Raw genomic sequence first — 72,089 nt, 5'->3', positions numbered from 1 at the left:
TAAAAAAGGGTGGAGGGGGAGATAGAGGAAGATAAATAGAGGGGGAGAGAGACCGTCTTGTTAAAATGTGGTTAAAAGAAAAAAAAATGAAGCAAGACACACAGGGTAACAAGAATAAGTGACAAAATATATTGCAATAAGAGACAATACTTAATTAAGCGTCCATTCTTCACCCTTTCTCTTTGCCTCCATTACCTTCCTAACTATGCTTTGTTAAACTCTCTTCTCTTCCCCTGCTCGTTTCTATCCCTATCACAATATGTCTGTGTAGTTGCTCCATGTTTGCAGTGGAACAAAGCTTACTGATTCTGAATTTCTGTCATGAAAGATAGTATCGTTTTCAATGCAGTTAATGGGATCTGTGCTCTGTGGTCCTGACAATGTCTGAAAGAAAGCCAATGTCCAAATCAGTCAAAAAAAACATTAAAAAAATGCATAACCTGCCTGCTTCTTGCTGAGAGGCCATTTAAAGGATGATATTTGTGATGTTGTTGAATGTGATGGTCCTGACATTGAATGGAGTATAGCTACGCCTTGCTTCTTTCTGCTTGCCTGTCTATTACCTTAGGTCTGACTGTCATAATCTCACTCCATGTGCAAATTCCTGACATTGCTTTGAAATGAAACTCCAACCATATGAGTTCAGAGATGGAAAGGAGGTTGAAGAACCAGGGCTGAAGCGCACCACCTGGGTGTTACCTTACGTTCAAGTTACAACCAACTTAAAGTTATGCCTTGTGAGCCCTGCTTGTGTTACACCTGGATGTAGTTTTTACAATTAAGATGAAGCAGGTCTAAAAAGTTTAGAAAGTCAGACTAGCAGATCTATTTAAAGTGATAGAAACAGCAAAACAAACAATCCCAAGACTTGCCAAACTCTGCAAATGTTCACATGAATGTGCACGATAAGGCAAAATAAAAAAATCAGTTGATGTAGCCACATTGTCTCACTGTGGGACTTGGCGGGTCAGTAAAGGAAAGAAAATAGAGAAAAAAAGAGCATTCACCTTGTCTGAATTCACTCTCTGTTCTGAAGCAGAGAAATTGTCGGTGTTGGTCAGTGAAAAATGGAGTTTGCTCCACCAAACATCACCAAGTTTACCAGTCTACCATACAGTTGCTATAATGTTAAGCTGAAAAGAAGAGAGGAAGGTGGAATACAACAAATAAAGACAGATTTTGCTCTCTGATTGGAAAAAGAACCAACTGTGACAGCATCACCTTGGGCCCTGGGCCTCAGGCCCCAACAGCACACAACTCAGCAGCAACCAGAGGAAGTTGCCAGGCCCACAGAAGCCTTGGAGGTAATTAATCATTTTAACCTGAAGCCTGTCAAGATACAGCTCACTCTGTCTACCTCCCTGTGCTGATCTCCCTGTCAATTACACGTCCAGACAATTCGACAACCTTTCAGTCTGTCTTTCGGCCTCTGTCTTTCTACCAAAACTACCATCTGCAGTTGTTTAAAAATGTTACTTTGAACCTTCCAGAGTTAAACATTCTTGAATTTGGACTTTTTTTAAACTAAGCTTCAGATTGCTTCTAAGGAAATAGGTTCAAGCGTAACCGAAAAAATGTGCAAGGAAGATCAAATTGAAAGAAAATGGTACATTGATTTCCTAGAAATGAGAGTATTTAGTTACATCTTGCAAAGCTCTCCCAACAGTATATAAGTCAGTGGATTTTTTAGGCAAAATCTCAGAATGTTGAAAGTGATAAAGAGGTTTTATGAGTACCATGTGTTGTACTGACTGAATTTTGGAAGTAAGTTTGGTGTCAAAATGCTCTTCATGTTCATATTCCAACAGAAAAGTTTCCCCTGAAAACTACTCTAATTTAAATCATCCCTGTCCCTGTAACTCCTATGCTGGGCCCTGACAGCCTGTCCAGTGCTGTTGTGTGACCCACAGGGCTGGTCCCCCGTGGTGGTCCCCTTTCTTCCAATTACCGCTTACAGACTTACCCAAAACCTGCCTCACCACTTCCATATTGCTGCCTTTCACTGTTTTCACTGCTGTGTGTGGTGTGAGTTTTTTCCCCCCTCTTCCTCTATCCTTTTCTCTCACTTGTTTTCTGTTCTCCCTCCTTCCCCTAAAACCTCCTTGCCTATACACCCCTCCTTGTCCTCCTGGGAGCGGGTGCAGTACTAGTGCTGCTTCTATGCTTGCCAAGAACAGATGTCCAAGAAATACCAGCCCAGTGAGAGAAAAGGAGAGAGAGAAAGAGAGTGGGGGAGAGAGAAGAAGACGAAGAAGGGAAAGAGAGAGGAAGCACATGGAGGCAGATTAGGTGAACCGTAGGATCTGCCGGTGCCGTCTGGAAAAGTGGGATTCCATTCAGAGATTTGAAAACCTGTGTTGCTAAGCTTATGGTTTCTGTGTTCCTACAACATTTGGGATTATTATTATTTTTTCACATGCAAAGTCTTAAAATAACAAAGGTTAAAATCCAGAAGTTGCTCTTTTGATGACTGGGTGAATATTGACTGAGCCAGAGAAACACACCACAAGTTAGCCAAAAGGCATTCAGAGCAGTGGAAATATGATTATTGGTGGATGAAGGTGAATTTTATTTGTTTATGGTCTGGGTTTCAGGACAAGAAGTTGCTCAACTTGCTCCTATCAGATATGGTTTGGGTCCAGTAGCTACTCAGGCAGCTCACACATATGCGCCCAGTTACTGTCATTATTTACAGACTCTCAAGACCAGCCTGAGGCATAAACTAAGGTTTTTGCCACAGCGTCAACAGGCAGGATTAATATGTGCCAGACTCCTTTACCTAGAATGACTTGTTATGACGTGTGAGATCAGGATGTCCCCGGGGTTGCTTTGACTCTTGAGAATCAATTAGTGTTGTTGTGGAGTTTTGACCAATCAGAATCAAGTATTTGACACAGCTGAGTAATTATTAAGTATAGTACAATAGTTATTGAAAAACCTCATGTAATATTATTTGTTTCCACACCCAGCTGGCCAACAGATAGTTCGGCAGCACGAGGGCATGAAGCTAGTGCATAGTGGAGAGTAGCAAGTACATTCCCCTCAGAGACCTCAAGGGTGAAGTGGTTAGAGTGGGTTTTCCCAAACTGCAGGGTCAAGTGTTTTCATTTTTTTAGCCTCCTGTTGACATGTCATTCATTGAGCAACAAATTTATACCCCAGGGTGAGTCCAGTTGTAGTTAATTTCAGTTGATGTGAGTGGGGGAATCTGTAAAGTCATTAAAGCGCTATATGGATGCAGGCACTTCTCTCTCTTTCACTTCACTTCACTTTTCTTCACTTTATCCCTGTCAGCTTTTTGAATTTATTTTCACTCTCTATATGTTTACTTATGCACTGATGTCTGTAATACAGTTTTATACAGCTACAGTTGCTTATTGAGAAGACCCCCAATGAGGCAGTGTTATTTATTCTTATTTAATTTGCTTATTTTGTGACGTAAAACCATTATGAAATGTATAATGTGTTGGTAAACTGCACTTACAAAGTCACAGTTCTAATATATGGTATGGAAATGCAAATAAAAAGGCAAATTTGTGTTATTAAGCTATTATTATGCAAAAAATATATAATTTTTGCTTATTTTCTAATGCAAAATAAATATACCATAAACACCAATGTGACATATCTGTCACATTACAGTTATTGGGTATTAAGAGGTAGTATTAAAAAAAAAAAAAAAAAAACATCAGAAATGTCATAAGTCCACTTGGTCTGTGGTATATTTCCTATAATTTTCCTTTGAGTAGAAATGGGTCTGGGTTATTATGGGATAGTACAATAGTTATTGAAAAACCTAGTATTAATGGTTTACACACACCCAGGTGGCCAACAGATAGTTTGAAGTGGTTAGAGTGGGTTTTCACAAACTGCAGGGTCAAGTGTTAAATTTTTTTAGCCTCCTGTTGACAAGTCATTCATTGAGCAACACATTAAAACCCCAGGGTCTGTCCAGTTTCTTAGATTGTAGTTCATTCCAGTTGATGTGTGTGGGGGAATCTGTTAAGTAATACTATATGGATGCAAGTACTTCTCTCTTATCCCTGCCTGCTTTCTGTTTAACAGGAAAAAGGTGGTGGAGTTAAATTTTTACTTGAATTACCCCAAAACTCCCACCTTCCCTTAAGTAGGTTAAACTGGCTACTGTTTAAGTGCAATTTGGGATTAGCCATTTTCATGAGCTTCTCAGGAATCCAGTACAGGCTCTTGTTATGGAATAATATTTCCTTCCTTATCCAGTTATTCTTGTTTTTGTTTTCCTGAAACTATTATGTGTTACTCTTTGTTTATCCATACTAGTTCACTGTTACGTATGTGTGCGTTGTGGTTAAACAGTTTCAGTGCCATTATAAGACTGTGTGCTTTGATCCTGATACTAAATGGCTAAATTGTTGTCACCCACATTTTGAACACATGGAAACTACGAGTTGTAATTGAATTTACTCGAAAAAACTTCAACCATGTGACCAAAAATCCAAAACCACCACCACTGCCACAAACAAGAGGAAGAATTTAAGCAGAAATAATAAGTACAAAAATAGCAGAATGTGTGAAAACGAAGAGGAGAGAGAAAACAGAAAAATGGGAGCCTGCTGTGGAACAAACCAGTGACCCAAGTAACCTGGGTTCCTCCCAGCAGATTATCATGGGCACTGTGTGATTAAGGCCAGCCTCATTAGCATAATGATTTCCCATCCTCCCTATTCTTTTCCTCCATCCTGCCATCCATCCCTCCCTCCCTCTCTCCTTTTCTGGGCCTTGTGTTGTTAGCCACCAGCTCCCAGTGCTCCTCGAGTACTTTAAGCTTGTTAATAATCATTATGGGTGTGCAGTGAAGTGGGGGAAAGGAATAATTACCTCACCTGAGCCAAACCAAATTAACCCCTTTTCATTTTTCCCCTCTTTTTACTGTTGTCGGTTACCCATTCCATTTCCCCGCCCACCCACTTGCACACATGCACACACGCAGACACAGCATTCATCAGGGACCTATTAAGGTTGTCTGTTATTAAGTGCTGAAATAATAAATGCTTGCACGCACCATTTGCTATTTGGTAGCAGAAGTACCTGTTAGGATGAAAGCTGAGTCCTAGTTCACATGGCAGGAAATATGCTGCGTAAAACCCACAAACCGCTTTGTGTCCATGCTTACAAATTATTCCTGAAAACTTTAAGGAAAATAAAACAAAAAGATTTTATTCTTTTTTGTTTTATTTTACTTAAAGTTTTTAGGAATATTTTTTTTTGACAGACTGGAAAATACTGAAAACAAGCTTAATGAACAGATATGTAAGTTGACACAGCCTGATTGAGTCCAGATGTGACACTGATGTGTTTTATTAGTGAATGGCTCCTCTTTCTCTTTCAGTGTTCTGTTTTCAGTTTTGACACAAAAACTGTGGCTTTAACTACACATGTTCAGAGTGTGTGTATGTGTGTGTGTCAACAGGATGTCATCCAGTAGAGTATAGGTCAGTTAAGCAACTCTCATCAGCAAATCAACGTTCATTGAAGTTTCTGCATAAGATTCACAACACTTTTATTTCTAATGGAAGGGCATGGCTTCACATCTCCATTTAAGGGTTGTAATGTTAAACCTGAGATCAGTCTTTGTCTTATCGTGGACTAAACTACATTTAACTCTGTCTTGTTTTGAGATTTTATTTGAAAACTGGTCAAGAGCATTACTGCAAGGATACAACTTAATGCTGGCCCACGATGAATGATTTTTAAAACTTGAAAATGTGAGAGACCCTGCACATGATGACAAATAGTGATGGATTTAACTGCGTTGTTTCTGTCATGTGTGGAGAACAACAGTATGACCAAAACGGCATACTTTAAGATTCCATTCACCAATGTCTGGAGTCCTAAATTTCAAAACTGGAAGTCTTGTAGTCAAACATGACTTTAGAGTAAACAAACATATTAGACTGTAGGCAGGAAGGTTTGGCATCGATCCACAGAGTGTGTGCTCAGCTGTCAGTGGAGTTCCCCTTCACACCACTAGTATCAAATCATATACTGTAAGTTGCAGATTTACTATTAATGATTTGAAATATGTCCGGCCATGATGTTCTTCCTAGCTCTCCATGGAGGTTAAATCCCTCTTAATATGCCTTACACAGCAGAAGAAAATATGACAAGATCGTCTTTAGAAGCATCAAAAAAAAATGTTTACTTACTGTCAGAGGGGGGGGAACCAGGACCAAAATTGATTTAATTAATTCAGTGTGTGTTCCCCATAATAATTGATTGTGCATTGTCTGATTTACAACATTACCAAACATAAAAGAGGTGAAGGATGGAGAGTCTTGGTTGGTTTTCTGTGGATGATTTAATGGGATTGTGTATCTTGTAGATCAATATCAGGAGTGCCAATGGCTTGATTGTTCCACATTTTATAGCGTCATGCAGTTTGTGTTTTATCCTGGTCCTAGTCTTGTCTTGGTTTTGAATCGTTTGATGACAAATAATGTAATTAGTCTTTATAAGTTCTGTATCGTCATTTTTGGTGGTCTTGCCCAAAATGCGATTATGATCATGATTATAATCCCTAAAACTGTGTATTAATATTTCATATATGATCTCATATAACTGTGAAACCAGCTGTTTATCAACTAATATTTCCAAACTGCCACTTTACATGCTTCTCAGTAGCTTAAGCACTGAAGACTGTTGAAAGGCAACATTCCCAGTGTATCCCAGGGCCTTGTCTTCACATTGTTCAGCTCTTGTCTGACCGCTCTACAAGCATGTTTCAAAAACACAAATACCACAAAAAATGTGGTGCTCCTTAGACACCACGCTGCACTTGATGAAACACTCACTGCATGACACGCAGTAACAAGTGAACAAATCTGTACAAGTTTCTTGTGAACATTTAATTCCCTGCAGTATTTTGTCCGTCATAAATCCAATTTCCCCCTCTCAGCAGCGGGTAGACTAGAGACATATGTCTGTAATACAATAACCTGATGCTCCAATAGAGATGGATTAGGGGCCATAAGAAATGAAAAATGTTGAAATTGGTAGGGGAGAAAGCTGATATTTTCCATATTTCACCGTGCGTATATCAAAATGACATAATCTTAAATGGGAGGAAACAGAAGTGAACACTCAGTACATATTTCACATTTGAGTCAGCTGAGGAGAGCAGTTGTAATATAAGGCTGGCTTAACTGTATTAAGTAAATGAAACCCAGATGTTAGTCTGGTTTTTGCGTCAAATGTTAAATTTCCTGGCAAACTATGATGATAAAGCCGTGAAAGGTACAACATAAAAAAGTAACACCAAAGATATTTACGATCAGTATTCAAGCACCATGTTGTTGAAATGACCGTCACGTTTTATTTTGAAATACAGTCTCTTTTTAATTTTTGTCTGGGTGGATGGCTCCCTGAACAAAAAGTATTGACACAACTCATGTCTCCTACATTATAAGGTCCTTACAGTTATTAATTTAAATAAATTGTTCTTCTCACAGAACACTGTAAAGCAGTGCTTTGTTGTTGGTGTTCTTGGGTTTTTTTGGCAACACATTATCTTGAATATATGAATATTGATTGGGAGACACTTAAATATATGATGCATTCAAGTCCAAGACAAATTTCCAGACAGGTTTAAGAATTGTGGGTTGTGTCGTGTTGTGTCATTTCCAATTGCATCACATCACACAGTAACATATTATATCATATTATCAAACCCTACTGTGTTATATCATTTTGCATACCTCTATAACTTTTGAAGCAATCATGATGCTTTCTTATAATACTATTTTGGTAACACTTAAATCAATATAGCATTCAACTCCTTAACAGATCGTATTGTATCGTATTGTTTTGTATCAAACCGTATTGTGTCAAATCCTATTGTGTTATATCATACTCCCTATCTATACAACTTATGATGTGATAATGATGTTTTCACGTCTGAATACTATCTTGCAGATACATAAGTGTATGCAGCATTTGAGTCCAGGACACATTTTCACAAAGGTTTAGGTATTGGATGGGGTTTTGTGACTTCAGATGAAATAATGTTTATGTTTCTTTTTTTAATGAATGCTGCCTGAGAGGGTTAAATAGGTGCATCATTCAAGTCTAAACAAGTATTTCATAGTGATTTATTTTTCCATACTGAATCATATCCTGTGGTATCATATTATTTACCGATGCTTTCTTACCTCATGTGTAAATGCTAATATAGACATGGTTCTAATATGCTACAATCATTACTTTTCTTTCCAAAACATGACTGTTTGTTACTGCATTTGTCTCATTAATATATGTGCTCACTACCTGGCCATTATGTTAAAAAAGGACAGATAGACAGACAGACAGACAGACAGACAGACAGACAGACAGACAGACAGACAGACAGACAGACAGACAGACAGACAGACAGACAGACAGTGTAAATGGAAACAACATACAGTCTGGTTATGTTCAAAATGAGACACACTTCAAGGCAGGACTTAAAGTCTACTGAATGTATTTAAATGCTCTCTACAAACCGGATGCTTGTTTACTAAACAGAAGCTATCAAGAGTCTGAAACCCCTCCCGGAGCCCTGATCACTGCTCAACGTTGCAAGACAAAACATCAGCTCCTAAAAATGATCTCCTTTAAATGCCTATAAGCACATTAAACATGGGTGTCTCCACTGGCCATCAATGACACCATTCATGGGAGGGGTACGTAATGAAAGACTTGGAGTACAGAGGGATAACGCTACAAGCAGAGCCATCATCACTCAGGTGTGTGGTTGAGATGAAGGATCAAAGGCAGCCTCCGCCACTGGCATGCCTCTGCTGTGCTGCCGACCCCGCTGCCAAAAAAATCACTGGGTTTATATCAGGAAGGATAAAGTGAGGATTAAGAATAAACGAATTCTTGAACACACAACATCATTTACACAAGAAACAACAGGCTGGGGATGTGGGAGGCCTTGTGTGTTTCAGTTTGAGTGCTCTGTCAGAGGGAGACGCTCGAAGTGGAAAGGTCTGAAGAGACTTATACAAAGCATGGTTCCACTCAAACTCATAAAAGCCTGCAGAGATGTTCAGGTTTCTGTGGAGATTAAGATTATTTTTCTGTTGTGGAAGCTGTTTCTATTCATGGTAACCTCAAGAACTATCATTATGACTCTCATACTTGATGCTCTGTTGTTACTCTAAGACTTATTTTACACATGAACTCTTAACAGCTCCGGAATGATCTGCCAGTCATGCATGTAAGTTTTATCTCACAGTGGCAGATTGTGCCAGAGATGCAACGAAACTTGGAGACCAGGGGCCACATGGATATAACGTGCAACAGGGGAAGTAGTCTTCACTAACAGGGACTGTTTTGGGGTTAACATCACTGCAGATGTTTCAGCAATACAAACACAATAGATTAAAACAACATACAGGCAGCTAAGGAAAGCAGTGAAGAGTATAACCACATGGACCTGGTGAAAGTAAACTGATGTGTGAGGAATTCTCCCTCGTTCATTGTGTATTGCAAGCATATGATTTGCTGTTCAAAGCATGATGGGATCACTACACCACTGTTAGCACACAGCTATTCTCCCTCATTATGTCACAATCATAGGTTATGATCCAAATGGTGTCCTTCTGTTGGGTAAAACAACCTAATTCATGCCATCAAGTGACCATGAGGCTGGGCAGGCGCACGTTTAGGTAAACTGATTGCCGTACAGCAGCCCAACTCTGCTCCAAGTGTCAACACCCCATCTATAGGAAGTGTTCCAGACAATTACCTGCCATGGTTACTCACATGTTCACCCCAAACTTCATCTGGACTTTAATCTAGGAGTGCAAAGTAGTTGTGAAACAAGCTACATATTCTGGTTCTGCAATATTCAAAGCGATCTTATACTGAAAAATGCTCCATGTTATCTTCTTATCTGGAAGGCAGTCAAAATGCTTTTCTGTTCAAACATTTTCATTGGGTGGTCGTGATCATTGTGTGTTTGAGTCAGTCTCAGAAAGCTAGGAGGTGATTGAAATGTGACTTTGGAGGTGTCACAAAAACAAAAAAAGCTAGTTTTGGTCATTGAAAACAACAGCAGGCCTCTGGTGTGCGTTTTTTATTGTCTGTTCTCACATGCATGGGAAAACACATCTTGCACTGTTTATCAGACAGGATGTCCATCCATGCAACCACGCGTGCCAACTCACAATTCCTCCTCCTCCAGCCAATCAACCACACTTCAGACTCATTCCCATTTCTCTTCCCATCTCTTCATCCAAGCAGTACCATGTTGTTTCACAGGCACAAGCTCATGTTTTGTTTTGTTTTCTCCCCTCTTTGTTTTTAATTGCCACCGTGGAGGTCAATTAATTTCACTCCCCCCTCTCTCTATCTGCAGCCCACACAGCTGCGGCGCACTGTGTTTGTTAGCCCATCTCCTTCCAAGCCCTAATGCCACATCACTTCAAATGGATTAATCGAGCCACTTTGTTGTTTAATCTCGCCTCGGCAGAACTAGTGGGTGGGTGGGTAGAGGGGTGGGGGTTGTGTGTGTACGGGCGGGGTGTGATCAGAGATGCACAGGCTTGTCTGTTTTATCGTGGACAGACTCACTGACGGGCAGACAAATGGACATATGGGCAGAGGGATGGAGGGACAGAAGGACCAATGATAGGCAAAGTGAGGGATGGAGGAAGACAAGCAGCAGGAAATATAGCAAGTTGGTGACGAGTGAAAAACAGTCTACAAACTCATCACTGATTGTCTGTTTAACACTTGAAAACTGACCTCCTGCAAGCTAAGCGCTCTTTTCACATGGTCCATTATGTTGCTCTGAGGAATGATGACATAATGAACAAAATACAACAATGTGATCACTGTGTTTTTATTGCATATGATACTATCTAAACATCTCTCCTCTCAAGCCAAGCTTAAATAACTCCTGACATATTCAGGACTTTCTCATAAATGTTTTAACATTAAGAACTCTTGTGGATCAACATCAGCAATATGTTTACTGATCATCATTCTTACACAACTTTTTAGCTTGTGTTGGGCAGATTAGAGGGGTTGAAGCACAATAAGCTAGTCTAAGAAGACAGCCAAAAGTATTCAGGTGGATTCACTTCTTTTGCAGAGGTCAAAAGTTTCAATGATGTTTATGAGTCTACATAGTGAATACATCTGACTCCTCTTTTGCCTTATTCTGACATCAGTTTCCTTTACTGTTATTGCATAAATGACCAATTGGAACAATTAATCCGGCATCAAATACATGGAGTTTCATGTAAAGCATGCAAATAGACACAGGCCTGCAGACAAACACACCGACAAACACACGCCAACTGATAAGCGTGCACACAACACCAAACACCAGTTCTCCAGACACACACACACACACACACACACACACACACACGAGTGCATGTACACACACAATTAAAGGTCCCGTTTGATGTTTTTGACGCTTTCATGTTCTGATGACAATTTCATCGAGAAGGAGGGAGGCGGCATGGTTTAAACCTCCTGGCTATGAGCGCACATACACATGCTACAAAAAAAAAATGCCACCATATCGCCGCACTTAGAAATACATAAACCACACACCCTCTCAAACACACACTCTGGCACGTACATGTACATAGACAGCCTCCCAGCTAACAGCAGTGCTCTTCCCTCTCCTGACCTGCTGAGTCAGCCCGAGCCCCTTAAGACTTCTTGCTTCTCTTTTGCAGGATATCAGAGAGAACGAGTGCAGACTGGGGGGATATGGTGGTAGGGATAGAAAGAGAGAGAGAGAGAGAGAGATACTGTCTGGGGCCAATACACAGACCTTTGTAGTCGCACCAGCAAGAAATCAAACTGCTGGTGAGGAGAAGAATGGGGGCCACTGACCTGACACTGGATTCATTGTGCTGTGCAGCAATTCCTTGGCATTTTGAATTTGTCTAGTTAGTTCTGCTTTTCACACGTCAGCTTGTTTTCATTGTGTTAATTTCACACACAAAAAAACAGATACTTTAAAGGGGAATACCACCATTTTTACACATCTAGTGGAGGAGCACCACTTTGCGTGCAAAAAATAAGTTGTGTGAAGTATTTTGAAGCTCTTAAAGATACTTTTTTTTTGACGATTTGCCTGATAATGTCAGTTTAGTCTGCATCACTTGGCTTAAAAACTACATCATTTTGCTTCTTAACATGCTAATCTTTGACCATTGCTAGCATAAAACTGCATTGTGGGTGTTGTAGTTTAAGTCTTCTTGTATAGCTATTGTAATATTATTGCACAAAACAATCTTACTTTAGTTGAAGGTGGATGCAAAAATGAGACCTGATGATTTATTTATGCAAATGTTATGATCAAACTATTGTGTCTGTCATGGCCCAAACAAAGGCACTTATATGAACTTATTAAGGAGCATGTTTGAAAACATTAACTTGCCTAGAAGGAATACTTTTCTGTTAAGAAAATCTGTCTCACGCTTCAAATGATCAGCAAACACATTTTGTTGAGACAAAATAGAAGAAAAAAATATTCAGGGATCACTCAGTCTGTGTTTGATGAGCTTACTCAAACTGAGTTCAGAAGTTTTGTAGAGGAGTGATCTGAGAATAGAAAAGGAACCCACAGTATAAATCTTAACACAGTGCATGTGTTTGTAAGAGTGTGCATGTGGAAGCGCACAAAGGAAAACAGACAGTGTGGTTTCCTGTGCTGCGAAAGCAAAGCCCTGGCTGCAGCAGTGAATCAACGGTTTTCAGTTAGCCTTAGATGGAAAGTTCCTCTACTGATAAGACGAGCTTGAGGTCTGAGGAAGAAGGCCGGTGAGAGGGAGACAATTGAGTTGTGTGTGGGGGGGTCACTGTTGGTTTCCACAGGGGTGACAGTTGAGTAATACCAATGCTTGCTATTACAAGAAACAACAAGTCCGACATGCAAAATCAGGTCAGGAAGGTGATTCATGATGCAAATAAGCGTGGCAAATAATGCAGTGTTTTTTTGTTGGTTGGTTTATAAGAACACAGAAAGACTGAGAAAAAGAATACAATTACAATCTGACACAAAAAAAAACAAAAAAACAATTAATCAGGAAATGAAATAGAAAAGGTAAAGCTTAATTTCCTCTGCTTGTGGATTACCCTTTATTACAGAGAGACGAGTGTTAAATTACCAAATAGCCCCCCATAAAGAACCGTAACTTTCTAATCTGTTTATAATTAGCATTTCAATGATCCTACACATTAACGTCCGACCTTCAAGAACTCTGACCCGGTTCTAATTAGTGCTAATATCCGATCACTGCCATATATGAAACTAGCCATGACCAAACAAATGGACCTCAGGTACAGCTAATTTCTGGAGCAATTATCTTTTCATGTTGAGAGATTTAGCCGATTATCTGCACAATTTCACACCGTTTTTTTTTTTTTTTCTCCCTGTGTGATTCTAAACGGCATTACATTATAGAAATTCTTTTTTTAATCACTTCAAAGCCTGGCACTGTGTGGAAGCTGATCAGACCGTATTTCTCTTGATGTGGGGTGCTGTGGAAAGGTGCTTCATACTGGTCAACTAAACTGCACACGTCCCAGACTTTTAAGCGCACTGAGTATGCGTACGCATGTGAACAAGCACAACCAATCAGGGTCTAATAAATGAAAAAAACATTATACTCCCTGAAGAATGCAACAAATGCTACATCTATTGCGCTAGATCATTTCTTGATATTTTTTTTAGCACAAAACAAGAGCACAATGAATGAGTTGGTAATACTTTTATTACATGTTTGCTGTATTCTTAAGCCTCACTCCACAGTTCTGAAATGCAACAGCTTGATCAGTCGTCCAAGGCAGCATCATGTACGCTGTCCCTCTAACATGTTGTTATTATTATTACATAGCTTTTCAGTCAGGTGGCATGAATTGAAGAGTACAAAAGTCAAGTCAGGGTGGCGGCATGGGGCATGGATGCTTGACACAAACATAACTTTTGAGGTTTTGATTTCTGTCCCATTCAAGAATCCATGTGCTTCCGTTTAAATCAAACTTTCTGTTTGTGTCCATTTTGGCGCACCTGTGAATGAAGTGATACCCCTCATCTCTTTGCTGATTTTGTCATGAACAAGCATAAGTTGTGTTTCTCCAGCAACAACATAAATACTCCTCTTGCTGACTTTGAAAAGTCAAACATATCTCTCTGTATCTTTGCTGTGGATAAAGTAAAATAGCTGTTTCTCCAGTGTGCTGTCAATCATCTGGTGTAACACCTAACCCTCTGCAGTAGTTATAATCATAAAAAGTACAATTCAGAATAATGTAATCTTGCTGGTGGTTGCATTTGCTTTTTTAGGTCAAAAAGAGGTATCATTGTTAGTTTCAGTCTGTTTTATAACCAACTAACTCACTGGGGCCTTAAGTAATGCAACAAATGTCATTTTCACAGTGTATGAATGCGCATTATGCACACATGTTGCATTAGTTACACAACTTACCAAACTAAAACTGAAGGTGGAACTTATCCAAACACAAAAACTGATGTTTCTTATTATTAGGTGTCATCAAGTCGTCATCTTTATTTATATAGCACATTTAAAAACAACCAGCATTGACCTAAGTGCTTTTCAAGGTAAAAAGTGCAAGAAGAAAACAATAAACAACACAACATATTTATATAAAATATTAAAATCAATGTATGTAGGTCCTCGAACATAACCAGAGTGCTTCCATCTGACAGTCTTTAACTCATGAATGATTGTTGCACACTCAAAAATCATTAAAGTGAGATGTCAGACATAATTTTTTAAGATGACACCACACAGTGATATCATTTGATATTACCAACTTGACAGTTTTATTTCGTAGGGCCAACCAGAGACTGTATATTTTTAAAGATTTCTTTACCGTGAGACCCTGCATGTGACACTAGAGTGGTGGCTAGAATGTCATATTTATCTTAGGGCTACAGCTTCCTCGTTTGACAGCTGTTGGTGGTGATAATGGGCCCAATCTAACACCTGATGCAAAACGCACTGGCATGCAGTACAAGTGTCATTGTACTGTGGTGTCATTATCCCCTTGACGCAGTCATCATTTCCACAACCAGTGACCATGTTGTGTAAATAGCTGATGAATTTGCATCATGTTAGTGCCTATGGTTGCTGGTCTTAAAATGGGGTGTGGTCAGATACACAGGTGGCGTGTTGTGATCTTGAGGAAGCAGAAAGTGACTGAATAATACACCAACAAAAACCTGGGCTTATACGCAGTGCAGTATGTTCCTGCTCTTTATAGGGTGCATTAGTGATATAGTCAAATTGGCATAAAAGTTCACAAATACAACATACATTTTTCTAGGATTTGCAGCAGTATTCCTGCTCATCAGGAAATATCAGCACATATTTTATAAACCTACAGGAAAGGTATGCAAGTGTTCTTTATACGGCTGTAGTACTGAGGGTATAGACATTGTCTCAGAGTCTGTCTGGTGTTCAAATACAACAGTGTGTCAGACATAAGTAGTTTATATTCAAGCATGAAAGATGTTCAACCTGTGTAATTAAACTGAATGTACATGGAGTCATTATATACATCCCGTGGGCAGAGGACTGAAAACAATGATTATAAGGTAAGGCAGTATGAAAATGACTCTATCATATAGGAAGCTGCCTGTGTGGTCTGAACATGCCGGTTCAGAGCTGGTAACAGAGAGGCACAGTCTGCAGACTGGCTATAAACAGCCATTAGATTCAGGTGTTAATGTCTTTTATTCCGTACTAAAGATGGGAGATTGTGAAAAACAAAGACCGATCCTTAAGAGGGCAAGGGTTTATAAAATTATAACATTTGTCTCCATGTGGCAGTTTTCACACTGAAGCTCTCTCCATCAGCTTCACGCTGCAGTGTGCCTTTTCATGTTAACAGATATGCATGACGGCAGTGGTGTTATCCCTCCCTCCAGAAACACTGCCTTTAATTCACTGCTCTTTCATAATGAGAACATTAATTGTAACACTTTGAATCACTAATGCTTTTGATTGCTTATCTTATCAATCCTGCACAACACAGGGTTGATCAAATGAACACATTTTCTGTGGTTGGTCTTTGGGGAAAAAGTTTGGAGATTAATGAAAAATAAGAAGTATAAAAAAAAAAGTATAAAAGAAATGTAAATATTGAGAGAATGCAATAAACTGAACAAAAAGAGTGATTTTAGTTAATAAAAGCGAAGAAAGGGGCTCTAAATCTAAATTGGTGTGCTGTTATTTTTAGAGATTGAATGACCCAATCCGTCATCTCATCTAAGTTAAGGTATTTGTCACTTAAATAGCACAACAACCCAAGGAAATACAGCAATTTTGAATCGAGAACATCATTAAAATTCAACATATTTCTTAATATCAATGGCAACTAAACAAATAAAATGAATCTATTAATTTCCTCAAAGGAGAGACAGGCAAAAAAATTAAAAATAAGGAAAATCAGTCACGTTTTTTTCCAGTATTGCATCTCACCTCACTCTTTAAATAGGTTTATAAACACTATATGAAGCAAGAGTGAGCAAAAGAAAGGAGAAGGTTGGGGGGGCTGCACCTCACTAAGAGATCATTTCAAAAACGCATCCTCATAAATTGTCATCCCATCCTCCACTCATCCGAACGTGTATTTTTCTAATGCATGGGAGGCCGTATTCAAATGAAGGAGGGGAAGACCTTTCACACCGCGCTGGGCTATAATGGGGAAAGCTTAGCATAACTTCCGTCTGATTTCCAATGCAAATATTAGCAGTCAAGTTCAGTGTGCGGTGGCAGATTATAGTTTATCCCTCTCACACACCACAGAGTTCTTTTACGCTCTGGAAACATTTTTGCTTATCAGTGCAATGCAATGATCAACTCTCCTCACATCCTCTCGGTCCCTCGGAGACTTCAAGTGGGGGACTGGGGGAGAGAGAAAGAGACCATGATAGGGGGGTAAACGGCAGAATAAGAGAGGAGGGGGGTGAAGAGGGAGAAAGAGAATAATCAACATTCAAATGCAGTCAGATCCAGCCCAAACTTCAGCCACCACACACACATGATTATTATTTTTTCCCTCTCTTCTTGTCTGAATCCTTAGTGCTTAAATCCTTAAATTAAACATCTTAATTGCTGTAAGCCTTGCTATCAAATAGGGAATTACAAAGACCTCAGAGGAGTCTACCCCTCCTCCCCAAACTTCCCCCTCCACTCCTAATAACATATCACATATTATTGTTTATGTAATTACAGTGTGTGAGATGCCGCCGCTCCTATCTCTCCTCTGCTTTTTGTGTGTACAAGTATAAAAGCTGCATGACTGATGAGTCGTCACATCAAACAATAGATGGAGAATGGCACGGATAATTCTATTAGCCAATAAAGTTTTCTTATTGGGTTGTCTGGGGATATGTGTGAAGCACTCCCCTATTCTATTCTCTTGAACAGCTCCCCACAACACATTACAAAGTTAGGATATTTCTTCAATATGTCTCTTTTAATATCTAATACTGCAAATTGCAATGAAACAAATATATGTAGTGCAAATAAAAGATGACACAATCAAGATATTAAAGCTGCTATTTGAAGAATAAGGACAGACACATTTCTAATGTGACAACGTTTCCATCTCTTTAAAGAGCAGTGTATTCACTTTCTAATGATCAGTGTATGTTGATGTGTGAGGTCAACCATATCCTCAGCAGCTCACCCACCTCCTGGGATACAGTTTAGCATGAACCGTTCAACCATGTTCTTTATAAATTAATGAATGTGCGATCTGTTTGTGTGTATGATAGTTTGTGCACAAGGTACAGTCTCTAAGAATGAAAATATAATATGATTAGGATAATGCCCAAATTTTCTTCAAACCAAGGTTAACTTGATCATCTTGCTCGTATTGTCAAGACAGTTACCGAATACATTCTGTTGATCTGACCAAAAAAGCTTTTCCACAGCTAGTTTTATACTTTTTTAATTTTTAAATTATTTTATATTTTAATTCGGAATTTATTGCATGATTTTACTTATAAATCAGGATTTATAATTTTAAATTAGGTTTAAATTACATTATTTTGCCTGTCAAGGCAGTTTAAGTCCATACTAACAGTGTCAAGCCATTCTTACCGGTGTCTTGAGTTGGAAATTAAATGAATGCAATGAAATGTACTTTATAATCTCTCCTCAAAACCAAACATGACCATCAGAAATAAGATTGCATGGTATTATTTAAAGCTTGTAACCACTGCGCAGGAATGGTGTCAAACGAAGTGAGTTACAGCAGGCTGCAGAAACAGCCTTCTCTTACATTTTCCACAACAAAGACTCACAGTTAGTGATGTGTTTGACTGTTTTCATCATAAAACACTACTTCCTCATGTACAGGACGAGAACAGCGAAGAGATCAGAGATACCACCTTGGCCACAGGGGTCGCCCAAACTGACCCAAACCAAATGTTCCTCACAGAAGCTTTAAGGATGTCTCCTCATTAATGTTCAAGAAGCAGTGTTTACAGGTTTTAAGTTCCATGTGTTCTGCATAGAGTTTAATAGTTCAATAGTTTAAGATTTTTCATTTCATTATGAACATTTATCTGTTGACGTTAGTGCCTGTGAAATCGCATTAAATCTGTCTCCAAAGAAACACGTAAGCATTGTTTACATCCAAATAACTGTTCCCTGTGAGTCAGAATTCATCTGAAAGTGAGCCTCATACAGAAATCATCTGTTTGTTGTGCTCTTGAACAAACACTAGTGATACAACAGCAGACAAAGAAGGCAGGGGAGTTAATGTATTTGTTTTGTTTTTTATTCTCCAACATTACAAACTAGCCTGCTGCAGCACTTAAGTTGGACTGTGTGCCACTAAACACCAGAGGGGGGTGGGTAAACACATAGAACAGCGTGGCAGCAGAGCCAATTAGAAGTTACTTAAGGTCAGGCCGAGGCCCGAGGGAGCAGAGGGAAACAATAAATAATTTGGAGGGTAAAAAGCAAAGTGTTGCCCAGTACAAAATGCATTGTGTTTCTTTAAAGTCCTGACAATTTATTTTCCTGATGAATTATACATGTGAGACTGTGCTACAAACATGCGTTGCCCAGCGAGGGGGAGATAATCTTCAATCTTTGTAAGTACTTCAACAATGGTGTGTATGACAAACACTGGAAGAGATTTGGTGCTGGATGGAGACGTGAAGTGCTCCCTGTATTGTTACATCGCCCAGCAGCTTTGGAAAACAACAATCCGACCGCACTTATCCGTAGCCAATGTTTACTGATTGTTTCCTGTGACAGGAAAACTATATATTATATTTAATTGATGGGGCAATTAATCTGTGTAGTTTGAAAAATAAAACTGGCATATTTAGATATTTGATTAATCTGGTTTGGAGCCAAGCTTTTTCAGAAATCCCCCCGCGTTTTGTCTAAGTTCACAGAAACAATGGCACAAGTTGGGAGGAATAATCACTTTTTATACTGTAAGCTGTGACAATTGTGAATCCAAACAGTGTGAGTGAACCTGAAGAGCAGCTTTTGTATTTAAAGTTTTCAGCTGTGAGATTAAAAATTTCCAGTTGGATAGGTCACTGGGAACCTCTCCTTAGAAGCATACATATCCTTTTCAAAACCAAATCCAGTCACGCAGAGCCATTTGCAGCATTCTACTTTTCCCTATTCTTGTTTTCCAAAACATTAGTCTTGCAAACTCTAATGCGTGCAAATGCAATGACTCGAGCAGGCTGCCTCCCTCTCTCCGTCTCTCTCTCTCTCACTGGTTTCCTTTCTTTCCCCCTCGCGCTTCCTCTCCCTGTGTTTAGAAGGCGGCGAGTAAATCATATGGTCAGGCTTGTGCAAAGCCAGAAAATAATGGGATCATATTCCACTCTCTTCCGCCTATCAAAGTTTCATACAAAAGCAAAAAAGCCTCTAGTTTCAATACCCAGGAAATTCCAAAGACTTGACAACTACATAATGTATGGCTTTTAGTATCTAGCCTGTGTGAAGCCCCATCACAGCCTATGATAGCTACATCGACTTACCTACACAGGCTGAAGGTGACAAAAATGGACGTGACTGTGCATGGAAAGTACTTGAAAACACAAGTTAAGCAAAAGGCATCTGCTTTGTAAGCTTTGATGGAGAAGGAGATTTTACATCCAAAGACTTATTTATTTATTTCCCGTTTACAAAGTAATGAGTGTCGAAAACAGCCTCATGAAAATGCAGAATTGTGTTGTGTGAAACATCAGAGCCTCACATATATTGTTTGTCTGTCTTGTCAGAATCTCTTGCTAAAAAGAAATGTTTACAATCCTGCCTTGATACACCATCTCAAATACAAGCGTTGGCTTTTCTAGCAGCAGTAAAATTCAGCTGAGATACCTCCTGCTGACTGATAAATATCCAGACGGACTCAAGCTCCAACTTCACCGGCAACTCCTTCCAAAACTAACTCGTCTTTTCTTCCTTTTTCTGTCAGAAGTGTGTTCTCAAGGACATCTGGAAAGCAGCACTGTAGAAAAAAACGTACACTATCTTTGCACGGTTGCACTTTTCGACAGCTGTGCCACATACGGCCCTGCATAGAAATCATACAGAAATCATAACATGCCCACTGTAGCTGTAATTGCATTGTAAAAATGCCCATATATACACACACAATGACAGAACAACCAAAAGAAAATGATGGTAGACAGGGAAGTGCAGTCCATAAAGCACGCTCATACACACACCGATCCACAACCACACATTAGGTTAGACATCTAATTTAAGTGTCTGTATAATTTAGTATATCATACGTATACACAGGTCTTTACTCATGCACACTCCCTCTAATCCAACATTTCCTGGGGTCAAAGTGGAAAAAGGGGTTGGAGCCATTTGCGAGTGCAAGCCCTCTATAGCATGCGCCCTGATGGGGTTGATTAATCTGCGGCGAGTATGGTTTGTCTTCTACAGCTGAGTGAACAACTTCATTTCAACTGATGAGTTCAAGCTCAGGTCAGGGCGGTCCTCATCTGTGACACTACAACAGCCAACACAAGCAGAATTAATTTCTCTCACTCACTCTGAAAACAACTACACCGTGCTCGGGCCCAGCTTTTTTGAGGCATATTGCAATTAGGATCAAACAACTCAGAGAGGAGTTATATCTCTCTCCGCTCACGTGTACGCACAGGCTTTTTTTTTTACCATGTTCCTTCTTCATGTGGCTTTGGTAATGTTGGTCAAGTGTAAACAATGGTGGCTTTTTTCCAGGCCTTCTCTACATTTTGACAGATGATTGTTTGGAGTCTGCTTCTCTGTACTTTCCAGCTCCGGCAGGAATGAATGTGCTGAACACAAACAGGTGAAGCAATCTGCAATACTCATTTTCACGAAAAAGTGGCACCGTGGAAAAGCAGATTTCAAGCGGATGTTTGTCTTTGTTTGCGAGACCATCCATTCTGTAGTATGGGTTCCATTTGCATCTAATATTACCAGTGCAGAATCAAAGAAAAATGAAAACTATTTTTTGATTTCTGCATGGTTTGCCGTCTGTTACCATACATATGAATTCTACATCTCGGGTCTCTGAGGCATTCACTCACTTTCTCTCTAATTCGAAGTCATTTATCTTTTTCTTTCTCTTTCTTTCTCCCTTCGCAGTCAATCATAATAAAAAATATGCCAAACTCTGCGCTGGCCTCTCAAGCATCACCAGTGTGCAGAAGGCTTCATCAAAATATTTAAACACAGGCGATATAAACCTCATGTCCCGGGCTCTGTGTGAACTTTTAGTTTGAGTGTTTTGAAATGATACAGCCTTCACATACCAGCAGAGGAACGGAGGGAAAAAAGTGTTTGATTCAGCAACACTGATTCAAGGGCACAAACATGCACACATATAAGCTCATGAGGACTGAAGGCATGGAAAAATGAAGTGACTTTTAAATGGGTGAGCATTAATAAATCAGCAGGGCCTTTCAATAGACTATGTCCTGTTTCCGCTCGGTGCCTTTTCCACCTGTCTGCCGAGGCTTTGACAGAAAGAGTGCTGGCATTATTACAAATAAATATTGGTTTGAATATATGGCCCTGTCATAGCTTTGTATTATGGTTATGGTTTCAGGAATAATTGAATCTCTGCAGATTGGGATCTGGCTGAATGAATGCATTGCTCCATGAAGGGGGGGTCCAGGTTTTGGCGATGGTTGACGTGTGGGGATTCATTTCACTGTTTAGCACGGAAGGGCATATTGTAAAATGGGCGAGAGGTGTCCCACGATGTATGTCACAGTCAGTTTTATCGTAAGCGTTATGATGAAACTTCTGTGTCTGTGGGATTTGAAATAATGCCCATGTGTTATCTTCACTGTGGAATATTCATTGCCGCAATTATTCAAACCTGCAGAGCTCCCGTCTCTGTTCATGTGTACGGAAGAGAAGATACGGTGCATGAAAAGTTGGGCGCAATTGTGTGTACATAAATCAGCATCACATTATGAAAATCAACACACAGCTACATAAAAACACAGAGCAGATAAGAAGTGTTACCTGCAAAGCGGTAGAGGTAAAAAGAAAAAAAAATCCTGCAGCCTCACAGACCTCCAAAGTTAAAAAATCTGCTTTGATAAAGTTTTCATCCAGCTTTCCAGCCTGCACTTCATGTGAGTGGAAAAAAAGATTTGTAGAAAAGACAAGGAGAGCAGCCCAGAAGTTGTCGAGATTGAGACGATAGAGCACATGTCGCCCATGCTCTATCTATGTGCACTCACATGAAACACAAGTCGGGCAAAAGCAAAGACAAAGAGCTTGTCTCCTTCAAGCATGAGGGAAGACAGAGAGAGAATATGTAACCATCCTTAAGTAATTTTGTTTACTGGCCCTGGCTCCTCTGCACTCGGGGTAAAATCTCCAGGCACTCGCCCATCTATTGAACAAAACTCAGCAAATTGGTACCTCAGGTTTCTTTCTCTTTGAGCTCTCTCACCTGGGAGTCGGGGGAAGAATTGCCTTGTAGGCCTGAACTGCAAACAGCTTTCTCTCTGATCTGCTCCCTTCGCCCTCACACTATTTGAACTGTGTTTTCCCCTGGCATTCTGGGAATCGTTTGCTCTCTTTCTCTCTGTGTTTCAAGAAAGAAAAAGGCTGTGTTCTTCATACATTTTTTAAGGTCTGGTGTATGTTCCCTCATGCAAACCCAAACACACAGTCATACAAAAAGACGCACCTTCTCCCCCTGCACTCGTGGATGCTTTCAGGCCAGGTCTGTCAGTACCTGGACGCCAGGTTTTTTCTTTTTTTTTTTTAAAGCACTGGGTCCGCCGACTCGCCCCAATTTGTAAACAAGTTTGAACGACATGAGCGCATTAGTGTCAGTTCTCTGTAAATTCAACGGTAAGAAATGCCAAGTACGTGTACAACACGGTGCTTTGATGAAGCTGTCTTCAATCAATAATTCATCAGGACTTTTCTCGGCTGTACGGGCATCTCAATAAGTTTCTCAGCAAAAGCAGAAAAGAATCAAATGAAAGCAGAAAGATGAGAAAATGAAACACACACACGTACACCGTGTTTATATTTAATGATTTTCACTTCTGGAAATGCCACAATGCTCTTGGTCAGCATGTTCAGACAGGACCAGAGGAAGGAAGGAAGGAGGATGGGAGACGTGAGAGCAAGGGGGGCAGGGGAGTGAGGAACAACTTTGTAAAAGCACCTTTGGTTTGTTCTCATTTTGTTATTTAGCACCGTAAAAAAAGAGAGAAAAAAATGCTTTGGCCACCATCTTGCAGTATTTTCTGCTAATCCTCACAACCTCCTGCTCAGCGCTGGTAGTGGTGGTTCTTGTGCATGTGTGTGTTTGCATGTACATATGTGCACCTGCGTGTGTGTTTGGGCTCTAGTTTCTTGCGTGTGTGTGGCCAAAATCTAAATCCATGCCAGGACAGCAATCCGGTCTGAAAACACAGCTCCTAATCCTTTAACCTTCAGAACAAGAGGAGAGGGGAAAACAGCTGAAGGGCCCCACGTAGTGAGGCAGAGGGAGAGAGACAGACACCCGACTAAGACCCGGCCAGACCAGACCAGACCAGACCAGACCAGGAGGCCGCTGATATTCATTCATCCCCTCCCCTTTTTTTTCCTCCGGGCAGGAAAATGGATTTCTATTTCTGGTGGCTTGATATCGCTGATCATGGTTCATAGCCCCCTTTCAGGGCCTGGAGTTAACATCGCGGGCTGATGTCAGGATGCGAACACTGATCAGAGCCAGGGAGATGGGTCCTGATGGCCTTCCAATCTGCCAAAGCTGTGATGGCTGCTTTGCTGATAGCATCACAGTAAATTCTATCACTGTCACTCTCTGTTTCTATCCAGAAGCTCTCACAGTTTGTGTTGGCACGTTTTAGTGGGGGCATTTGTGTTTGTGTGTACGTGTGCGTGTATTTGTGTGTGTGTGCCTTTTTCCAGCTGTCCATGACTGACAAGATATCTGATGGCATTGTGCTCTGTGTTATGTACTGTGGCTTAACCTCAATGATGCCTTTTGCTTCATAACTTGAGGAGCAGGAATACCATGTGTGGTGACAAACAAGAATATGACAAGGAGCAATGACTCAAATAATCAACTACACTTAAAGAACTAAAAGTAAAATTAAACTCAGTTACGTTATATTCTGGCAGTAAGATATTTAGACAAATGATGTAGAAAACTGTTTTAGAGTCTGTTGATGTTTCTTCTGATGGGTAGGTTGGTTTATGTATATCCTTATCCACAATAAAACATTAACATTTATTATTTACTCTACTTGAGCCAAAATCTGAGGGTTGAAGAAAATTCAATACTGTGTCGTGTAGTAAGAAATTCAATATTTCTGTATGAACTTTTGTAAAGTAGAAGTGTAAAGTGGTAGAAAATGGAAATACTCAACCAAAGTATAACCACCTCAAACCTTTCTTTTGGAAATGTCAAAGAATTTATGTTGACTCTGGAATTGGACTGACTAAGATCATGTCTGGCTAATTGGTTAAGATGGTTATGATGATGTTTGAGGACTTCCAGTATGTTCAACAAGATACAGACTTAAAAAAAGAAAAAAGATACTCCTAAATTCCACAGTAAGCATGTGCGCTGTGTTCTGTCCACATATAAGTTTTACTCCATCCAATGACACATGCCATGTCCCTTTGGAAACCTTAAACCGCAGTAGAACTTGTGATATCGCAAAATTTGGCGAGAGCAATAACAACAATGTATTTCGGAGAGCAAGAAACTAACAACAGATTACAAGGCCTTGGTGTTTTTGTGCTTCTGCCATGGGTGAGTTTGATACATAATCAAACTTTTTTTTCCTCAGGTTTAAAGGTGCAGTTGGTAGAAATGTGGTAGAAAACGATATTTTTTTTGTGCTAGGTTAGGAAAAAAATGTCCTAATACCCATCGATACTCATCAGTAATTGAAGTAATTTGAGATTATGGTGAAATCTCTGTGTTTTCCAAAGCCTTTGTCTCAAGCACTTTTATTATTCCCCTTGTTCCCGTTATCATGGACCAATTAGAGCTACTCTCCTACCCTCTGTCCTGATTTGTCGAGTGGCAGCCCCTACTACGTCGTTCTGATTGGCTGGGAAGCCGGCACTACTTCCTCATAGAATGTGCATGAGAAGTAGGCAAAATCTGGTGAAGGGGTAGTGCTGATATTCAAAATCTCTCTCCGAACTGATGTTTATATCACGACTACCAACAGCAGCTTTAAGTGTCTTGAATGCATATTAAAACATTTTTGTGCTGTTACCTACACACATAATAAAAAGTCTCAAGTCCTGTTGTGATCGACATAGATAACTCATTGGTGGCTGATGTAGTTGTTAACAGTATAATCATCATCACTAATTATTTATTTTCTATATGACTTGATAAACAGTCAGGAGTCTTTGCATGGTGTTTAATTTTGAAATTGACTGAATGCTCTATGCTGTTCCGTGTCTGCCTTCCTAAAACAGACTTAGCGAGTATCTTTAGTGGAGCAGGAGAGATGCTTTTGGGATGTATCTGCATGATACTGTGCACACGCTTGCTGTTGGATGAAGCAGTAACTCTTAAACCATGGATGAAATATCACCTGAATTTTACCTTTGCATAAAGACCTCTACATTTCCATTTGAACCCAGTGACACAAGCTCACTGTCCTGTGTAAATGTTTTACCTTAAGGTATGTGTATAACAGATCCAAACCTCCTCCATATCTTCACTTCCAATTCTCTATCATTTTCTGTGCCATTAGAACTCCAACTTCCCAAGCTTCTGCTGTATTGATATTAATGCTGAGTAATAATTTCTGACAATAAATAAATATAAAGTTCCTCGTACTCTTCTGTGTCTGTATCGCCTGCAGCTTTTTCCTGAGGCCTCAGTCTGGAAAAGGGGAAATACATAAACAAGGAAAGATCTGAAGAGAATTAGCCAGGGGCACTGCATACACACACACCCTCAGACACACACAAACACACACATACACACACACACACACACACACACACACACACAAACTAATGCATCACAGATAAACACACAAAATCGCACATGTGCTGCATATGCATACCAATAGTTCTATACTACGTGTATTAGCCTGTCGTACACACACACATAGATGCTGATATATAACTGGTCAGCATGCCAACTGTTTAAAGCAATCAGAGGCTCTCATGTTGAGTTGTGATTCTTTCGACTAAAGGCACTGGCTCCTGAAGGCAGGTCGTGTTCATTACACCCTTTATTCATATTTTTCTCCTAACTTCAGCCAAACTGGAGGATTAACTGCTCAGCCAGACTTTTCACCGTGCTATTCAATTAGAAATATAAGATGGTGTGTACAGAGGGGGGAGTACAACACAGTTCTGGAGTGCAGCTGCTGGCTTTTTGATAAAGGTTGCTTGTTTTTACATATCCTCAAAGTCTTTTTTTCCTCACAGATTCATAGTAAGGCTGCTGGAAGTCAATATGCAACAACACAACACTTGCAGGAGAGTACTGACGAAGGCCTCTGATATTTCTCATGTATATATTTGCCTCTTGAGTATTGAACAGCACAAAGGAGCTTGAAGTCAGTTATAGCTGGGGCTGATGAGGGAAAGGCAGTCTCTGGGATGATGTCATACTAATGCTGCACGTAATTTGAAGTTTTTGCATTAATTTAGATTTTTCTAGGATTATCAGTATTAAATAAGTGTTGACAACAAATCACACTGACTCATACTGGCACCCTCAGTAACTCTCTTCCTGTCCCAATGCACAGCTTCTGGCATCCAACACAAAAATCAAGCCATCACATATATATTTTATATATATATATATATATATATATATATATATATATATATATATCCATCTGGGAAAATTATAGTCTCATGTTAACTTTGTAACTGCTGTAACACACTTTGTCTTACACCTTCGCTATGGCAGTGGTAACAAGAATTAAAATTAGAGTATAGCAATTATTAATCTTGCATAATAGTCTTGTTTATTGTTTATTTTTTAGGTCATGTATATTGATTTCAGTCTGTTTCATAACAGTTTAAAAATACTAACAGGAGCTTTAAGAAGTGGTGATAATGAGATTTTTCCACTTCAACTTTTTGAATGAAATTGGATATCCTGTTGAAAATCAAGTCTTATTATGTTTCATCCCATAAATACATGAAAAAAGAGCAGCATACTTGCTATGTAAGTGTTTTTATTACAGAGAAATAAGTTCTGTTATAACCTCAGCCAAACTCTTGTTCGCGTATTCTGATGTTAACAGTAGAAGTGTAATTCACAGTAAAAACAGATTAACATCATGTTCCTTTCATTGGTTTAGGAGGCTGTTCCATATAGTGCATTACATTCCCAGTGGCAGGCAGTTTTCCTCATCCTCTATACCATTAGGACCATCAATGTTGACAGGATCAATACCTGTGTTTTGGCCCCAGTGCCCCTGCAAGAGATAGCATGTCACTGCTGACAGACAAATATCAGCGCTGGGCTCTGTGACGGAGGGGAAATCACAGTAGTTCTCCGTTAAGATCCTCCAACATGGTATTGATTTGCCCTGTGCTAATCATACATCAGAGCTGAATAAATGGCTCAGAGGCAAACCTTCCATTGTTCACGATTGGGAGATGTAATAAAAAAGAGAGACATTTCTTTTATTGCTTGTAACTCGGGGCTAGTCACATAATCGTGCCTTGATGGGAAAAGACCTGGTTAGATGGAGCACCGTCAAAGTGTTGTCGGTACTTTTTAGTGATGATCCCATCCTGTGAGGCAGATCCTGATTTCAGTGTGTGTAGATGTGTGTGGGTGTGTTGTAGTAGGTACTGTGGTGACTGCAAAATGCCCGAAAGCATCTATTGTACTTTTGTTTCTTTCTTTCTTGTGAGAGTAAAAGAAAATGACGATCCCCCCCCTAAAAAAAGTAAGCTGTAAAAAGCAAGGCAACGTTTGCTGGGTGGTAATCACATCCTGTTTAACTAATGGATGTAGCTTTTTGTCACCTTTGGTTTGTTGACTGCTGTTCAACAGCCTTGAGTTTTACGTTTTGGCCTTCGCCATATTGTTTTTTTGGAGCCAGAGGGGATCATATTTGAAGAAGAGGGTGGCAGTGGAGGTGAACGGTTGCTGATGAGGTTCCATTTGCGGTCTTAGCTGAACTGAGTTGTTTATTTATTGGACTAAAAGAGAACTTGATGCTCTCTTACCTACATCTTCAGTAGCAGGGTGAGCAACTGGGGGCTGACGAAGACTGCTATTTCCAAACCAATAGATCAATAAGTCTGCCCTGCTGATTTGAAAGCTACAGGCTGGTGGTTTGTTAAAGGTTAGAAATAAATCTGTTACCGTGTGGAGAAGGTGCAATAATTACTTGAGGACCAGCAGTTCTTGATCTCCTGTTTCCTTCCATATTTTCTGAGTACTCTGTTATCTGCACTATTCCATCAAAAAGCGCACTGATAACAGACTGGAGAACTCAATTGACCTTGACTGGGTTCAGGAGAGTCAACACTTGTGGGAAAAGAGGGGAAAAGAAACCAGTGAACCTGTTCTAAACAGGGAAGCTGAAAATCAATTAGTTTTGTTTTGTGATGAATTGTGGGTCTATATTTTGTAACCATTTGATTGGTTTAGGCTGCAAAAGCTACATTTTTAGGTTTAGTTTAAGATGAAAAAAAGGGTGCTTTGTTATTGAATGAGATTTATAATTAAACCAATGACTTCCCCTCCAATGGTTAGAGGTTCCTATACCATACGGAAATTGTAAGCTTGAGAAATAAAGACAATTTGTATTAAAGCTCCTGTGAGACTGTTTTCTTTAATTTGGCGCCCCCTATGGAATAAACAGTACCTCTTTTGTCCTCTGACACCTACCCTGTGGTAGCTGATTCAGGCATGAAAAAAAAACATTTTACAGTCAAAGTCAATCTTGCTGCTGATGCTTATTTGTTTTTTATATCTCATAAAGCAACATCAGTTTACATTTCTGTATGTTTTGTAACAAGCTACTATTCCTCACAGGAGCTCTCCAGGACTTTAACCATGATATGCTGAGTTAACCTCTGTGATTTTTCCCTGATTTTACCTTGAGCTAAGTCGTCTGAGTCTTTGATTGGTTAGTTCAGTAACATGTGATTTGCAACAAGGAAGTGTTGTTATAAAGCTGATGCATTGTGGAAAACTTAACAAACTTATCCATCTTCATCCTGCTGTTTCTTATGACAAGAATGATTCGACAACCATGCATTGAGCCCTCATGTTACACAGTGATAAACATATGGGTAGGGTAATGGAACGCCTGTGGTCCTGAAAGAAAAATTAGCTGGCTGTCGGTCAGAAACAGAAATGGATGATGAGGTTTTGCAGTGGTTTTGGAACAACTGTGGGAACAACTGTTGATGTTATGTTTGGGAAAATAACCGGTAAGTTAGAAAAGTCAGCTTGATGCGTATATATTTCTTGATTATAGAGAGAATATGAGATCCAGTTGGTCATGGTTAAATTTCAAGACTCTATCCTGGTCAACTTATCTACTAAAGTTAAAATAACCCATAGATAACAGTTAACCACCAAAAACCACCTTTTTTGAGCTGTTTAGCACTGTTGTCAAAATATAGTCAAATCCTTCCAAACTTGTCTAAAGACACTTATTGAACAAGAGGTATTTTTAAAAATCATTCTCAAGCTTGTGTCAATCTAAGTAGCCTCAGAAGTGACTGAGAGCTTCCTAAACAAACAGGGAGAGATGACCCTGAATGAAGCTGGCGGCTGTCGATGCTGTGAGGAAGTGCCAAATGCAGAAATCACAAACCTTTAGCCTGCCACATACAATAATGATTCTCCTCTGACAAAAAACTGCTGACTGCTAAATTATTCATATTTTCACTATGAATAAATAAAATAAACAGGCCCCACTCTCAGTCTACAAATCTAGGAAGTATTTGCCCATTTAATCATCAAATTTTAACAGAAGCTGCAACACATTGCATAAGCACTCCGGACTCCTGGGACAGTTGCAAAGTTGACCAGCTGCCAATAAGAGGTTGTGCCTAATTTTAAAGAGCTATTTGCCTCCTATCTGATTCCTTTGCTGCATATCAAGGCCTGCAGTATAAAGCCTGTCTCTCTCCCTGCGTCCCTGGATAATTAACTTGGCTTTGTTGTGTACAGCACACATGCACATCCATTTCAAAGCAGCAACAGACAGCATTTACAACTACTGCGCCCAATATTTTAGAGTAGCTTGGTGATTTTTTACTTTTTTCTTTTTTTGGACCTACCTCATGTTGGTGAGTCAATAGCTCCAGCGACCCACTGCTAAATGAATTTAAGTCCACACATGCCTCGCAGCACAGCTCCTAATGGCTCTCTTCTCTACATGTAAATGACCTCCTGTCCTGGATCTTTGATTGCAGATCAATGACTGTTTGCTTTATTCTAACATTCAGAGCTGGTGAACCACAACGCCACGGGGGCAAATGTTGAACAGAGAATTTACAGGTTTGCTATCGAGCACTTTGAAACAATAAAGCTGCTAGTGAGCTATTAAACAAACGAGAGAATAAAGTGGCTGCTGCGGCCCGAGATTAACACGATAGATACAACGTGGAAGGGTGTAATTATTCTTTACTGACACAAACGTTTAGCCCCAAGAGCGGAACAGTGTTTGCCACAAATACCGCCACCACGCTTGACCTAATCATGGGCTGAGATTTACCTGACTGCGTTTGAAATGTGTTACAGCTGATTTGTGTGTCAGAGCTGTTAGTTTGTTGCAATCAGCATACTGTCTATCCTGAATTAGTGCTGCATATGATCCCTGAAATAACTGCCAGACAATGGAACAGTGTGTTCACTCGCGTTAATCAACACCTGAGTTTTGACTAAATCAAGGAAAACTTGACTTGCACATACACTGGTTAAGATTCAAAATAAAACAAAAAGTAAATATAAATAATAGAGTCACATGATCACAATAAAGCTTCCTCAAGAACCAACCTGGTATCCAACAATGAAATGCAGAGTCAGTAATCAGGGGTATTTTCAGCTTGGGAAGTGTTCTGGTTTCCATTTGTAGTATGTTTGTAGTCCAAGAATTATTGACCGATCATGTATCAGCGGGCTTTGGTGTACACAGGAAAAACAAAGTGGAGAGTAATAGCAGGCAGACTACTGCACAGTCTACTGTAATAGCATTCTGGTCCCGATCTGCGGCTATTTATCAACAATTTATTTAGCTCTTTATAGAGATGTGCAAGTGCAGCTTACAATCAATGACTGCTAAAGGTCAAAATTTCAACTATGGGGAGAAATCTGCTTGATGCTAGGTCACAAATCAGCGTTTAAGTTTCCTGAAATGTACATGAAATATTTCGTTGACGAAAACTTTTAAAACTTGTTTTCTTCTTCTCATGTGGACAAACCTGACAAAGCTTGCGCTTTTATTTTACACAGATTGGAATTATAACACTTTTATTTCAGCTAACCTAAAAACTGTTGACTGTTAATTGAATAAATCACAAGAAAATAAAATTCTGGGTTTCATACCGCCAGTAGGCCAGAGTGCAGCCCCTGTGTAACTTACTATCTACAAATGAATAGGCACCATGTTAGGGAATGCAATAAAGCAAGAAATGATGGTGTTTATTTAACATGAATGTAAACATGTTTATTAAACATGATGTAAACAGTGCTTGGAAAAGAAAGTGTTGGCTGGAAGTAGAAGTTTGGCTGACCACTGGCTACACCGGAATTACCCAAAAGTTCTTACCCAGCATTCTTCTCAAGGGCATGTAGCCTATTGTTGCAACTCGAGACAATGATTGCTGATGTGTTCTGATATTGGTACCCTTCAGATGTTCCTTTGTGGTCGAGTGGACAGGAAACACAGAAGACATACGTGATGTATTTCAGTTCAACAAACATAGGTTGAATGTTCAACTTGAGTTGAAAAATTATCACAGGAATCACAAAGCACATTATCATCCATAATGCAGGATGGATGTGTATAATTGCACAGTGAGGGACTCAACAAAGCGTATACAACCAGATACATCCAGACCAGCAGGGACAATGGAGGACAGACTTAGCCTATAGTGCCAAATCCTGACTGTAGAAATATGGCAATCTCTATATTGTCCTGCCAATGTATTAAAGCCATGAGCTGCATTCCAGCTCTTTATTATGTGTGTGATTTGTCTGTGTATGTTTTGGTGTGAGTGGGCTCCTGCCCATGCTTGTACATCTGACCACTGATGTGCTTGCATCTGAGGGTACAAGTGTGTGCGTCTGCACTGATGTGTGTGTCAGATCATGTGTGTACATAGGTGAGTGTGCACATGTGATTGTGCCCTGTGTGAGTGTGTGTGTGTGTGTGTGTGTGTGCATGTGTGTGCAGTAGCTGGCATGTCAGCTGATGTCCCCAGTAATCCAGCAGTGGGCCTGTTGTGGATTAGTAGCAGGCTCCAGGGGATGGGAATCCCATTCCCGTTTACAGCTCTCCCTGGCAGGAAGGAAGGCAAGGATGCCTTCTCTCTGCTGCCTTCACACCGGTTGGAGCCTGAAGGTGTGTGTATGTGTTTGTGTGTTTGTTGTTAGGGTGATGTGTATGCATGGATGTTGAATGTATGCTGAGGAGTGTATTAGTTTCCTATAAACTGATGACTAAACTTTTAAAACTGAACACTCACATGAGAAACTGTCAGACTTTGCAAACTTTGCTGTTGACAAAGCAATACTTTTTTTTTTTTGCTGATTTTGACCTGTACATGGCAAGTCAGATTTTTAACCTCAAATGTTATCCTGCTATATTTTTGAGAGTCAAATATATCATCCATCAAGAATCTTTGCGATGGATCATGTAAAGAAAAGGCTGTTTTGGCATCAGCAGTTTCAGACATGAAGCCTAATTAAATATAAATGGTCCCTTTTCATGCTGATGATGTTTTTCGCTTCAGTCAGTTCTATAAATAGTGTAAAAGTATGATTGTATTGCTTTTAAAGCTCCTGTGAGTGGTTTGTGTTGATTTGGCACCCTCTGTTGACAAAGTACTACTCTTATCTCTTGATATTATCCTGTATACTCATATGTCTTGTTTTGACAAAAATCTCACCCTGCTTTAAGTCAAATGTCAAGTGTGTACTCATTGGATTTTTTTTTATTTTGGAAAACCTAAGCCTGTTTCTTCAGCATTAATCACCACGACTGGCACCTACCCATTGCAAGTGTTTTGAAACTTTAAAAATAACTACAGAGAAGTAATCAATTTTCTTCCTGATGGTCTGGTTTGCTTTTGTAGCTCATGTTCAGACAACGGGATTGATTTCGAGCCTGTTTGATAGACTGAAAAAAACTCCTAATTTTAGCTTTAAGTCACAGTATTTACCATCATTTAGAGACGTCCTCTTCAGAACTCCCATTGCAAACAATTCCTTAAAAGAAAAAAGTTTAATCATGTATGGAATTTTTTTGTAATAAGTTACTTTTGTATTTTTAGGATTTAGCTGGTTCATAAAAATACACATGTAAACACTCATTTGTCTTACTCTGACTGAAAAATGTCAGTTTCATGTACCTGAAATGCCTTCCAAGGGAAAGAAAGGGATATTCTTTGCAGGATCATGTTGTAAATGTGTGCTGGCATTTCTATCACACACACTTACATGGTAACACACCCCCACACACGGGTCATTGCGTGGCAACAACATGAAATTTCATCACGATAGGATTTGTTTTGAAGTCATTGGAACACCATCCAACACGAGAGCTGACCTCTTGACCCCTGAGATACAACCTTACCATCTCCCCAGTGACGATTTAAATGCCACCTTTCTTCCACCCAGAGAGAGAGAGAGAGAGAGAGAGAGAGAGAGTGAGAAAAACATTTTGTGTGCATGTGTGTATGTGTGTTTGCGTGTAGCTAAGAATCGCAACTCGATAGCACAACAAAAGAGCTGCGGTGGCAAGTCCCCACGCAGACATTATATGTCAGCATCCCCGTCATACTGTTAGCTTGTCCCAACTGTACAAAGCCATCCTCATTCAGGGCACCTAACCAAGGTCAGCCTGGATTAGCCGCTAGTAACCCTATCAGGTCCAGCACAATGATTACAAAGCCCAGTGACACTGGCTGTCAGCAGACTCTTTCTAGGCAACCCTATCTGCTCGACCCTTGGCTTCAGAGCCACCGGAGAGGGTGAGTCCATTTCAAATTGTTCCCCCTTTGTGTCTCCCTTTATTTCCTCTCTTTGATTTTCGGCGACTCGTTTGGTTCATCAATCAGCCTGTCGGGATGTGTGTGTGTTTGAAACCCATGCTGCACATAATTCCTATAATTTGTGGATTTTTTTCACCTTCCTCTTCCACATAAAGCCTGTTCTTTGTGCGTGTTACTTCTGAAGCCAACTGCCATCCCACCTAAATCCCCCGCCCTCAACCTTCCACCCTGCAGATACATGAGCCTTGTAGCTTTATGCTATACACCAAATCATTTGTTACCCAAAGACCATTTGTTAAGAAGTAATAGTGATTGGAGTTGTTAGGCGTGCAGTCCTGGTGTCATCACCTTTGAACTCACTGCAGTGCACCCTGGGAAAGTATTTTGTTAAAGAATTTCATATTTGTAGTTTGCCAGACAGCACTTGTGAGAGTGAGGGAAGGGAGAAGTTTTTCAGCTCTGAATTAGAAAGCGGTAACATTGTTTGCCTTGTCTTACCGATTCAGACAGCATGTCAGAAAACAGCAGAAATAAAGACTTGTGTTTCACAACAAGTGCGGCTGTTGTTTCCCCTCTTTTTTCAAGAGGAATTACACTTCAAGCCCATCGCTTTACTGCTTCACTTTCCTCCCCAAGAACTGTTTTTCCCAACATCCATGTCAGTTAGCGGCATGTTAAACAAATCAAACCTACAGAAAGAGCTGCCTTGTGATTCTGTTTTGTTAAAGAGAAAACTATGATAAACAAGAACAAGAACAACAGCAACAACAGCGCTAGCAGCATAACATATTTGAGGCAACATGGCAACCGATGTTCTCCACTCCAGCACATCAGAGGCGTCCCTGCTTCAGTCGCCCTAAAGGTACCCGTTTACAAAGTGATAGGGCTTAGGGTTTTTAACTCGGGGCGAGAAGCTGATTTGAAACCCCCTCCGCTGCCAAGCACATGGACGGCTGCTGATTAGAGGAGGGTTGGCAGCAGTGGGCAGATGCCAGGCGGGGAGAAAGATGACGGCCTGTCGCCAGTCTGCCACCCAACCCCGCGTCCCCACAGTTGCACCCTCCCCTCCTGACCCCTCCCCCGTTGAACAAAAAAAAGACCAAAGACATTTCTGTAACCAGCCGGGGGGGATGGGATGATTGTGGTAGCTTTGTATTAAAATGTAGCAAATATGAAATGTACAACAAACAAATGTACAGCAACTTTTTGTGTTTTTCCAAATGATCTTAGGAGTTTTGGGGAGTTGTTTTGATCACACAAAGTGGACAATGAGTCTTCCGAGCTAACTTGCCAGTACAATAGAAGATCACAATAGAGCTCTTGTGCTTCTCTCTGCATGCCCACGCACATACATGAGCACACAAACACACATGCACTCTACTAAGTTTTGATACTAAACATTCCCCCAGAAGCCCACAGAGGATAAAACATTAGGAGCTTTCAGGGATTCTCAGAGTAAATAGTCATGTTTAAAGAGGATGTGTGGTTTAACTGATGCAAATTTGGGACTGCACATAGAAATAATAAATACAACCCCTCACTCAATGAAAATCCACAAAATAAGTCTGAGGACAGACTAGAAGACAATAAGAATAGGCTTTTAATGTAGGAAAACCTCAATGCACTGTTCTAATAAGTCACAATGACGTTACAGTGAACAATAGCCAGGCTCAGGCTTTAATCATACTGCTTTATTCCAGACCATATTGATTCATTCTAGGTCGATATGACTACTTAACTACTCCATTTCTCTGCTACACCACTGCACTGTTAGTCCTGCACCTACAGCCAAGCATATCTAAGAGTGACAGACTGACACACATGCATTTACACATTTACTCCTCTCCAACAATGCCTCTAAAAGCACCCACCTAGTTAACCCATCAACCTTAATGCTGCATTTCAATGCAATTCAATGACTGTGGAGTTGGGAACATGCACAGGGTGCACAGCAGATGCACTGCAGAGGTTCAAAAGCGTATGAAAAATCAGAAATCAATATTTATTTAGCCACATGTGTAATAAACAAAGGGCATGACATCAAAGCTGTATCCTTTAGCAAGTCTATTCTACTCTGGGCCATTTACCTCACCAAAAAGGGTTAGCTGTTAGCAATCATCAGACAATATAATACAAGCAGCTATGCCAGGTCTACATTATTCAGAGGTGAATTCTGTTGGGAGAGAATAAATGAAAAATCAATGGCTGTTTCCTTCATTCATGAAGGATGACATTTTTCATAAAACCAGTTCATCTGATATGGAGTTAACCAGGGTGAGGAAAACGTATCCATATCAAGTTCTGTCACTTCAGAAATCATGCAATAGAACTTCTAATATAATGTCTATAAGTCACAAGTGTTTATTTTTTTCCTTTTTTTTCAAAAAATAATAAAACCTATCCAATTTCTGTCTGCAGCAATGATCTGCAGTCTTTTGAAATACAAAGAGATTAATTTCAAAACCCATGATTTCTATATCTATACCTTTATTATCTCATATGTAGCCCAAATTGGGTTTTTTTTAGAGATGCAAACAGAAATTCCTTGATGGAAGCTAGTTTTAAAATTACTCCAATAAAACTTAATGCTTTTTTTCTTCAATGCGTATCACAGATTATCACTCCCCTTAATAACATAACATAACATAATTCACTCACATTTTTATTCCACAAACTCAAAAATCATAACACATAATGTATACACGTCTAAACTGCCGATAAGGTCACGTGAAAAGAGGTATCTGTATGTCTGCCGCTACATCTTTTTCCTTGTTTGCCTCTCTGTCGGTCTGACCTGATGCTCCTCTGTCTCGCTTCATCTGCCTGTCTCTATACCCTCTATACTGTCTTTATCTGTCTGTCTCTCTGTCTACCTCGTCCCTCTGCCTGCCTGTCTATCTGTCAATCTCCTCGCTCCCATCCCCATCTCCTATATCTCCATCAGGCCGGGACTAAAATATCTGAGGAGCCCCAGCCTGTCTGAAACTGAGACCTAGAATGTACTACTGTAGAGTTCAACACACACACACACACACACACACACACACACACACACACACACACACACACACATTAATACACTTTGACAGAACTACAGGTGCACTTTAACAAGGAAAATATGCATATGTGCACACAAAAATTTACATTCATATCATACACACTCGACCCTATATACACTTTCACACATGTATGAAAAAAAAAGAACCACACACACTCACACTTGCACAGTGAAGGTACAGTACTGATGGTTAGCCTTTGGTCTGTGTCTAGAGGAGACAGTGCCCCCTGGTGTGGGCCGAACAGAACTCCCAGTCAGCCATATCTTGACCCAATCTATATTGAGAGCACTCATTTACTCCTCTGGGATTGATTAGTCCTGCCTGACAGAAACCATCTACATCTTCCTGAATATGCGAACCACTTCCTGGATAACAGACACACATAATATTTAAATAATCTTCCAGCAAGAGCTTTATATCTCCACAAACATGTGAAAATTTGAAAGGCTGAAAACAATGAGGACTTGTTACACTACAGCACATATGTGGTTGGATAATTAAGTATGTACTGAATGCAGAAATGACTTTCCTACAATGTGAGAACAGGGCAAGGTTAAATATCAAAAAACAAACAAACAGCAAAACACTGTATTTGCTGTCTAAAAGATGTACACAGCATGTTAATTCATTTAGAAGTCATAAGTGCTTTGACATACATGATTGATATACAGGCCTTTGTATTTAGATGTGTGTTCATAAAGGCTAGATGTCACAGCATTCAGCCTGATAAAACTATGTGTTACTTTCCGAAAAAATATATTTTAAATGTCTCTGTGACGGATTTATCTACACACTAAAACCAGCAATACGTCTTTTAAATTTCTTAAAATACTAACTTACTTTCAATAACCTTTTTAAATGTAGTATTTAGTTTTGAGTGGAGGTGTTTGGTATGTTTCATTTCAGTACAGTACTTTCATAGTGCAAAAAAATATATTTCCTGCCATTCCTGATGGAATAACAGTGAGTGGGGTTAGGTGCATAATGTGTTGTGATTACATTTTTCTAAAGATGTAATGGCCGCAACAATGCCATGCATCCTCTTGAAATATTCACAGTTGCAAAGATAACCCCATTATGAATGTAATTAGATCAAGAACTGAGTACAGGGCATTGTGGGATATTGTGTATTAATTAACAAAATTGAAATGTATGCTTTATGTACATTTTAATGCATGCATGTATTTATTTGTTATAAATAAATTTGTCAGTCCTGCAAACAGGCCAGCTGTACTGCACCTATTCAAATAGTACTGTTGCTGTTTACATCACTGGCAGACCACACTGCAGTGCAGGAACAAGCACCTGATGGATGAATACATTGATTCGGATGAATACTGATGAGGAGGACTGCAAGGCCACTCTTCTGCCCAACAGTTGCCACCTTGACTGCCCGTTCCAAAAAAACGCTGTCACAGTTTCAGGTTTCCAGCATGCTGTGCTGTATCGCTTGTCTCCAACAGAGGTCATAATGCCTGTAATCACAATAATAAAGGACAAGGCTGTGCCCTGGTTTGCAGGGAGACGCGTCCAAACGCGCACACAGAGATACACAACAGCGTAGACAGGTGAGTACCCAAACACGGTGGAGAAGTGCAGCAGCAAAAACTGTCAAACTCACATTGTACAATAGCGCGCGCACACACACACACACACACACACACACACACACACACACACACACACACACACACACACACACACACACACACACACAGAGTGCCACACACTCTCAAACACTGTTGGTGGTAGGGGAGAGATTGTCTCTCATAAAGCAACAATAACAAACCACCAACAGCTTTATTATTGCTAATGAACGTCATTGTTATAATAAGGGATGTGCGTATTTGAGACGCTCTAAGTGGCGGAAATTAAGGAGCAGCGTACTCCTCCCGGAGGCCGGCGCGCGCACTGTCTGAGGAGCGCGTTCACACTTATCGCTGTTTGCATACATTCATGGCTGTGTACAAGCATGATAGCCGGACTGACGAAACAACCAGCTGCCAATGGAGAGCACTGGCCATTTATACTCTCTCTCTCTCTCTCTCTCTCTCTCTCTCTCTCTCTCTCTCTCTCTCTCTCTCTCTCTCTCTCTCTCTCTCGTTCCGTCCTTCACGCAGTTGTTGTTGGAGTGCACGTAAGTTTGATCAGACTGCAGAGGCATTGTGCCACAGTGAACCTGACCTGTAAGAATCAAAATAAATAAAAACATTGAGAAACATGTGAACTACTGTATCTCTCTCCCCAAGCCGATCCATTCATGTTTCGTTCAACATAAAATTATCATCATACAATTAACATCAACCGTATGCTGATTTTTGAACAAATGTCGAATAAGTAAGACAGGGGCTGGGAACCGGTTTATTTGCACGTGCAACCATTTTATTATCCCCCGTTTCTATCACTTAATTCAGGAAATATGTTTTAACAATCCAAAACTGAACTCAACAACTCTTGGAAGGAGCCTACTTTTGCAGTGTGGGGTCTTGGTTTTGTTCCTCGGCTCCATTTCTGTGAGGCAGAAAGGGGGCGGGGATGGGATATTCAGATGAACCGGAGTGACAGCTCCAGTTTCCCCCAATGCTCTGTGTGTCTGAAACTCCACTGGCTCCTTCCCTGCTAACTCCTCACTTCATAGTGCTGCGTACTAAAAACATCGGACGCTAGGGGATCAAGACGCATGCCACATTGCCTCTATGAGGGCACTTTAACTGATCTTTCGGGGTTTTTTTTCCCAGTAAGGGGGGCTGTGGAGGGAGGACTTTTTTTATTCACATTGTCTGATGACTGTTTGCACGGCTGATTATTGAGTTGATTGTTTGTTATTTTGGCTCTTGTTGCCCGACGCCCTGCGCGTTTTTTCCTCCCTTTTTGGAATCGGCGACCTATAGCGCGCTCACCAATGTCCTATCCTCAGGGTTACCTCTACCAGCCCCCGGGCTCTCTGGCGCTTTATTCGTGTCCGGCTTACGGGGCCTCGGCTCTGCTGCCCCGCGAAACGAAGACTTGGCGAGGTCGTCCTCTGGCTCAGCCTTCAGTCCTTACCCCGGATCGGCTGCTTTCTCCGCCTCGGCCGGTGCGGGATTCTCCAGTCCGCTGTCATACTCCACGGATCCAGCAGCTGGATTCCCATCTTACATGGTAAATATCCCATAAAATACTCGTGTTTTATTCTAAAGGAAAATGTTAATTTAGTCAGCGAATGTGTCGAGTAGATAAAGTATGTTGGTGTGCAAAACCTTCTGCTGTGTTTCTCTGGCATTTAGCGAGATAGTGTCGGTGCAAGGTTAACATTTAAGTATCATTTACCAGACTGTGGGATTTGGAATGTTTTTATTGATCGCATTGTTAATAAACATTCATATTTAGTGGCCTAGTCGTCGGGTTCTTAGTGTAAAATCTTTGACCCCTTTGGCTTAAATGGGATTTTTGAAGCATGAGCTGCAAATTGCAAAGGCTTGACCAGCGCTTAACACTCACTGCGAAGCTAATAATGTAAAACAGAACACCTACTAAATTTTTTTATTTGAGCCTTCAGCCTCTAAGCTGTTATTTATGTGTCATAAAAAAATTAATATAGCACATGCCATAACTCTTTCTTCTTCAGTAAGTCATTAAAAATAACCGCGGATGGAGTCGCTTCGTGACTTTATTGTGAGTTGAATAAACGGAATTTAACATGAAAGCATGACTCGCAATGGTAATGTCACAGGGCACTTCAAGCGTTTTAGGAAAGGTGCATATCAAGTGATTTGCTAATGGGATTTGTAATGCTGCAAAGAGAAGATATGTTAACACATTGTGGCTGCCACAGCAAAACAAAAAAGCAGCCGCTGAGAGAAAATGAGGGAGTTATTAGGTGATTACAGAAAATTGAAATTTCCTTTTTATTATCTTTACGGCCATATTAACGGGAGCCCTGTGATTACTTAATCCGATAATGATCTTAACCATTAGTTAACCATTAGTCCATGCCTTTCTGCGGCCTGCTTTTACGCACGGTGTGTTTAGGCTTCCAACGCAACCCATAGTTATAGTCTTTTTGAAACAACTCCATGAGCAGGGTTGACAAATGAATAAAGCATACTAAATCATAAAAGGTATCGATTGTTGGTAAATTGTTTGATCAGAGCCTGCACATTGTAAATTCATCTGGGGTGTTTAGGTAAATTTTACACAAATATCTTGATAAAACCTTCCAGTTTGTTTAAACAAACCTCCGAGAGATTTCTAAAATCGACATGCCGTTAAATAATTCAGATTATTTTGTCATGTGAATGCACGTTTGAGTGTCTTCAAACTGTATGAGGGGGTTCTGTAAATTACTCACAAACCACAATAAGTTTCATTTATGGAAGTCAGAGGTGTAAAACAACCGCACAGCCTTGACTTTTTCTCAACTTTCCCCCCAGAGCTCTCCATATGACGCGCACACGACTGGCATGGCAGGGGCATTAAGTTACCACCCATACGGAAGCCCGGGGTACCCCTACCAACTCAACGACCCGGCTTACCGCAAAAACGCCACCAGGGACGCCACGGCCACCCTGAAGCCTGGCTGCAGGAGCACAGGAAGAACCCGTACCCGACCAAAGGCGAGAAGATCAGGCTGGCCATTATCACCAAAATGACCCTGACGCAGGTCTCCACCTGGTTCGCTAACGCCAGGAGGAGGCTCAAGAAGGAGAACAAGATGACCTGGGCGCCCAGGAATAAGAGCGAGGACGAGGACGAAGAGGACGGGACGGGGAGAGGAAGGAGGTGGAGCGCTCTGAGAAAACGCTGGACAACAGCGAGGCTTCAGCGGAGGATGAAGGTGGGTATAATCTGGCGACCGAGCCAATGATCCGTTTAACAATTCAGGGGGAGGACGGTGGTGAGGAGGGGGAGGTGGATGCCCCTTTTTATTTACTGTTGAACTTATTTTGTACGATAATATTCTGAGGGAAAATATAAGGATATGAAAAACATTGAAATACTTTCAAGCCAAATACCCTGTTTTATTTTTTTATACAACTGGCTAGTTTATTGTTTTAGCCATTATGTTGACTGATCCATTAATCCAAAACGACGTTATATTGACTTAACACTGAATGTCATTGTGAACATTTACTTTTCTTCCCATGATTAATGGCAGGTCAATGTCAAATTGGACACAAATCATAACGATCCACATGAATAAAATAAAATAAAGAACAGCCTGCTAATGTCATTGTCGTTATGACTTGTCATACACTTAATAAAAATAAGGAAAACACCTTATTTGAATTATTAACAAAGCTTTAAATCGCAGCTTTCTATTAAATCTGTAGAATAATTAACCCCTAATTTATTCAAGCCTGGTTGGTCTGTTTGATTACACATGGATATAAGGAATACTTTTTGCTACCAAACAAGTTCCGGTTAGTCTTATAATACATTTTTCAATGCATTTTAAGAAATTACCTTTCTTTTAAAATAATGGACTACTAGAGGTCTTTTTAATTGTTTCTTTCTTTACTCTTCTTTGTTTATTTTTTCCATCTATCAAACAGCTTACATTAATGACTTCATTTTGTAAGTTTATATGTTATTTTTTTCAATTTTTCCCAGGTATCAGCTTGCACGTGGACACCCTGACAGACCACTCATGCTCGGCGGAGTCTGATGGGGAGAAGGTCAGCTGTCGCGTGGGCGGGGAGTTGAGCTCTGACCAGGCCGGCGACAAGTGCGATGAGGACGGTGACGACCATGACGACGACCCGCGCGCTCAGCTATCGCCCAAATCCGTCACGTCGTCGCCTCTCACGGGAGTAGAAGCTCCGGTTCTCGGTCATCACCACCCACACAACCTCCACCACCACCACCACCACCTGCATCACCTACACCACCTCCACAGAGAGCGCGAGGATCTGGCCCGGAGCCTCGTGAGCAGCACTAATATTACCGCCACTAAACCGCCTTCCTGCCTTGACAGCAGACCCTCTACGGGCTCCTCTCAGAACCCTACAGTCAAGCCCAAATTGTTGTCACTGGCGGAGATTGCTACCTCGGACCAAAAGCAGCAACATCAGCAACCGGGAGCAGCAGGGCAACCAAACTGCCCCTCCTCCAGCGGTGGCCTCCTTTCTCCCCCCACGCCTTCCACCACCTCCCCGGCTGCCAGTTCCCCCTCCCTCTACTCGGCCCCCCTCCATCCTTGGAAGACCTATTTATTACACTTCTCCCTTTTATAGCAATTACACAAACTATGGCAACTTCAGCCCCCTGCAGGGCCAAGGGATCCTGCGCTACACTAATTCATCCGGAGTGAGTCTGGCTGCAGCCGCCGCTGCCGCCGCCGCCGCTGCTGCTGCAAACGAGGGTCTGAGCTCCTCTCAGCAGGCCATGGAGGCGAGCTCAAACCTCAAACACAGGCCTGACTCCCCCCTCGTTAAAAATAACCTGAACCAGATTGTTGTTGTCGAGCAGCAGCAACAGCAACAGCATTTCAGACCCGCGAATTTTAGAAGCAAAGAAAGGTACGTAATAACGTGACGCGCTTAAGAGAGTGGTAACAAGAACTTATTCAATCTGGTGTCGGATCTTGAGGTTGTATGTGTTTAAGGAGAATCGCTCCATGGTGACAGTAAAATGAGTCCACTTGTTTCCAATGCAAATCAACTGGTTTCCACGGTGCCATTCTCATGGTTTCCTGCTGTCATGTCACAAGAGGATCCGGCTGGTTTTGCCTTTTTCAACAATTGTAAGAGGTTTTTTAAACGCGATTTTGCATCAGAAACAAGTGTCCCTATCTGAGACATCTAGCAGGTTTCAATATGATTTAAGTTTAATACGATTTAAGGACTAAATAATTCGTCAATAAGGACTTTTACAGCGCAAATGAACTAAGCAGATGGACTTGTAACATGGCCTAGAAATCGTTTTCAGAGCGGTACATTTTCTTAAATAATCAATCCATAATTGTTCTCCTTTTGTTAATCACTTTTCATAATTTAGTAGTTTTAAATCTCGCTCATAGAGAAGCAGGTGTGGAGGCTTTAATTTGCAACGAACTCTGATCAGTGAAAGGTATCATATTCAAACAAATCTGCAAGAGTACACTTACAGATACAGACATTGACATATTTTCATTAAAGGGGCCCCGAATCAGCCCAACCACGTGCACCTGAGCGCACACACAAAAACACGTGCACGTGAACACGCAGTGGCAGTCTGAGCAGAGAAATGTTGCCATAGCTTTGAGCAGGAATTCTATTTTTAATATGTCCTCTGATGTGCGTGTGTGTGTGTGTGCACAGTGGGCCCCGAATCTTACCTTTCAGGTTTAGGATAATTAAAATCACACAGGGTCAGCCAAAAGCAAACACATCAGTTAGTTTGCACAATGCATTCATCGTGCAACTTTACATCTTCAAATGTCACTAAGGTGGTTGTGCACATTCAAAGCTTTGCGCTGAGGAGTGCATGGTCGTCTCTCTCTCTCCTCTCTCTCTCTCTCTCTCTCTCCTTCTCTCTCTCTCCTCTCTCCTCTCTCTCTCTCTCTCTCTCTCTAAACCGGTAATTAGGCAGTGGGGATTTTAATAAGCACTTGCAGTTCAGGGCTGCTTTTTTTGTAGAGCCAGCCTGCAGTAACTTTGTGATTTCTGGGTTTGTGGAGGGAGTTGATCATTTGATCGTTTGGGATCTTTATTTCCTCGCTCTGCAGGTAGGTGTCACAATTGCTTTGAGTATAAAGCGAGTAAGGCCACCACCTTTTAGACCCCATGTTTTAACCCCCATAACCTTTGCTCCGAACCGGATCTAGTGCCACCATCCAGACGGAATAAAAGCTGCTATCTTCAGCTACACACAGGCTGAGACACATCAGATTATTATTATAATTGTAATCATTTCAGTTCATTTATTTCACTGTTTGTTCTGATGCATTGTGGATAATAATTTAATATGCTGGTTTGAAACAGATCTCCCATTATATGTGATTTACATGTTATTTCTCAGGTTCCTATAGTTTGCTTATTTGCCACGGTATATTGTTTTGGAATATATTTACGTGTGGAAAACATCATTTGGCCTTTCTGTGAAACCGTATTTGTAAAAGGAGGTGTCTTGGGGACGCACAGCGGACGGAGCTGAAGTGAACTTGAGGACTTCAAAGTGGAATAGCCTACATTTGATATTTATTTTTTTAAATGATGGCAAAATGATGCCTATAATTTATGCAAGTTGTATTGCAAAAATGGGAAACTGACATCGTCTGTTTGTTTTGTAAATATATATATATTATGGACGGTTTTTATTTGAGACGCATTTTGGGGGAAAAAAGTTACACAATCTTGTTATCAGGAGAACTTTTACTAATTTATATCTTTGAATGTAAATAAAATAAAAGGCGCTGGTATCGATGTACTGGCGGATTATGATATTCATTATTCAAAGGAGAAAATATTAAACTGTTTTCCCAACTACCACATCAATCTTTGGGAGTCATTCTTTTATTCATTACAGACCTTTATTTAACACTGGGGCCTTTTTATTTTGATTCACCCAGCTCTCATTGCGCTTTTATTTTGACAGTCACACACAGATGGGAAATGTTTGATGAATCTCACTTTTCATAAACATTATGAGTTTTCACAGATTGCACAATCCATTCTGTCTAAATGGACCATCATTTTCTTTTAGGGCCTCATTCTGGTCAGGGGGAATCTCTCTCGGTCACATATTCACGACCTTGATTGGGATAAACGACATACTTATTTCATTTTTCTCCCCCTTTTTTCTGTTCTCTCTCCTGCCCAGCCTGCAGCACATTTATTTTTCAGTGTGATTAATACAACCGTGGGACGCATCGGGCATTATGGGCTCCCAGCGGGGCCCGTCCCTGGAGCTTTTTTAGCCTGGTTCAGCATGGGTCAGCCCTGCCTGCTTCATTACGGCACGGCATTGAGCAATCCATAAAAGTCTATCTAAGCATCTGCCAGCTCCAATGGGCTGTGTGATGGGCCCTAATCGGACAGGCTTTCCTTTGCTTTTCATCATGGCGCGGTTATTGCTGCGGCTCCAGGACACATGTAATCAAAACGTTTAGAAAATAAAAGCATAAAATCAAAAAAACAAGAGTATGTAAGTAACAACAATAACCTAAACAACAATAACTACAAAAATAGGCTCAAGTAAAAGTCAATAATTACTTAAAAAAAGATAAGCTTAACAAAAACAATGACCTACATCCTCTGCACTAACACAGAATAACACGAATACAATAGAAGAAGAATACAAATAAAAAAAAATAGACATGCTAATTATGTTGTTATGAATGATTATGTAATATTGGTAACAATAAAACAACATTAACTCCTACTACTGCTACTACTATTACCAATAATAGTAGTGGCTGGTTATTATGATAATAGTTATTATTATTATTATTATTATTATTATTATTATTATTATTATTATTATTATTATTATTATTATTATAAATACTAACAACAATAAACGTTCCTGCTTTTACTTAACAAACCTTTAAAATTACATTTTTATGCTTTTTACTCCAATTGAAAATCTACTGTCACACACTACACTTGTGGTCTTGAAAAATGTGCAATCCTCAAAGATCAAATATCTATATTCCTCTCCTCCAAGAGGAGGCCTCCGTCATCGCTCCCAGCCAGACTAAAAGCTAATCCTTCATTTCCAGTTGAATTTGAGCTTGAGTGTTGTCCAAATCTCATGGGACTCCTTTCACCTTGGTTTTTCTCCTCCTCCTTCTCCTCCTCCTGCCTTGAATCATCCAAGGAAGTAATTTTTGGCTGCCACCAGGGATGCAGTGGAGGATAAACCCACCTAAACTCAGTTAACCCACCATTTTGGGCTGTCAGGAGTCTTTGTCATATAAATGTATGGTGTACTTTGTAGTGAATAGTGTCACTCTGTCAGAATGTGATGGAAGCGAGGTGAGAAAAGCTTCAGAACTCTTATAGATTTCTGTGTGAATCCAGTGTTGTTCTTTGTTTGATTACCACTTCCTGATGCTGATATTTCACCTTATATCTATCTTTCTTTCTTTGGCAGCCATTCACACTGTAGCCCCTGGCCAGCTTCCTCCTCTTCATCCTAAACGCTTTCATTAAGGAGATGATTTATTGAAATGCATGCTTTATTCTCAGGTGGGCTCCCCTGAGGACTCGGCACTGTTGTCAAATAGCTCCAGACGCCCAAAGCACACAGGGGCCCTACCTCCTTCTCCCTTCCCTCTCCCTCCCTTTCTTTCACCCACTGCTGCACCCTCCAAATGTCAACATTTGTTCTCAATAAAAAGAGTTATTGTTTCTGTTAAAGAAAAAAAAAATGCTCTGCAAACCGGTCGCCTTTGAACACATGAAAAGAAACTTCCACCCCTCGTCTTGTTTGATTGAGAGCAATGGCAGGTGAAAATGGGAGCAGGCGTCCGCCACACATGACAAACCTCAAGCTGTGCAGCCCGTTATGAAACGATTGTGAATTTATGCCACAATTAGTCACAATTGTGCCGAGGCATTTTCCGGCCCTTTTGAAGAGCGTGCTCCTTGCCTCATGTATGCAAAGTATTTGCAGTTGAAACAAAAAAGGGTGCCCTTCACCGCCTGGGTATTGATCCTCAAGGGTGAAACAGGCAATTACTGTACAGCCAAGTGTACTGTGGAGTATGTAGGCTAGCTAAGCCTGTGCTTTAAATCATTCAAACTTATCTAGATATTCTTTAATTCCATGCATTGCATATCAAATACAGTCATAATCCTATCATATAGCTTACCAAAGAGGCTGTGTTCATCCATGCTAAGGACTGGTTGTCATTGGAAGCTAAATTGATGCTATCGCAGGGCTCATAGGCTCCACACAAGCATACACTGGAGAGCAAGTGGACTCATTCCTCTTATCATTGATCAAATAAGCAGCTCGCATATGCAGATAATTCATGAGCTCTTTGTATCCTTTATCCTCCCATCAACCCTTTCTCCTACAAAATGCTTCAGACATTAATCTCTGATGCACACCTGCGACAGGAAGTTAATGCTGCTAAAGTTTTATTGCAGTAACAGAGGGGTTTATTATGATTCACAAACAGTTATTTTATTAGTTAATAGAATAGGTTTTAAAATACGACTTGATGACTTTTTCAAACCAATGATGGTAACAGTGAGTGCTCATGCTTTGGGGCTAATTTCTTGGTTTTTTTATCAGATAGAGAGGAAGAATTGGCAGAGGAACACTAAAACAGGTCAGTTTGTGTTATAAGGAATGATTCAAACTGCATCTTTGTTATCCTTCAACAGTTTCAAACTCTTTTAACTCCAAATGTCGTTGTGCTCTCATACCTTTCATTATAACTCCAGCCATAAATACCAACCATAAATACAATTGATGCTCAGACTTAGCTCTAAGTAGCACTAATATTCAGGGGCGACTGAGAGACGAAAGAGAGCGGCATACAAATCAGGTACAGGTGTGTTTAATAACGCACATCAAAGTGGACAGGGGGTTTAAAAATGAGTCCGGGGTCCTGTCCTCTCGTAAAGGTGTCAGGTGAAATGTTCACCACTCTGGATGATCAAGGAGAGTGTGCTGTGTAGGATTTTGACACACTTGTGCGCACACACACAGACACACTCACTCACAGTTACATTCATACGGATACTTACATGCTTCTACCACACATGCACACACAGGCTCATAGACTCGGAGACGCTAATGCTTGTCCACACGAAGGTCTAAACAAGGCCATTAGGAGCACTGACTTCCACTCCTAATTGACAGTTATGTTTAATGCCTGTGGTGAGTAAACACTTCAGAGTAGTAGGCTGCATCTTTGGGCTGTAAATCAGACGAAAAAAGAAAAAAAAACTGGAAGCCCGTGTTTGAGGCGGCTGTGAAAAAAACTCCTGTAAAGGTGAATGTGAAAGGTGAAATGCAAAAAAAACCTCAGTGTGTGTGTGTGTGTGTGTGTGTGTGTGGTGTGTGTGTGTGTGTGTGTGTGTGTCTGTGTGTGTCTATAGTGTTTTGTGTAATATCCACAAGAATACAAACATGTAAAACATCATAGGTGTAACAGTAGGTGCAGCTGTTGTTTGCACGTATAATTAGGAACTACTTCTTACCCTTTGTCGCTCTGTGACTATTGTCACAGCACTTATGCAACTGAACAACAAACACGAAGTGTGTTATTACATGCAATCAATCTGTCAGTATAAATTTGGTATCCTCTATGATTAACCCAAGCTAATGTGCCAACATGATCCTATCACATGCTAAGCACAAAACACCTGCTCATTTGTTATAATTCATATTAAACTGAACTTTTCTGCCGAAGGTAACGTTACACAAGGTAAACTGGACTTCTTTCTGGTAACACTTAAGAATGAAGTTACTTTGTGATGAATAGCAACATTACCTAAATGGCAGGACAGGATGTTGCTGGTTGGGGTCCAGTAGCTCCTCAGGCTGCTCTCACATCTGTGCCCGCTGACTGTTATTATTTCCCAACTCTAAAGAACTGTCTGAGATGGACACTAACGTTTCTGTCACAGTGTCAACAGGCAGAGATGACATGTGCCAGACTATAAAGCAGGTTGATCTAATGTGACGTGTAATCAGGATGTCCCTGGCATTGCTTGTTTCCATTGTTATGGGGTTTTACCAAGCGGCAACCTCTGGTCTCGAATATATGAAGCCCATGCGAAAGTGTTATAAACTGCAGTTCATCGAGCCTCCGCTTGAGGCTGGCTGCAGAAACACCGGAAACCACATAGACACCAATTCAAAGAGACGATCTTTGCAGCATAAATAGCATGTTTACAGCCTGGTTAAAAAAACGTCTTGGGTCTACGTCGCTGATCCTCTATCGGCACACACTGTACGGGGGGTGAATTTTTTTTTAATGCGACGGTTCAGAAGATATTAAGATTACGAGTTTTGCCCAAATAAGGACATGACTGACTTGACTGACAGGCGGGAACACATAGCTGTTGGCTAGAAGGCTCAAACTCCACCTCTTTACCTCACACTAAGTTTGGTTGAGTTCATTATTACCAATATGGCTCCTGCCCGCGACTGGCTTCAAAACAGCACTCAGGAACAGATGGGTGACATCACGGAGACTAATAAATTATCTATACAATCTATGGGTTTTACTCACTTTGATATCAGATCTAGTCTCATTGCTTTTGTTAAGTTACATACATACGCAACAGAAGTTACAAAGAGGATGCTACTGTTAGCATTCCCTCTCCCGTCATTATTATGTCACATATTCAAAGTACAAGGCACAGGAATATGATCTGTGCGTGAGCGTGCACATAAATAAAAATGGAAGGATCAAGTCAGAGTTCAAGATAAGTTAACACAGCTTTCAAACAAAAGTTCATGCAGTTAAATGACACCTGTGCACCTAAACACACGTGCAAAAGCAGGTACAGCATGTAAAGGCCCATACAAATATGCTGATACACACCAGACCTGTCAAGGATTTACTTGATGGAGAAATCAATCCAGTGATTCATGAGGTAAGATCTTCAGGATTTTGGGTCTTTATTCCCATCCCACAGGGTACAGGTCTACATTTTAGGGTACAAAATATATCAAACACGTCTATAGAATTGCATAATACTGACACTTTCATCAGTATTTTAAATGTATTGCAGCATTTGTGCATGATTTTTCCAAAACCCCTAATGCGTTTTACTCAAAGGCTGCACTCAGTCTTCCCTTTAGTTACATTTAGGCAATGAAACTGAAAGAATGTATTAGATGTTGAGCTTGTGTTTCCATGTGTTTTGTACAGCCACAGTATTCAGAGTTTCCCTACATGCTGTGATGTGCATCTAAGAGCAGTTAACACTCAGTTAAACCTTCATCCTGAATTGCAAACTGTCAGCTTTTAAGATCAGTGAGTCCAACAAGTGGATGAGGCAGACATGAGAAAACGTGGTTTTCTCCTCCTGTCTGTCTGGGGTGTTTAATAAATGAGCTCAACATGTCTGCACAGAACCTTTTTTTTTTTCCATCACGTGCTCCACGAGACATATCAGGGAAGTGATTCATGTTAAATAGTATGTGTCAGACTTGTCGGCTAATTAAATGAAGCTTTGCTTAAAGCGCGCACTTTAGTGTCATGACTTTTCACTTGATTCTACAGCTTCAACCTAAGCTGCTCTCTCTGAGTAATGGGAGAGCGTGGAAGTCAAACAGCATTAAGTGTAAATGTATTGAAGAAAAAATATGTCTCAAGATGTTGGTTCAATAGAAATAACCTGGCAGACATGCCTGGAGGCACAGTTTGAGGCACTCTTTATCATCTGCCAAAATGTTCATTTTTGGAATGCTCTTGAAACATGTTGCATCACTTCAAATTATATCTTGATGGAACAAATCAAAGTGGATGAAGAAGCCTCTTGGAGGTGTTTGGAAAAACCTTTAAGACCAAGAAGAAAGTCAAGTTAATTTGGCTGCAAGATATGACCTGAATAGCAGGGTTCATTTTTTTTTACACTGGGTCCTGATTTCTTCCAAGATTGCACATACACGTTCATTTGGACAATTTTACTCTTTTTTTAAAAAAAAAAAGACAAGAACAGCAATACTTAACTGCACTTCTACAATAGTGTTTTAATTAGAAAGAAAATACTTTTGATATTACAAATAAAATATGGTAGGATTGTAAAGTTTGTGCAACTATTGAAATTGTATTTAAAAGTCCCCCACATTTTATCTAAATTTATTTTGTAAAAAAGTACTCAATTGTCAATTGAAAATTCCAGAAAATTTTAGCTCTTGTATTTGTATTCATTGAAATTCCCTAATTTATTGAAAATACTTTTAAAAAAAATTAAAAATTTACAAAAAAAAAAAAAATCCTATGTTGGTTGCAGATCTTGCAGGTATTTTTATTTGTTTGAAGAAAAAAACGATTATTTGTTTTAAATAAATCATTTTAATTATAATAATTAGATACTGGTAGGTGTCACTTTTTACCCTTTTCTCCTGAACTGGCCTGGTTAGCTGCCCATGAACTAGTCCTTGTCTCTTCTTAGTGCTAGTTTGCTCTGCTGTTGATGTTGTTGTGTTTTATCCAAGATCTCTCTCCTTCACAAACAGGCAACCCCTCATTGGCCTCCTACAAAAGGGCACCTGTATGGTGTAGTGGTGGTTTAAGATACAGTGGGTGTTTATCACATGATGACATTCATGATAAAATATAAAGACTAAGGCATGAGACGAGTGTATTTGTATGGCAGCGTCTATTTCAAATTATTAAACCTTTGACAGCATTTTATTTAAATTTAGTTGGTATGGGTGTACATTCTGGGGGGTCAAACCCAAGTTTCTCAATGTGTCTCCATCACTATCTAAATGAAACATGATCTTCACCATCCACCACACATCACTGAATTTCTCCCCCTCCCTCTCCTCTCTCTCCAAGAGCTTCAATTGTACTCCTCCGCTCCAAATAGGGTTATTCCCCAGGAGGTGTGGAGCGGGGAAGGAGACCAAGGAGACTGCACTTTGCCAAGCGCAGTCATCTCTCTTCCTCTCTGAGGACAATCCTCTTTCGACTCCCAAACCACCCAGGAATATTAGTCTTATTGCATTTAATCACTGAATCCTCGCACCCAAAAGATTTCAATTCATTAAAGGCACTCAGATATTCAGGCCAGCTGCTTCCTGGCGACTGGCTAAAGACAAGGTGGAGACAGACAGGCTGTGTGTGTTTGTGTGTGTGCGTGTGTGTGTTCTCTCTCTTTCTCCTGCTCTGTGGAGACAGGGCAACCCAATCCTCAGCAATGCCTCGGCTGTGCTCAGCACAATTCAGCGACAGCTATACCTAATCACACTACACAGAGGTGGTTCTGCTTATACTCTGTGATTGTGCGTGTGTGTGTGTGTTTGTGTGTGTGTGTTTGAGCTAAAGGAATGTGTATTGTGAACACAAATCTGCAGACACATACAACTGTGCATGCACATGTTAGTGTACACAAACACACACATGCACACACACAGCTTTGCAAGGCTTTTAAAGCAGAGACTGTTGATCCCACCACAAGCAAGCGAAGCGGCTTACATCTTTCTGTTACAGCGGATTGAAGGTGCATTCTAATACAATTACGCTGACGGAAAAAAAGTGCTTGTATAGGGGGAAGGAGGTGCTGTAGCAACATCTGCAGCTTGATGCCGTCCAAAGGCACTTCAGTGGTGACATAAAGACAAAGAGGAAAATGAGTGGAACAAGATGATTGTTGCAGGCAGCATGGCTGCGATTCAGAGTGGACACATAAAATGACATTTAAGTCCAGGACAAAACATACTGGACCTCCTTTCATGTCTCCTGTTCTCATTTTTGGAAGAAAGGCTTCTTTTTTCTGAACAAGGACACGTGTGAGGCGAGTCTAAGTGTGTGAGCATGCATGTCCTTGTGTTTTTTCTGTGTGTGTGTTAGCTGGCAAGACAGAATCATGTTCATATGTCTGTGCATGCATGTTTGTGTGTGTGTGTGTGTGTGTGTGTGTGTGTGTGTGCGCTTGTGAGAGCATTTGCACAAAAAGATGTGTGTGTGTGTGCATGTCTACGTGCACTTCTCTGTGTATGTGTGTATGTGTGTATGTGTTTGTGCGTTATGCAGAATATACTCCACAGACCAGATGGCTGCAGAGTGGCTTAGGAATCAATATTTAAGAGGAAAACATACCAACAATGCATCTGCATGTGTTTGCTGTACCCCTGTGATAAAATATTGACTCTCTGGTTTTTGCAAGAATTATCGGCTGCGGTCAAAAATAGGATATGCGGCTTAGCGGCCTGTAGCTGCTTTGTGAAAGCGGTGATGACGGCTACACATTCGTGTCAAATGTGGATGTAGACAGGCAGGGTGGATGTTTGTCATGAAATACTGCCACCAACAGCAGATGTCAAAATGTGTTGCTGGCAGTTGCTGTTACTTCTGTTTGAATGAACAGAAGTGGAGGGAGAGAGAGGACAAGAGAGGAAGAGGGCGAGAGAGAGATGCCTGCTCAACAGCTATGCTTTATGCTTGATTAAATGCTTAATCCAAAAGTGCAACTAAGACGTCAGCGTAGTGCCACATTTTTATAATTCTGATGAGTTCCAGAGCTGAGAGACTAAAACATGAATGACTGCAGAGATGCTCCATCTTAGTTTGTTGTGATTTTTGCAGACAGGTAGATGCCATCAGTTTATCTTTGTTTGTATTTCTACACTTCGACACATCTTAATATCTTTTACATTACTACTGATTAATATATATCTTTATTCCAATAAGTAAATGAAAATGGAGCCGATCTAACATGCATTACAAAAAAATAATGAAAAATAAATCTATACAACCATTTCATTGCAAAGTTCTCATGAGCAGAAATAACGTAAATGAAAAATTGCAGCATCAACTTCTTAGTCATTGCACTTGTCTTAATATAAGTATAAACTAACTTTAATGCAGCAACATTTAATATAGCAGTGAAAATGTTCATTTTATGTCCATTTTGGAGACCCCTGAGTACAAAGTCATACATCTCTATTTGCTAATCTTGTCCGACACTTAAATGTAAAGTGTCCCAACAAAAACAACCCAACATCCCAACAATCTTGTTTCTTTCTTTGAACGGTGAGATGTTTCAAACTTTGCAGCAAGAAATGTAAACAAAAGCTGTTTCAATAGTGTGCTGTTCATTTCTTTATTGCACGCCAACCCAGGGCAGCAGTAACAGGAATTAAACATTACTATAAAGAGGCAATTAGCGTCATAATGGTGATCTTGTTTGCTCTTAGGTCTCATAAAACAGTATCAGTTATAAATTCACCAAGTTTTCTAAGCAGCTGCAAACTTCTCACAGTACACTCAAGTGAAACAGCACATTACTTTTCTGCCTGTAACATGCAACACTACAGCAGAGCAATCCCTGTGTAGAACATTAGACTTTAAAGCTCCTGTGAGGAGGTTTAAGCTTGTTATAAAACAGACTGGCATTAATATCAATGTCTGTTTATGGGCTACAAAAGTGATCAAGATCATCATTGTAAGTATTGGTTAATTTTACACAAATTATTTTTGATGTCTGAAACTGCAGCCAGAGAGGATGTGTCATACAAAATCTAAGAGCCCACTTCCTAAGCAGCCTGTTCCCCCACATTTTATACAACAAAGATTTTCTATGAGTGTTAGAAGAAAGAGGGAAGGAGGACAGAAAACCCAAAGTTAATCACAGGAGCTTTAATGATGAACCTCAAATTGATGCATTCTGGACTCTTATGTCCAATTCAACTTAAACAACTTAGATACATATTCCAAAATGTCATGTGTATTATCACTTAGCATGCAGCTGTGAATAAAAAGGGTAAGTTCAAAGGGTCACGATTTTTACAACATGAAAAAAAAGCATTAAACAAAGACTTGATTTAGTGGTTTTGGGTTATTTAGGATTAGAAGCAGACAATCTTTCACTGAGGAAAGTTGCCAGTTACAAACAAGTTGACCATACTGGCAGGACTTCTTCTGTATGCCGCCCATCTCCAAGAAACCAAAGGATGTTCTTTGTCATTCTCCTCCACCAACACATATATCAACATATACAGATGTCACATTCCCTGGATAATGCACTTTGCAGTTGACAGTATCTTAACTGGAATCTGATCTTTACAGAGAGTGAAACCAAACCGTCTTTATTTTGAGTCAACAATACAGTATGTGAATGAACGGCACAGCTGATGGGGCTGCTCGGACATATCGTAGATTTCACACTACACACAGATTGAGTTCTCCCTCTCATGAGAAAGTATGCAGTTAGGACATTTGGCCTATGAGGGGTATGACTTATATGATCCACTGAATCACATCTGAGGGGAGACAAAAAATCAGCCAGAGAGCCCACAGAGCAGATCGTATATCAAGGGAACATACACCCTGTTATTCCAGTATAGGTGACGGGGATGTTTTATAGATCAGAATGTGCACTTATGGAGGAGGAGGGGGACTGTCTCTATTTTTGTATCTGTTTCCATAACACCTGATTAATTAAAGTGTTAATTATAACGTATACTTTAAATATGACTGAAGGTTAGGCACAATTTTCAGACTCTGCTATTGAAATACATCGCTGATGTTCTCTTATCTTCAGGAGCTGTTGACAGGTTTGGTTAAAAATACACTTTGATGTTGATTAATGGACAGATCCAGATCCAACATGAGAGGGAAAAAAAGAAAGAATTGAAAAAGGACATCACTTGTGATGACACATAATGTTGGGTCAAATAGTATCTGTAATAAATTGAAACAAAAACATTTAAAGAAGTGATTACTTGGTTAATAATTTGCTTGAGAGATCTTAATGTCCCAAAAAACTGTATTTTGTAGTGCATTTGCAACATAATTTGGTTTAAGGATTCAAAATATGTTTTTAATATTTGTCTATAGTAATGTTATATGTGCATAAACATCACCAGAGAAACTGCAGCACACAAACTACAATAATATATCAAAATGTATAATTAAAATGTTGACTCTCAGGGAACTTTTAAATCAGGTGGTTACACTGAAAACTTCTTCTATGGAAATAAGTGAGGCATAAAGTCAGCGCTGTAAAAATGAGTCTCAAGACAAGATTTAGAAACAGAAACAGAAACAGTTGTTCAAATATCATCTACAGTTTCCTTTTGTTAGTAAAAGTGTAGCAGTCTAATCAATCTTTGTCTTCACCAGGGGACTCTGGAGTAACCATAGACGGTATAAAACATGGATGTAGTCTCAGTGACATCACCCAGTGGTTTCTAAAGAGGCGTTATGAGGACCCAGGATGATAGTCACCATATGGGAAATGCTAACTCCAACTAACTTCTGGCTAAGCTTATAACTGGCAGGCTGTTGGAGTTTAGGTTATAGCTTGGCAAACACTATAAATGCACCCACTTGTCAGTCAAATCAGCCATGCATTGTGCACAACACTTCCACCTATATGATCCAAACACTTGGATTATGAAAAAATGCCTGTGCAATTATTATAATTATAGAAATGAGGATGAGGGACCAGAATTGTGTTTTGAGAATGCCAGTTGTTGTTACGGTTTAAGCCCCTGCCCCATATAGAAGCCATAGTCTCATTGTTGCTGGCTCAACTCCTGTTCACAACCCTCTGTTGTAGGTCCTGGTTTTGAAATTTGAAGCCAGCCTCAAGTGGACACTGGAGGAACTGCAGTATTTTGCACTCCAATGGCTACAATTTTCAAGGTAGCCGCTTTGGAACGGCCAACAGGCCTAACCCAGCAGATCTTAGAGGCTTTTCTGTACAGTAAGGAGTTCATAGTTATTCATACAATAACAATAGTCTCTCCTTACCTTCGCATAACTGTCAGGTGCTGAAAAATAATCCCCTTTTTTCACTTTCAGTGGAACATTAACACGTTTATTTACACACACACATCCCACATAATGATTCATTTTGCCTCGCAGGGCTTTGGAACAGAGATGTGTGGGAAAGCTTTAATTAAAAGCGTGTCAGAGCAACCTCAAGTGCAATGCCTTCACCTGACTTCAGTCTTTTTAGTCCATCTCTGTTATGTGGCTGCCAGGTTGATAGAAGCACTCTTTTAAGTGTTTACTGTGCCAAATGAAACACCTCAAACTACGGCTCCAAACAGCTCCAACAGGCTACTATTTATTTTTCCCAGTAAAAGATATGTCAGCGGTAATGTCATAGAAGTTAGGTGTGATAATTAATGTGGGATATGGGGGCAGTGTAAAGATAAAGAAGATAAAACAGGAATTTCAGGAGTTGAAAATAGGAAGAAGCTCTTTCACAACACACCCCTGCCTGTTTGAGTTGGCTCGCTTTTCATTTTGCAGCGATAAATATGGTACATCAGATAAAGATGCCATTCCTCACTGTGTGTCTCACCAAAGCTTTAGAAGTCTGAAATTGTGTTTATAATAATAACATATTTGCCTCAAACAATAGAAACATCTGCAGTGTTGGAATGAGCATCGCAGCACACAAAGTTTGAGGCACTGCCAAAACTGATGGTAAATTCAAAATAGCATTCAGTATCTCACTTTCTTGTACTCTGAAAAACAGACAAAAGGAATCTGTCAGTTTTATTGGCTGACGTCAGACTTGTGGGTTCTCATAAAGGAGTTATACTGAAATAAATACAGACATAATAGACTAGCATATCAATCTATCAGTGGTTGATTTTTAATGTGCCACATCATACAAAAACAAGTTATCTCATGACGGTTTCATAAAGAGCAGCACTCTTTGTTCAAATAATGATACAGCTAGCTTGGTACTATAAATGAGGCTCTCCATGCACAGCCAACCTACATACTTAAGTGTCGGTTGGTTGCATGCTACAGCTGGCATTTTCAGTTATTAATAATGCAGTATTGTGAACGTTGGTGGTTTTAACTTTTTTTATTTGCTTCCTTCCCGTTTTTTCTTTCCCTTGTTATGTTTACAAACTTATACTAAAACTGTGGTGTACGCTCCAGTTAAAGAACAAGTTAATTATGCTTGATTTAAATAGTACAGAGATGAATTACAAGTATCAACCATAGACTGTATAAATAATGGACGTAGTATCCGTGATGTCACCCATCTGTTCCTGAACGCTGTTTTGAATCCAATCGTTGGCGGGAGCCATATTGGTAATGCTGAACTCAACCAAACTTAGTGTGAGGTAAAGAGGCTTTGAGCCTCCTAGCCAACAGCTACAGTGTTCCCGCCTGTCAGTCAAGTCAGTCATGTCCTTAAATGAGCAAAACTCATAATCTTAATATCCTCTGAACCATGGGCTTCATATTTTGAGACCGGAGGTTGCAGCTTAGTATTAAAGGAGAGTTTCGTTTTCAAAGCTCCTGTGTAGAACTTTAGTGAATTTGGGCACCCCCTGTTTTTATCTTTTTAACAAAATATCTCATCAATAATCATCATAATTGAACAGTCAAATGTGACACTTATCTGTTATATTGTAACTTTTGCCTTTGAAAATGTAAAACAAGCTTTGGCAGCATGTAGTTAGTCTCAAGGTCTGACACCTTCCCCCAGACAGAAGTTTTAGACATTGAATATGTTTTCATAAAAAGTTTGCTTTCACGATGATGGTCATGTTTGCTTTCACAGGTCATAAAGACGCATCATTTTTAGTTACAGTCAGTTTCATAACTATTTAAAAAATCCTTACAGGAGCTTTAAAGGAAATTCTTGCAATTTTCAACCTCATTGTTGCTGCAGTGTTGTTCATTGATAAACCAGTACAGCCATTTGATTTCATTTGTACCAAGGGCGAACTGCAAGTGATTTTAGCTTGCATTCATTATGAGATCTAGCTACAAAAATGACAGTATGTATGGTATCCTGAATTTTAAATCTTGTTTCTGCAAAATAAATGAAACAGTGTGAAGCCCAGGCTGCATGTGAGCAACAATGCCAGCGTGGTATGTTCCATTGGCTGCAGAACTTTGCCTTTATTGTCAAAGTTTCCTTCACTGTAGAATTTACTTTTCTAATGATTTACTTCAATTGCCAACTCTAACTAAATATCCACTTTGAAAGTGAGAAGAATTTATTTGAAGAAACTCCCAGTTTGGAGTATAAACAAACTTCTGGTTTCACACAATGTTTAGCTACTGCTCAAAGCTATTGTTATTGTCATGAAGGTGGTTGATGTAAACCCTTACTTTTTACATTGTAGTCTTAGCAGCCATCCTTTCTATATTATAGAGATGTTGTGAAGTCGTGCACCATCATTAAACATCAGAATAATAACACACAGAAAGCAAGACCTATGAATTATTTGTGTCCCATCTGGTTTCAGTGCTAACATTTAACGTTCCAGCTGATGGCCTAACATGTACGTAGCCTCTCTTATTCCCCATCTTGCCTGTCAGTGTCATTTGTTAACCATGTAGCAAAGAGGATCTGACATAGAAATAACATTTAAATTACACACTGACTTCTCCTAAGCATATATTTGAAGAGCCCTGTGCCAACAAAGAGGAGCAGAGACCTCTGAGCACTAATGAGAGTGGAGTGTTGGTCTCTGAGGAGTCAGTCTATTGGTCCCTCTGTCTCCCCGTACAGTCCGAGGCGACTGGGCATGGCTTACAAGATCTGATTAGGTGTAAATTAAAACTTCATTAAGCGTCAGTGCCGATTAGCAGGATGGTGGAAGAAGGCCTTTGTTTAAATTCATCATATGTTGCCTCTTCACCTCTTTGATAATGCTTGAATGTATAATATGAATATATAATTGAAACTCCTGGATGTCGTCAGCTTGCAGCTGGGATCATCAACCACTCTGTACTGTATTATGCCATTTTCAATATTTATGGCACAATAGAAATGAGCATAAGGAGGTCAAAGTTCAAACCAAACCCATTGTTCCTCTGCAGTCATAATAAAGTATGATAAATCATCAGAGTGATAATTCTTCTCAGTGAGCTTTGGCTCAAACAATAGTTTAAGAACTTCCTTCACTGCAGTGATAAGGTCCCTCAAACATCATGTGTTTGTCAAAGTATTGTAACTGTTTTAGATTTACAAGAATACAACACATGATAGTTACACCGCTGACATGTTGACACGTAAGCGAGGCACAACAATATTTGACATAATGATTTGCATGTATCCAAGCTGAGTTATTGTGTTTCCAGTTTGGCATAACTGGACTTACAGCTTTGGGAGTTGTTTGCAATAATATGTGTTCAGTAACTTTACTATAAAACCATCATGCATCTACCTGTAATACAATACAAGCACACAATGCCTATCTGCAATACATGTTTGTCTATTTATTACACAAATGGAGATCCATCCAAACATGAAGGTGCTTATTGTTACTTTCACTCAGCCCTGAGAGTGAAAGTGACACTCAAATTATTTATACAGGTTTGTGTAAATGGACACAAATGCCCCTCTTGTATCATGCCAGTCAGTGTTGATTTGAACTTGTTTCTCTCAGTTGGATTTATAACTAAATGACCGCAACTCTGACAGCTTCTAGGATGTCAACTGTCTTATTATATTGAGCCCTTAAGTCCACTTGGCTGACCTATAAGTGGGTCAATGGATAAGTTGAATGAACACAGAACTTCTGTCCAAGGGAGAGGGGTTTGGCTCTTATGTGGGGCTGAGCGTTCAAGTAATTACTTGAACCGATACAACTTACACCATGTACCAAAAAGAGAGTCAATTTCTATAAAGATTTTTAAGCACCAGATGTGTATTAAAAACCCATCTTTCTAGCCTTTACCAGCAGTTTAGTTGCCTAAACCTAACATATGCACTGCTTTGTGTTGGATTTTGGCAACAAACTTCTTGGTAAGGTTTAGAACATATTGTGGCTTGGGTACAAATTCCAGGTTCGTGTTGACTCTGGCTTCACACGGGACACAAGCAGCGGCTTCCTTGGTAGAAGAAATAAATCTCTCTAACAGAAAGCCCTGGAGGCTGCAGGGGTAGGTTATGTGCCAACAACACATAATGAGGTTGTACTGACTGACATGGTAGAAGTCTTTGTTCAAGTCTTGAGATAAACTGAAATAAGAATACATAGATATTTGTGCCAACTGATACCCTGAAAAAGAGGAAGATGGGAAATGTGTGGCAATGAAAACCACCACTATGAAAATAATCTGTTGTCTGGTTCTACTTTTTCTAACATTTTCATTTCCTCCAGTTGTCCAACTTCCAAATAAAATATATTTCATTAAAAGAAAACGGGTTCAAATACTAAAAGATGCAGTATTATTTGGACCACAAATGATGCCAAGAAAAAAAAAAGATATTCATACTCATGTTTTAACTTTGACTTCAGGAAACAATATTTGGTGGAATAACCCTGATTTTCAAAAGCAGCTGTCACGTGTCTTCTCATGCTCTCCACCTGTCTTTTACATGACTGTTGGGTGATGTTATGCCCCTGTTGACACAACATTTCAAGCAGCTGAGCTTTGTCAGGTGATCACCAAATCGACTGAAAGCATGAGGTGAGCCTGAGTTGAAATTCAAGACACAAGAAAAGAATTGCTTCTGTGCATGAAGAGATGCTGATTTGAAGAGAACTACGAATGAGGGGTCTCTTTGTCACCCAGAGCTGAGACATCAGTACTGCTCTGAAACTAGGGTGTTTTCTGGATGTGGACAGGGTGGTCTGCTACAGATGTAACTCAAATTCATTAACAAGGGGACTTTACCTGATGATGAGCTCCTTGTAAAAACTAAGTTTTTTAGAATGTGATATGTGAGATATTTTCAGAAGAGCAGAAAACGGTGTTCCAAGAGATATAAGTAAATATATTCTTCTTCAAAACTGATTTAGGTGAGCATATTTATTAGAGTGAACAAAGGCTTTTTAGGTAAGACCACATATGTTAGTGCACTGCATTGCAAGATACCAGGACCACCTTTATTTGATAGTATACCAACTGCTACATGTCCTTTTGAGTTCCAACGAAAGTCTGTTACAAATGTTTTTAGAAAGTATTATTCTGAGCCCAAGGAAAACAGCATGGCTGATATCTTATTACTTTTTAAAAAATGATTTCTTCACATTTAAACCGTAAAGCTTGTGAAAGCATCCACTGAGTGTCCCATGTGCCAGCACTCCCTCCTTCACCTTCTTTTTCTCCTCTGTCAGTTACCACGTGTGCTTTGCAATGGAGATGGAGCAGGACACTTTAAATCCTCCCGTCTTACACCACACACACCACACACACACACACACACACACACACACCACACACAAACACACACACACACACACACACACACACACACACACACACACACACACACACACACACACACACACACACACACACATGCAACCAAGGGAATTAGGGTTTTTTCAAAGAATCTGCAGGCTGGAGTAGATAACATAGAGTCCTAGCTACCCAGAAGTGTGTCTTCAGGCATGCATGCATTAAGTCATGTGTGTGTGTGTGTGTGTGTTTATTTGTGTGGGTTTGAATGTGTGACACGCTAATCGTTTACCATCCCATTGTGCTCCTTCATCTCATCTCCACCTCATCCTCTGCACATACTATGTCTTTCATGTGATACACACACACACCCAACCCCTCAGTGGTGACAAACATACATCATCAGTTCTCCAGTTTGACATCTGGCTGCATTATATCAGCTTCTTTATAAGCATTTTCATTGACATTACCTGGATTCACCCCCATAACACCTGCATGCCTCCACCCACCGCAAACACATTCATAGTTGACTGTGTAATGGATCACTTAGAAGCTTTCAACATAAACTGTTAGAACGCTTTCTTTCACAGTCGAGGAGCCTGCCAACAGGGTCAGGAAATCCTGCAAGGCGAGTTTGAAATAGACAGAAAGAACAGCGAATACTTGTGCATGCACGTACGCACACGTACACAAACAGGAGGGTACACCCCATTGTTACATGAACAGGCACAATACAAGCCTTTGTCACAAGCTTGTGAGGAAGATGAGCAGAAAACGTTCAAAGCAAACCAAGATCAAGTATAACAATGATACAGGTGTGACTCTGTTTTTGCTTTAGTTGACTAAACCATGATTGTACTGATGTTATCCGTTATGATTTACACTCCTAATGTGCACAAAAGAGAATTAAATAGAGGGAAAAAAAGGTGTTTCTAGTCCGCGCCTTCTCCAAAATGCCTCAGGCTCTCTCAATTAATGAAGGGTTTAAGCAAGTGCACACACATGTGAACACATCAAAACCTCTGCTTAGGGGTTCTGCTCAATGACAGATAGGTTACAGCCCAGTAAAAATTAATGATGAAGACAAATTGGAGCAGCACCTGGCCAGCGATTTATCAAAGCCCCGCAGCTGAGGTGGTGCTTTTTGCCTGCAAGGGAATTCATTTCATGGAAAAGTATTTGAAAACCACCAAAGAGGACTGGAAAGAGAAGAAAAAGAGAGAGAGGCGCATATGCAGAGAAAGCTTGGGGGCGAGACAGGAGTTGGTATAAATCATGTGAAAGTTTTTGTAAAGTGCTGAACATTCTTTATGAACTGAAGTTTTGTAAAACACACAAGATGATAAGTGTTAAGAAGAACAGTGAATGACAGAGGGGAATCAAAGTGCAAGCTGCAAACTCTCATCCGATCACACATGGAGATCAAACGGACACCTTTTTCCCTGTAAAGTTATTAATAATCTTCTCCAATACAATTCATTCTGATAAATCACTATGCAGGGCATCAGGGTGGTTTGACTGTGTCGAACATTGCCTCACACACACAGTTTGATAACCTTCCCACCTGCAGTAACTCCACCACCAACACTCCTCCTGCAGGATACTTGATGGAAAGATAAGCTCAGATGGCAGAGATACATTTTTTTTCCCACAGTAAATTCATCTCTGGTGGGGGAAAAAATTCTCAAGGCGATAAGACAGACATGAAAAGGATGTGGGAGGAGCAGTTCCTACACTTCCATCTTGAACCGGCTGTCAATCAGAGTTTTCTTGAGGGAAAGATGAGTGGGGCGAGCTCGAGTGTGGGGCTTTGAATTCAGAAATGGCCAATTAGTAGCTGTCAGGTGTCGTTTTCTTCTACCGTATTTCTTAAATGATTTTTTTGATGCCATGTGATCTTCAGCAAATCTGTTTCTGGAGCACTTCAGTGATGTTCAGGATTTTGATGAAGGTCAGGTTATGCCGGTATGATACAAAAAAAATCCACTTATGATCATGCAGAGGAAGGTGTCTGACGGAGAGGAGTCTGCAGTTAATTGCACCCATTCAAACTTTCTCTGATGCACTTGAGATGATCATAAGCTTCACAACTTACACTGAATTTTCTGTGATTGCCATCCAAAATAATCTAAAGGCATCACCGAAAACCAAAGTATTAATAAATCACACTGAAATACAAGTGCAGGCTTCAGCTTTGCTATGAGAAAATTTGAACTTGAAAAATGTGTCTGATCCTGATTTGAAGGTTTACATGTGTCAGTGGAAAATGTCTTTCTTTGATGAAGCTTTTAATTTGATGAAAACATTAATCAACTTCATGTTTCTGTCTTTAAGAATAATCTCAAGTGAACTTGTCCTATTAAGTGTCAGATATCAATAACAGCTACTGCCAGGAGTTTTTATCAAGTTATGACACAGAATATTTTTAATGCCTGAAACAGCTGTAGGTGTCAAATGAGTGCGTCAACAGTATGCTAACATGGAACCAAGTTTATTATTTTCCTTAACAAAAGTTCTGAATGAGTGTTATATTTGACTTTAAAAAGATGAGATTTCGTGTTAAAAACAAGAGTCAGTATATTTAAATGGATGTCATAAGTGTTTACTGACTTGAAGCCCAGAATATTTAGAGCTCCCCCTGCTGACTGGCTGCAGTAAAGAACAATAGCCTGGCATACTCAATTCTAACAGATGAAGCAAAAGTCACAATAGGCATTTCTTAAACATTGTTTCTATCATTATATTTAGTTCTTATCATGATGATTTATGATAAAGTGTTATTTGATTATGAAAAGATGGGATGTGATTTCATAACAGCTGTTAACAAATGGGGGGCTCCTGTTGCGTTTTGAGCTTGATTAGCAGAGTAGAGGAGGACCAGCGAGAGAAAACATAACAAACACTGACACAAGAGTCATTGAACTCTTCACAGCCATGAGTGTCTGCTTCAGTCAACACTAGGATCTGTTCTGCTGTGGACTCTACAAGCCTTAGGGATCTTTGACATTTTATCGGTAAGTTAAATGCATGTGTGAGGGAGTGACATCCCGTGACTTTACCGCCCAGTTTCATTTCTGTGCATGCACTGAAGGCACTAGTGCACTATGTCAGCGCCCAGGGAGGATGTCATATTGTTTCTTATCTGACAATGGGAAGGTATGAAAACACATTCTATATACAATGTTTGGAACATGACATGACATGATCAGCAATGACAGGTCCTGCTTTTGCTACAGGGCATGCCAAAATCAACACGAACCAAAACTTCCTCACTTTGGCTTTAATTATAAATCTACATTTTAAATAAGATTGTTTTCCTTTTGCGAGGAAGATATCAGTGAAAGTAATGGTTTCTTGTATCATTAAACAGGCTGAAGCATTAAAACATTTGAAACAAAACACTTGATTTTCATATTTAAAATTACATAATAAGATAATGTTGGAGCTACTGCTGCTGTAGCATTTCCCTTGCTTTAATCATTGGTCTCATTATGTGACCTTTGACCTTACCAAGGTAGTAGTGGTGGGCGTATCGATTCAGTGGTATCGATATATCGATACTCACATGCTACTCATTTGAGGATCGATTACTCTAATAAAATCTCAATACTAATTATGAAATGAGAAATAAAAGCGCATGTGTCACGTCTGATTCTTACAGGGTAACTTACTCTAAAGTTTGTACCCCCCCCCCAGCACTAAATTGAACTAATCCATCCATGTCATGTGACCAGAAGTGCAGTGACTCCAGTTAGCTGTTTTTAGCCGGTACATGTACAACACTGCAGCAACACAAGCAACCTTTTTTTAAACACTTAAGAGGCAGCAGAGAAGGCTGCATCACCTGCACCCCCGACACCATCTACCGCACAGAGGACTCTGAGAGAAAGTTTTAACAAAGGAAAAGTATGTCCAGGTGTGTGTGACTGTCCCCAAATACAGAGACATCACAGTGTCACTTTAACAGTAGTCATGGTGAAGATGCTGTTTTAAGCTTTCCACTCGGATAATTTAAATAGAGGATGTTAATTATTTATTATTTATGAGTTTTTCTAAATGTATTTAATTGTTTAAAAAAGGCCACCAAAGGATTTGCATATTAAGGTTGTTAAATGAACAGTATTTGTCATGGGAGTTGTCTTTCAAGTGTTTCATTTTATTAAAAAAAAATCACTGAAAGTATTGGAATCGGTATCGGGTATCGAATAAATTGCCAAAAAAGTAATCGGTATAGTATTGAATGATAAAAGTGTGATATTGCCCACTACTACAAGGTATATTCTTGACAATGTGGCAACACAGTAAAGATGGGAGGAAACAAAAAAAGACTAATGCCAACACATTTGTTTAACTTTGTCCCCAGAGTAGTTGATACAAACCATTTGTACATGCTTCGATATATTTATAAGCTCATTTGATTTAACCTGTATTACTTTTGTACGCACCCTTTCCTCCAAAAATAGAAACTGAACATTCTAAAGCCTTTTGGTTAATTTAAATCAACATCTGAGTTTTCAAAACAAAGAAACCATTTTCAAGAACAGATTATTCATTTTTTAAATATTTATCATAAACTCATCATTTCATGAAGTGAACATGAAAGATTTATATTTTCTGGAGGCTGGAGGGACACTACTCTTCAGTCACTGGAAATGACATGCAGTAGCTTTCATCTGAATGTACACCTGTGCATCACTTTAAAAGTTAAACAGGGAAAAAAAGGAAGAGAGATGCACAGGGACCGCAAAAATACACACACAATACACTCTCTGACACACACATGTCTGCACACAGCACATTACACTGTCCTCTACTACAGTAGCTGAACACAGTGTACATCACTAGAGGCAAGGTTACCTTTGTTGTTTTGGCTCTCCTTGCCAGATGCCTTTTGTAGGTGCCTCTCCCTCCAGCACTTTGTGGATGCTGAATACACACACACACCCACACACACACACACGCACACACACACACACACAAACACACACACACACACACACACACACACACACACACACACACACACACACACACACACACACACACACTGTACATACAGACACACAGACACTGTGACACACTTACTATGGGACATACACATGCAGTGTAGCATCCACTCACTCACTGATGCACATGGACACATTATCACAAGCACGCCAACACATACAAGCTCACTAACACACACTCATGTGCCACCTCTACCCTGTGACTCCTCAAACACACACGCACATATACATGTCTGCTCACACAGTCAACCCCCTGCACCCCTGGGTGATGAACAACATCTGCTTATCCGTCCCTCCGTCCCTGCCCCTGGCGTGGCTGCTGGCTTCCTCCTGGCTGCTCTGCCACAATGTCATCTTGTCTGCCTCTCTGTCAGCCATTACTGAAATGTGTAGTGACAATCAGGCGTTTTTTACACAGGCCGCTTCCCTCACGACAGACTGGGACCAGTAGCAACAGTCAGCACAGAGGCTCAGTGAAATGATGGGGTGTCATCTTCCAGGCCTGCACGGTGTATTCCCAAGGTTCGGGACAAGACTTTACATGATGGGACCTACTATTTTTAATGTGGAAATATAATTGATTACCTAGTACAGGCTACTGCCGGTCCCACTGGACTGTGGGACATCTGTCCTTGTTGTCCACCATCAAAACTACACCTTTTTTCCCCTCTGCTATATTTCTCCTTAAAGCAACCAAAAATAATATTAAATTTTTACACTGTACACTGCATAACGACAGAACAGCGTTTTTGCTTGCATTAGTGTTTTTGAAAATAGAACAAAAACTGTCACATGGCATGACTGATTTACATTTTGTAGATTGTTCTCAAGAAGCAAGAATTGAAAGCATCATGGCAACATGCAGCGTGATGTGAACAACTGAAATACACAGATACACACCAATCAGCCGTTATGTTATGACCGCCTCTAAGATAAGATAAGATAAGATATTCAGTTGTTGCAGCAACCCAGACATAAGTACAATCAAAAAAAAGTTTCAATTAGTAAAATAAAATAAGTAAAAATAAGAATAGATAAATTAAGACAGAATGAAGATAGAATACAATTTAGATATATACAAATGTTACAATTAAATAGAAGTAGTAATTACTTCTAGGCAGTATTAAATAATGATGCAATTCAATACAACAGCTGAAACATAAATTCTACCTTAAAGCTAGGGTTGGTAGTCACGGAAAACTAGCATGAATTTGAATGTTGCATTTCCTCAGGGCTCCATCTAACCCCTCCCCCCCTCCCCTCGGAGCTCCTACAAAACGACGCCCCCGCTCACATGCACGAGCGCCGCTGATTCACGACCATTTATGGTGACTGATTCAAAACCGGTCCTCACATCGTTTGTGTTTTGCACTACGTCAACTCATTTCTCACTCAGCGGTAAGAAAACATCAAAACATTATCATAGTGAAAGTTAAAAACACAAACAAACATGAAATGTACGCGCAGGAGGAGGGCAGAACGGCAGGACAGGATTTGATTGGTTTCATATTTTGGCTCCTGATGGCAGGGATTGGTTGGTGTTTTCCCAGGTTTACACTGGCTGTATATTGCAGCTTTTTTTCCACTCTTTTTTAAGAACACATTATGTATTGATTGGCATCAGGACATAAAGATCATAAAGATTGACTACCAACCCCAGCTTTGATGAAGCTTTTATGCTTTATTTTTTGTTGACGTGCCAAAGAGGTGATAACTGTTGTTATAACTGTTGCTGAAGTTGTATGCTATGACTTCAACTTCCGTGTATAGGTAAAGCTAAAAAAAATCCACTTTATTAATAATCGCCAAAGGTCCGCCCCGATATGTCTCATCCAGTCAGGTCATGCTGGACAGTCTGTGTGAGTACATAAAATATGTGAACTCTAAACGATTCACACATACAGAGAGAGTTCACTGTCCACCACAACATGTATACAATCATGCAGTGTACGTACAGTTGGTCCAACAAAAGCTCTACTTCCTTGAACAAAGGTGTTGGCAGGCTCTCAAGGCTGTGTCGCAGGATGCTCTCTCCTTGGTTTGGATTGGTTGATTGTGTGATTGCTGCTGTGCACAAATCAGGCTTCCGCATTGGCTGTGGCTGCAAAGATGGAAGGTATTTGCATCAGCCAGGTTGATGCACCACTTAACACACACATATAAAGCACTCCGAAAGGACTTGACACGCACACATTAGAGGGGGTACAGAGTCAGCTTTAACATCGCCATTTAATGACTTACAACTGAAAATTAAGGAGTCCATGACACACCCAAACACATGTTGTATTTCTCTTTATTTACTTCCAACAAATATATTATTGTTATAATCCCCATAAAGACACCTGAATGATCCAAGATACACGCAGACACACACTCGCTGTAACACCCTCTGCCTCATCATTTCTATGTCGGCTCTATATGAACTACTGTAGCTGTAGGGGGCAGGTCACTGAGGATGTTGCTGTAGAAGCATATTCCCCCTCTCTTTCTCTCTCTTTCTCTCTCTCTCTCCCTCTCTCTCCCTCTCTCTCCCTCTCTCTCCCTCTCTCTCCCTCTCTCTCCCTCTGTACCTGCATCGGCCAGCAGGTCTCTGTTACTTACAGGTCTGCAGGCCTGAAGTCTCTTGACACACAGAGATGACATATTTATTAGCTTGTCAAATCCTCTCTGCCCTCCTCCCATTTGGTCACACACTTTTTATTCTCTCTCTCTCTCTCTCTCTCTCTCTCTCTCTCTCTCTCTCTCTCTCTCTCACATACTGTACACACACATGCACAGAGGTGGAACACATTAGGACATGCATGTTTATATTATTCTAACTGTTCAATCTACTTTCTTTACTGATTCACAATATCTCTCCCTTTTTTTCCTTCCTTTTTCTCTCTCTCCTCTTTTTCTTTTTCCTGTTTTTATCTCCCTCTTTCTCTCTTTTATACCTAAGCTATACAAAACAATCGGCTTCACTGTTGGCTAATTGGGACGGGCTCCTGTGGCGAGGTGCGGGCAAAGCGCTTGATGAGGCATAAAATGATGATTAATTAATTTACTGCTCAGTTGGTCATCAAACTGAGAGCTTTATGAGACTCCCAGCAGTCAGCCAGCCCAGCACAGCACACACAGCACACACAGCACACACACACACACACACACACACACACACACACACACATTCACAACAGCACATGTACTATGCATTCACAGCTTTATGATACAACCATCCTGCACACACACGCGCAAACACACACACACACACACACACACACACACACACACACACACACACACACACACACACACACACACACACACATTCACAACAGCACATGTACTATGCATTCACAGCTTTATGATACAGCCATCCTGCACACACACTCACACACACGCGCAAACACACACACACACACACACACACACACACACACACACACACACACACACACACACCCACACACACTCCCACACATACACACAACAGTGCTCCCTGTGGTCAGAGGCATGCATGGAAGAAGCAGCCTTACCTTTCAATGACCTGTGTTTGAAACTGAGTACAGTCATGTTGTGATGTATATATTAA

The 72,089-nt window shown here is 40.2% G+C and overlaps 1 protein-coding gene across 1 annotated transcript; it reads left to right on the top strand.

The window, feature by feature from the left end:
* Positions 1-39,933: 39,933 nt before the first annotated feature.
* Positions 39,934-46,202, top strand: irx2a (iroquois homeobox 2a). The gene is given in 8 exon segments (XM_034698186.1): positions 39,934-40,767; positions 40,770-40,927; positions 42,199-42,337; positions 42,340-42,525; positions 42,528-42,602; positions 43,379-43,953; positions 43,955-44,269; positions 44,271-46,202. Coding segments are annotated over 8 exon segments (1,551 nt in total). The 5' UTR covers positions 39,934-40,688; the 3' UTR covers positions 44,295-46,202.
* Positions 46,203-72,089: the final 25,887 nt, after the last annotated feature.

Source organism: Notolabrus celidotus, chromosome 12, assembly GCF_009762535.1.
Source record: "Notolabrus celidotus isolate fNotCel1 chromosome 12, fNotCel1.pri, whole genome shotgun sequence".
Lineage (NCBI taxonomy): Eukaryota > Metazoa > Chordata > Actinopteri > Labriformes > Labridae > Notolabrus > Notolabrus celidotus.
This window is presented reverse-complemented; position numbering and strand designations above follow the sequence as displayed.